Genomic DNA, 72089 nt, shown 5'->3' on the forward strand with positions numbered 1-72089 from the left:
TTCAAACCGATGCAAAAGAAATGGATACGTTCTGGCCCGCGTGTTGTGCGTCTTTCACATCCCGCACTTCATGCTTGCAGCTAAAGCGACTGAGAGAAACAGAAAGCCAGTTTCTGCCACTCCTGTACAAAAACAAACGCCTGAGCAGGAAGAATGAAGAACTCTCGCTGGTGCTGTGTCGCCTTGAAAACAAAGTGCGCTTTGTCACCCAGGAGAACGAGGAGATGGCAAGCTTGGTAAGTCGACGCGGACAACGGCGGCGTGCCAACAGAGTCCACTGCATTTGTGTTCCACAGAGAAGGCCTAGTTCGCTCAATGACCTGGACCGCGGTTGCGGCCAGCAGGACGGTGAAATGGAGTTCCTTCAAGTTGTGGAGCAGCGGCACATCATCGACGACTTGTCCAAGGTCTTCAGGCAGGCGACTCGGTGCACGTACGGCAGCGCCGCGCTCGCTCGCTGTCGCCAGGAAACCTTTTCCGTCCAAAGCTTGGCCGGCGGCCGCCATCCAAAAAATTGGCCCCTTAAATTCCGACCTTTCAAGCAGGAGCATTGTGCGCAAGCGTTTGAACACGCTTTAGACTTGTTTTGCCGTTTTCAGCAGCTCAAAGCTCCCGTTTTGTCAGCGCCTTTGCCACTCGCTGTGCGCTGAAAACGACGGACTTGCCCGGCTGCTCAGCCCGTCAACCATGAGCCGCGAGCGCGACGTCATTGTCCGTAGGCAGCTAGTGGCAAAATGCACCCTGTTAGAGTTGCGCTCGCTCCAACTTATTTTGCAAGAACCACACGGGAGACAAGTAAGTTCTTTTGGACACCTGCAGGTGGAGAGTCCATCCGTTGTACGAATGAAGTCTGACTCTCGGCTCCTGCACGAGCATTTTAATTAAGAGAAACAGGGTGGGTGTAAGAGTGGATTGAATAGAGGAAGCCCTTGACCTCTAGTCAAAACATAGCAAGGGGTGTTTTACGACTTTGTGTAGGAAGGGATAAGCGATAGGGATAAATAAGGGATAAATAATATTATTTATTACAGGTCGCAGTCAAAGTCAAAGCAACACAATGATACGATAAAGATAATCTGGAAAACCCTGACACACCCTGTAGTTGTCACTTTTGGAAAAGACGAGCGTCCCTCCAATCATCGCCGGTGACGTGTTTTTCAGGCTCTGGAGACAGGAGCTCATGTCAGAAATGTCATTGTGAGTCGCGTTTGTTTCTGCGCCGGAGCCGTTCGTTCCCTTTGCATCCAAAGAATCTCAAAGGCGGATTATTTGTGTCGACAGGAGAGAGATTTGCTGCTACGATACCGACGTCGAGAATCTCTGAGGAGGAACAAAGCGTGAGGTCCTGCAAGGTGAGTCTGTTTGTTTGCGGCTGCTTGGTGTTGCGCAAGATGAAATGGCCTTTTTCTCGCTATCGTTCCTCTCGTCGATTCATCGTGAGGTGTCGCTTCAGTTTGTTCAGAGAGATGTTTGCTTCCGCGCCCGCAGGTCATCGAAACATTTTACGGCTACGACGAAGACGTGTTGGTGGACCCGGACGGATCGTCCTTGTCTTTTCACACCGACAGAACCCCCGACACGGAACCCGAAGAGGTAGCCCGCCATTTCTGCCAGCGTATTGGCACCAAACATTCCTCTTCAGCCTGGAATCGGACTCGTCTTTGCGTCGCGGGTGCTTTGTCGCCGGTCTGACTGATTCTGGTACTAGTGCTGTGTTGCATTGGTGTGTGCATGAAGAGGCGGAGCTTCGCTACCGCCAGCTGACGCAAGAATATCAAGCGCTGCAACGAGCCTACGCTCTGCTAGCCCAGACCAGCGAAGGGGACTACGACGCCGAGAAGGAGATCAAGGTGGCGCCCCTTCCCGCAACCCCCGGCCGGGTCGCAGCCTCCCCGTTCTCACCCAGCCTCGGGTGTTCTCTGGTCTGAAAGGAGGAGGAGGAGCCTCCCTCCTCCTCCTTTCAGACCAGAGAAAAGCTGATGGTAGAAATGGGTCACTATCAAAGCAGAGTAGCAGATCTGGAGTCAGCGCTGAAGCAACAAGGACAGGTAAGCTCATCAATGAGCACACCTTTTTCTCAGACAAAATAGCTACATTCTTCAGTCACTCATCCGTCTGGCATTACTGGACCAACCCCCCCCCCCCCCCCGAACGTGGCTGGGAAAATGCGGAGAAAAGCAAATGTCATTTTCCAGTCAACCAAAGAATTTGTGGATGAAAATGACACAACATTCCAAAGCTGTCCACGCGTTTGTCTCTTCTAGAATGTCAAGTGGGTGGAGGAGAAGCAGCTGCTGCGTCAGAGCAATCAGCAGTTGGCCGAAAAGGTGACGGAAAGAAAGGCGCTGGGCGGAGTCGCTTGGCGTCACACCTGTCGGGAAGCCCCGCAGATGAGGTCTGACTGTCTTTTCAGGTCAGGCGGATGGAGGCGGAAGAAGCGCGTCTGAAAGAGCACATCCAGGATATCCGAGACCAAAACGAACTGCTTGAGTTCCGCATCCTGGAGCTGGAGGTGGGAAGACTCGCACAAGCGTGTTGAGGCCAGAGATGTGACGGACGGACGGACGGACGGACGGACGGACGGACGGACGGACGGATGCATGCCTCTGCCTTTCAGGAGAGGGAGTGGCGCTCCCCCGTCTTGAAGTTTCTGCAAGTCCGTTTCCCAGACGGCCTCAGCCCTTTGCAGATCTACTGCGAGGCCGAGGGCGTGAGCGTACGTAAGGCGTCCCTTGCAACCCTAACCTTAACCCGAGGTCCCAGAACACCTTACATTGCTCCTTGCGCCTTTCCCCCGGACATCGTCATCAGTGATCTGATGAAGAAGCTGGACATCCTGGGCTATAACGCCGTAAGTGTATGTCGAACTCCTTATGTTCGCACTCCACGAGACTCGGCGGCTCAAATGTGACTTTTGGAAGGCTTTGCGCTGAAAGAAGCTTGTTGACGCTGTGCCTTTGGGCTCTTGCAGAATCTCACCAACGAGGAGCAGGTGGTCGTGATTCACGCCAGGACCCTTCTCACCCTAGCCGAGAAGGTAACGCGCACGTCCACGCACGCTCTCGCATTCTGCTTATGTGACAGCAGCCTTTCCTCAGTGGTTAGAATACATCAAAGTGACCAAGTCAGCACTTCAACAGAAGATGTTGGACATTGAAAGTGAGAAGGTAGACAGACACGCGACATCAGCCAAGGGGAACTCCGGCAATGTGCCCCAACAATTCTGACCTTGAGCTGTGCTAGGATATGTTCTGCAAGCAGAAGGGCTACCTGGATGAAGAGTTGGACTTCAGGAAGTGTTCCATGGACCAGGCTCATAAGGTAAGCCGCCCTCAAATCTCCCGCCGGACCACTGATGGACGAGGATTGCGGCCCAGAGGATCCTGGAGCTGGAGGCCATGTTGTACGAGGCGCTACCACAGCGGGACTGCCCCGCCACGGACGGCGAAAAAGCCAGCCACGCTGGCGTGAATGACGTGCTGACGGCGGATCAGAGAGAAGAGCTTAGGAGCGCCGTGGACCAATGGAAGCGAGCCCTGATGTGCGAGTTGAGGGAGCGCGACGCTTGCATCCTCCAAGAGAGAATGGATCTGCTGCACAGCGCGCAACAGGTAAGGGCCCAAAGCCAGCCCGGCACTTACTTGCACGCTTACTGGCTTTTGAATGCCACTTTCCATTTGTCCGTCCTAGAGGAACAAAGAGCTGAAAGAATTCATCGAAGCTCAGAAGAGACAAATCAAACAATTGGAGGAGAAGTTTCTGTTTCTCTTTCTATTCTTCTCCTTGGCCTTCATTCTGTGGCCCTAACACCAGCTGGTGAGTGAGCTCCAGCGGCACCGCACTCGACACCTCCGATACACTGCCAGCCGGTCTCAGACGTTGGCAGACGCTCCGATGCCAACGTATACCCCCCGCCACGGTGACAGAGGCACCGCGTCACACCGGCGCTCATCCAATCAGAAGGCAGGAAAAGCAAATTCACATGCAGGGCACTTTTGAACCAGAAGAGAGCGCCACAAAAAACGGTTGTTGCCCCAAACGCGCACTAAAAAGGGTCAGAATAACAAGAGTCCCACTGGCCAGCCGGGGCCACCCGTCCAGCTGTTTCTTCAGGGGGGAAAAAAATTGGAGTCATCGGTGAGTACATTTTGCATTTAGCTCTGCTTTTCTGCTTCTGTCTTCAAGTGTGTGGCATCCTGCGATCAAAGATTCAGCCAACCCCAAAGCGGTTGACCTCAACGTCCCACCACCATGCCTACCAGAGCAGGTGACGTGATGCTTTGGACATCCTTCCGTCTCAGATGCCCAAAAGTACTCTTTGCCACATCTGCGGCAATACGGTGTCTTTTCAAAGGTGCAAATAAATCCAGCGTGGGCGGAACACGCACGTCTTCGGTTTTTCCCGCTTTGTTTGTGTGACAGCTGTTGTGAAAATTTTATACAAATAAAGTTGTATAGTACAGGTTTGGCCAAGCCGCAACTCCCGAACCGCATGCGGCTCTTTTATGTTCATATCAACATTTGTGTGTGTGTGTGTGTGTGTGTGTGTGGGGGGGGGGGGGGGGGGGGGGTTGTGCGTGTTGGCTTCACTTGAGTTCAATTTGGTATTTTGGTCAAAAGCGCATGTGGTGAAATTCCACAAAGTAGGATGGGCAAACACATTTCTTTAAACTATGAGTGTCAATTGGGCTCTCGAAATGGCAGGGAAAAGATGCACAGCAAAACGAAAATACGTAGATGAACACAGGACGTTTTAATCAGAGTGGGAAAGTTTCTATTTTTTGTTGAACGTGATGGCAAACCATTCTGCCTGATATGTCAGACCTCAGCGCATTTCAAAGATTCAAATCTTCAGCGCCATGCACTTCAGCTCACTCCATGCTAACATTGATCAGGCGTCGAACCCGCAACATCATGCTTAAGAGGTGGCCATGCTAACCAGTGCGCCATTATGTCAACGCATAATAACTGTAAGTCTACTGATCAAAACAGCGGTTACTATATGACGTCGCTACGTCGTGGTCACGTGACGCAGACAAGACGTCAATGGACGTGGGCAGAGTTAACTTGTTTAAAAGGGAGTGGGCAGAAGAAATATTTAATTTATTTAAATCTATTTTGAGTGCACACCATTATGCCAATGCATAACAACTGTAAATCTACTAAACAAAACAGCGGTTGCTATATGACATCTGCCACGTCGTGGTCACGTGACATACGTGACGTCGATGGGCGTAACTTTCGCCGGAATTCAAATCCGCGGGGAGAGTTAACTTGTTTAAAAGAGAGTGGGCAGAAGAATTATTTAATTTATTTAAATCTATTTGGTGTGTGCGCCATTATGTCAATGCATAACAACTGTAAGTCTACTAAACAAAACAGCGGTTGCTATATGACGTCTGCCACGTCGTGGTCACGTGACGCGGACGTGACGTCGACGCCTACTTTACATCCCACCGATCACAGGACCCCTCGGCTGCATAACCGTGCCCCCTTCCCAACCAATCGGATTTGCTATACGCGAAAACGACGCCAATGGAAAGAGCTTCCGCCCAAATTTAAATCCGTGGGCGTGGCTCGCAGCAGGAAGTAGGAAAACGGCGGCGATGTTGACAAAGACACAGCGGATGGTAACATACGACTAACAAGAGAAATATTTTTATTTTCTGCTTGCAACTGGACCGTCCAGAGCGTACACGGTAAGTACAACTCATCGTTTTTAAAAAGAAGTACTTTTGTTGCCCTGAAAAGCGAGTGAGCGTGGCGTTTGTGGGGGACGTCGGATTTCGACGATTCTTTCTGGTCAACGGTTGTAAATGATTGTGTTGATTAAAAAAGAAAACTTGATGTAACTCTACTTTTAACTGCCGTTTCAGATAGATTTGGAATTGCATCACATCCAATTTTGCCTAGAGCGTACACGGTAAGTAACACTCATTGTGTTTAAGGAGATTTACGTTTGTAATAGCAGAAGTGTAGCCGCGTTGCGTTGTACGTGTGAAAATTGGTCGAGGCGAAATGTTAATGTTTAATTTCATTCCTTTAGGTTCCACGGTGTTTGTTGGCTGCAAGTTTTCCACTGCAAGAAGAGGCTCGTATCATTGACCAGGAGCGAGCTACAATGGTGAGTAGCCATAACATTTATGTTAAACACTTCCTATTTCATGTCTAACAGTACTTGATTTAACAAATAACCATAAATAAATACAGTGTGGGCACTGAAGTTAACATATGTGATTATACTGCCTAATCTGTCACCGAGTAGATTGTTGCAAAGTAATATAAGATCCAAAGTTGTAATTCAGAATAGTTTTCAAAAGAAGGCCATTAGAATTATATACAAGTCTGATTACCCTGAGCAAGCTATTAATTAAATCACAAATTCTTCAATTCAAAGATTTGGTAGATTATCAGACAAATAATGTCTAACAGTAATTGATTTAACACATCACGATAAGTAGATTGAGTGTGGGCACTCTCAAGTTAACATATGTGATTATACTGCCTAATCTGTTACAGAGTATGTTGTTGCCAAGTAATGTAGAATAGATCCAAAGTAGTAATCCAGAATAGTTTTGAAGAGGCCATTAGAATGATAAACAAATCTGATTACCTTGAACATAATAACAAGCTAAGTGTTTAATATGTCCTATGAAGTCAAAATTGGGCACCATCATGTGGTGAAATTTGGAATTGCATCACATCCAATTTTGCCTGGGAACAAACAGATTACATAAATCTTAGTTTTGAATAAACCACTCCTTCTCAAACAAGTAAACTCTGCCCATTTTGCGCAGTAGATGTTCTGTTAATATCTAGTATTTATACAAAGTCATAATTTAAATTGCTTTCAACCTTCATTCATCGGTTCAACCAACATTACTCGCTCTTATTACCAACTTGTATTGATTTAACTAAGCGTTTAATACTTCCTATCAGGTCTCAAATCGAGATTTGGCAAAATACAATTTCAGCAAATCCAATTTTGCCAGGGAACAAAAATAGATTAAATAAACTAAATAAGTCCTCTTCCCATTAAATAAATCAGAAAAGTTTGTCTTGTAACCAGTCCTCTTCAAACAAGTAAAGTCTGCCCATTTTGTGCCGTAGATTTTGTGTCTATGCCTAGTATTTAAACAAAATCATAATTTAAACAACTTCTTTCCTTCATTCACTTTGGAAATTTGGAATTGCAGCAAATCGAATTTTGCCAGGGAACAAAAATAGATCAATTAAACTAAATAAGTCTTCTTCCCATTAAATAAATTAAAAAAGTCTGTCTTGTAACCAGTCCTTTTCAAACAAGTAAAGTCTGCCCATTTTGTGCCGTCGATTTTGTGTTTATGCCTAGTATTTATACAAAATCATAATTTAAAGGACTTCATTCCTTCATTCACTTTGGAAATTTGGAATTGCAGCACATCAAATTTTGCCTGGGAAGAAAAGTAGATTAAATAAATTTAATAAGTCTTACTACTTCCCATTAAATAAATTAAATACGTCTTAATTGTTTCCACTCCTTTTCAAAACAGTAGTTTAAAACGAGGGCCCTTCACTCAATCTTTAACCTCAACCCCGCACGTTGTGTTGTATCTGTGAATGTTGGTTGTGGCCAAATGATAGTTTTCTTTCATTCGTTTAGGTTCCAAGAAAACTTGATGTAACTCTACTTTTAACTGCCGTTTCACATAAGCGGGTATTACGTCGCAGTCATGTGCCGCGGATATGACGTAATTGCCGGAACCTCCGCCAAAATTCAAATCTGTTGGCGCGATGGCCGTGAGCCACTGAGCAGCGACGATTATCAACAGAAATATCTTTATTTTCTGCTTGCAACTGGACCGTCTAGAGCGTACACGGTAAGTAACACTCATTGTGTTTAAGGAGATTTACGTTTGTAATAGCAGAAGTGTAGCCGCGTTGCGTTGTACGTGTGAAAATTGGTCGAGGCGAAATGTTAATGTTTAATTTCATTCCTTTAGGTTCCACGGTGTTTGTTGGCTGCAAGTTTTCCACTGCAAGAAGAGGCTCGTATCATTGACCAGGAGCGAGCTACAATGGTGAGTAGCCATTACATTTATGTTAAACACTTCCTATTTCATGTCTAACAGTACTTGATTTAACAAATAACCATAAATAAATACAGTGTGGGCACTGAAGTTAACATATGTGATTATACTGCCTAATCTGTCACCGAGTAGATTGTTGCAAAGTAATATAAGATCCAAAGTTGTAATTCAGAATAGTTTTCAAAAGAAGGCCATTAGAATTATATACAAGTCTGATTACCCTGAACATAACAACAAGCTATTAATTAAATCACAAATTCTTCAATTCAAAGATTTGGTAGATTATCAGACAAATAATGTCTAACAGTAATTGATTTAACACATCACGATAAGTAGATTGAGTGTGGGCACTCTCAAGTTAACATATATGATTATACTGCCTAATCTGTTACAGAGTATGTTGTTGCCAAGTAATGTAGAATAGATCCAAAGTAGTAATCCAGAATAGTTTTGAAGAGGCCATTAGAATAATAAACAAATCTGATTACCTTGAACATAATAACAAGCTAAGTGTTTAATATGTCCTATGAAGTCGAAATTGGGCACCGTCATGTGGTGAAATTTGGAATTGCATCACATCCAATTTTGCCTGGGAACAAACAGATTAAATAAATCTTAGTTTTGAATAAGCCACTCCTTCTCAAACAAGTAAACTCTGCCCATTTCGCGCAGTAGATGTTCTGTTAATATCTAGTATTTATACAAAGTCATAATTTAAATTGCTTTCAACCTTCATTCATCGGTTCAACCAACATTACTCGCTCTTACTACCAACTTGTATTGATTTAACTAAGCGTTTAATACTTCCTATCAGGTCTCAAGGCAAGATTTGGCAAAATACAGTTTCAGCAAATCCAATTTTGCCAGGGAACAAAAATAGATTAAATAAACTAAATAAGTCTTCTTCCCAATAAATAAATCAGAAAAGTCTGTCTTGTAACCAGTCCTCTTCAAACAAGTAAAGTCTGCCCATTTTGTGCCGTAGATTTTGTGTCCATGCCTAGTATTTAAACAAAATCATAATTTAAACGACTTCTTGCCTTCATTCACTTTGGAAATTTGGAATTGCAGCAAATCGAATTTTGCCAGGGAACAAAAATAGATCAATTAAACTAAGTCTTCGCCCCATTAAATAAATTAAAAAAGTCTGTCTTGTAACCAGTCCTTTTCAAACAAGTAAAGTCTGCCCATTTTGTGCCGTCGATTTTGTGTTAATGCCTAGTATTTATACAAAATCATAATTTAAAGGACTTCATTCCTTCATTCACTTTGGAAATTTGGAATTGCAGCACATCAAATTTTGCCTGGGAAGAAAAGTAGATTAAATAAATTTAATAAGTCTTACTACTTCCCATTAAATAAATTAAATACGTCTTACTTGTTCCCACTCCTTTTCAAAACAGTAGTTTAAAACGAGGGCCCTTCACTCAACCTTTAACCCTATTTATTCACCTTCTAGGCTAAGTGTTAAAGGCTAAGTGTTAAAGGCTAAGTGTTAAAGGCTAAGTGTTAAAGGCTAAGTGTTAAAGGCTAAGTGTTAGAGGCTAAGTGCCAGAGGCTAGGCGCCAGAGGCGAGTTTTTGTGGGCTGAAGTTTTAGTGGGGTTAGTGTGAATACAATCCAAAAGAATACAACAGAATACAATACAATAGAATATAATACATAGATTAAATTCAATAGCTCTTACTACTTCCCATTAAATAAATTAAATACGTCTTACTTGTTCCCAATCCTTTTCAAAAAAGTAGTTTAAAACGAGGGCCCTTCACTCAACCTTTAACCTCAACCCCGCACGTCACATTGTGTTGTATCTGTGAATGTTGGTTGTGGCCAAATGATAGTTTTCTTTCATTCGTTTAGGTTCCACGGTGTTTGTTGGCTATGTTTTCCACTGTCAGAAGGATGAAAATACAAAGTACAACGCTTGGACGTGGGCGAAGACGTCACCGGTGAGTCCTTCCTTCCTATTTATTTACCTTCTAGATGCTAGAGGCTAAGTGTTAGAGGCTAAGTGTTAGAGGCTAAGTGTTAAAGGCAACACAATACGAACAACACAACACAATACGAACAACTCAACACAATATGAACAACACAATATGAACAACACAACACAATACGAACAACACAACACAATACGAACAACACAACACAATACGAACAACACAACACATTACGAACAACACAACACAATACGAACAACACAACGATACTGCACTGAACAACACGATACCGCACTGAGAAACACGATACCGCACTGAACAACACGATACCGCACTGAACAACACCATGCCGCACTGAACACCATGCCACACTGAACAACACCATCCCGCACTGAACAACACCATGCCGCACTAAACAACACCATGCCGCACTGAACAACACCATGCCTCACTGAACGACACCATGCCGCACTGAAAGACACCATGCCGCACTGAACGACACCATGCCGCACTGAAAGACACCATCCCGCACTGAACACCATGCCGCACTGAACAACACCATCCTGCACTGAACAACACCATCCCGCACTGAACAACACCATGCCGCACTGAACAACATTATGCCGCACTGAACAACATTATGCCTCACTGAACATTATGCCGCACTGAACAACACCATGCCGCACTGAACAACACCATGCCGCACTGAACAACACCATGCCGCACTGAACAACACCATGCCGCACTGAACAACACCATGCCGCACTGAACAACACCATGCCGCACTGAACAACATTATGCCGCACTGAACAACACCATGCCGCACTGAACAACACCATCCTGCACTGAACAACACCATTCCGCATTGAACACCATGCCGCACTGAACAACACCATCCCGCACTGAACAACACCATCCCGCACTGAACAACATTATGCCGCACTGAACAACATTATGCCGCACTGAACAACACCATGCCGCACTGAACAACACCATGCCGCACTGAACAACACCATGCCGCACTGAACAACATTATAGCGCACTGAACAACACCATCCCGCACTGAACAACACCATGCCGCACTAAACAACATTATGCCGCACTGAACAACATTATGCCGAAATGAACAACACCATGCCGCACTGAACAACACCATGCCGCACTGAACAACACCATGCCGCACTGAACAACACCATGCCGCACTGAACAACACGATCCCGCATTGAACACCATCCCGCACTGAACAACACCATGCCGCACTGAACAACACCATGCCGCACTGAACAACACCATGCCGCACTGAACAACACCATGCCGCACTGAACAACACCATGCCGCACTGAACAACACCATTCCGCACTGAACAACACCATGCCGCACTGAACAACATTATGCTGCACTGAACAACACCATGCCGCACTGAACAACAACATGCCGCACTGAAAAACATTATGCCGCACTGAACAACACCATGCCGCACTGAACAACACCATCCCGAACTGAACAACACCATGCCGCATTGAACAACACCATGCCGCACTGAACAACACCATCCTGCACTGAACAACACCATCCCGCACTGAACAACACCATGCCGCACTGAACAACACCATGCCGCACTGAACAACACCATGCCGCAATGAACAACACCATCCCGCACTGAACAACATTATGCCGCACTGAACAACATTATGCCGCACTGAACAACATTATGCCGCACTGAACAACATTATGCCGCACTGAACAACATTATGCCGCACTGAACAACATTATGCCGCACTGAACAACACCATGCCGCACTGAACAACACCATGCCGCACTGAACAACACCATGCCGCACTGAACAACACCATGCCGCACTGAACAACACGATCCCGCATTGAACAACACCATGCCGCACTGAACAACACCATCCCGCACTGAACAACACCATCCCGCACTGAATAACACCATGCCGCACTGAACAACATTATGGCGCACTGAACAACATTATGCCGCACTGAACAACACCATGCCGCACTGAACAACACCATCCCGCACTGAACAACACCATGCCGCACTGAACAACATTATGGCGCACTGAACAACATTATGCCGCACTGAACAACACCATGCCGCACTGAACAACACCATGCCGCACTGAACAACACCATGCCGCACTGAACAACACCATCCCGCACTGAACAACACCATGCCGCACTGAACAACACCATGCCGCACTGAACAACACCATGCCGCACTGAACAACACCATGCCGCATTGAACAACACCATGCCGCACTGAACAACACCATCCTGCACTGAACAACACCATCCCGCACTGAACAACACCATCCCGCATTGAACAACACCATGCTGCACTGAACAACACCATGCTGCACTGAACAACACGATCCTGCATTGAACAACACCATGCCGCACTGAACAACACCATCCTGCACTGAACAACACCATCCTGCACTGAACAACACCACCCCGTACTGAACAACACGATCCCGCATTGAACAACACCATCCCACACTGAACAACACCATGCCGCACTGAACAACACCATTCCGCACTGAACAACACCATTCCGCACTGAACAACACCATGCCGCACTGAACAACACCATGCCGCACTGAACAACACCATGCCGCACTGAACAACACCATGCCGCATTGAACAACACCATGCCGCACTGAACAACACCATCCTGCACTGAACAACACCATCCCGCACTGAACAACACCATGCCGCATTGAACAACACCATGCCGCACTGAACAACACCATCCTGCACTGAACAACACCATCCCGCACTGAACAACACCATGCCGCACTGAACAACATTATGGCTTACTGAACAACATTATGCCGCACTGAACAACACCATGCCGCACTGAACAACACCATGCCGCACTGAACAACACCATGCCGCACTGAACAACATTATGCCGCACTGAACAACATTATGCCGCACTGAACAACACCATGCCGCACTGAACAACACCATGCCGCACTGAACAACACCATGCCGCACTGAACAACACCATGCCGCACTGAACAACACGACGTCGCACTGAACAACACGACGCCGCACAGAATAACACAATACCGCACAGAACAACACAATACCGCACAAACAGTTTTAGATAATATTACGTCGCAGTCATGTGACGCGGACATGACGTCAATAGGCGGAACTCACGGCAAAATTATAATCCGTGGGCGTGGCTTGCAACAGGAAGTAGGAAAGCGGCAATTCTGGCAAACAAGACACAGCGGTTAGTAACACGATGACTTACAAGGCAAATATTTTTGTTTTCAGCTTGCAACTTGACCGTCTAGAGCGTACAAGGTAATTACAACTGTTTTTTTTTTAGCCCTGAAAAGCGAGGGAGTGTGGCGTTTGGGAGGAATGTCGAACTCGGCGTCTGCTTCCAGCCACAGACGCCAAATTTCGACGATTATTTCGACTGGTCAACGGTTGTAAATTATTGCGTTGACTAAAAACTTTATTTAACTCTACTCTTAACTTTGCCGTTTCAGATATGCGGGTATTACACCGCGGAAATGACGTCAATAGGCTGAACTCTCGCCAAAATTCAAATCTGTGGGCGCAATGGCCTTGAGCGAGACACCGGATACAAACACGACGATTATCAACAGAAATATCTTTATTTTCTGCTTGCAAGTGGACCGTCTAGAGCGTACACGGTAAGTACAACTCATTGTGTTTAAAAAGATTTACGTTTGTGTAGTTTGCGTTGCGTTGTATCTGTGAATGTTGGTTTAGGCTAAATGTTAATGTTTAATTTCATTCCTTTAGGTTCCACGGTGTTTGTTGGCTGTATGTTTTCCACTGCAAGAAGAGGCTCGTATCATTGACCAGCAGGAGCTACAATGGTGAGTACCCCTTTCGTCTTCCATTTATGTTAAACACTTCCTATTTCATGTCTAACAGTACTCGATTTAACAAATAACCATAAATAAATACAGTGTGGGCAGTCACGTTAACATATGTGATTATCCTGCCTAATATGTTTATCACAAATATGTCACTAATCACTAATATGTTTATTTGTTTATCACAACACCTTTGGACCTTCAGCAATCGATTATTTCCCTTCATCTACATAGAGACAGAACGATGGTGTCTTAAACATCTCATTCATTTCACCAAATAACTTCACGCAGGTGGATAACGGCCGTCTCGGTCACGCTATGTTGCGTGATGCAGTTTTGAAGAACCAAATGCATTTATTCAATGAATAAGTCAAGCTAGTTCTATGTTTATGATGTTGTAAGTTACGGTACCGATTGAAGTTGAGTTCGAAGCCAGTGGAAAACAGCGCTGCGTTTGTGCTCTCCAGGTACAAATGTTGTGATCTCTGACTGACGACCGGGCGAGACTCGAGTAAGAGATGTCCAAACGAGCTCCGGCAGGGCGGGCCAAGGCGGAGCGAACGGACGCCCTTCAGGCCGCCAATGACGAGCTGAGAACCAAACTGATGGACGTCCAGTTAGAACTTCAGCAGGAGAAGAACAAGGTGAAAACCTCAACAGACAGACACTGCCTGCCTCCCTGCCTGCCTCCCTGCCTGCCTCCCTGCCTGCCTCCCTCCCTCCCAGTTTTCCCGATGTAGATTAGACATGCGTGTGCCATGACTGTGTCAGCCTACATCAACAAATGCACCGAGGACGTCAGCACCACTAAGAATATCATCACCCCGGGCAACCAACGACCCTGGATGACTGAGGAGGTACGTCAAACGCTACGAGCGCGGAACTCTGCCTTCAAGTCTGGCGACAAGGAGACACTGAGGACAGCGAGAGCCAACTTGAACCGTGCCATCAGAATAGCGAAGCGAGACCGCAGTCGAAAATTTCAGGATCGTTTCCACGACGTCAAAAACATCAGGAGTATGTGGCAAGGCATACGGGCGATTACAGACAACAACTCACCCTCCCCCCCCCCCCGGTGGGTGTAGTTGATGCTGACTTTCTAAATGGTCTAAATAACTTCTTTGGGAGGTTCGAGGCACTAAACGGCACTCCAGCAGTTAAAACTGTCCCCCATCAGGAAGAGGAGGTACTCTGCCTTGACTCCGCCGATGTGTTGAAGACCCTGAGGAGAGTCAACCCCTGTAAGGCCCCTGGCCCGGACAACATTCCTGGGCGTGTGTTCAGGGAATGTGCAAGTCATCTGGCTGGGGTCATCACAGACATTTTTAACACCTCGCTGGGCCAAGCCACAGTGCCGGCGTGCTTTAAGACTGCCTCCATCATTCCGGTGCCGAAGAAACCTCAAATCACCTCATTTAATGATTACCGGCCTGTTGCACTGACTCCGGTTATGATGAAGTGCTTCGAAAGGCTGCTTAAAGGTCACATCGTTTCCAGACTCCCCCTATTATTTGACCCGTTCCAGTTTGCCGACCGGCAAAACCGCTCCACTCAGGAAGCCATCTCCTCCGTTCTTCACCTGAGCCTGGCTCACCTGGAGAAGAACACGCATGTGCGGAGGCTGTTCCTGGACTTCAGCTCAGCGTTTAACACCATCATCCCACAGCATCTGGTAGGAAAATTGGAACACCTGGGCTTCAACACCCCCCTTCGCAACTGGCTGCTAGACTTCCTCACCAACAGACCTCAGTCAGTCCGGGTCGGACAGAACACCTCTGATGTCATCACCCTCAGCACAGGCTCCCTTCAGGGCTGCGTCCTGAGCCCCCTGCTGTGCACCCTGATGACACACGACTGCGTCCTCAGGTTCACCACCAATCACATCGTGAAGTCAGCAGACGACACAACGGTGGTGGGGCTCATCAGAGACAACAACGACCTGGACTACAGAGAGGAGGTGGAGCAGCTGGTGGGCTGGTGCAGAGAAAACAGCCTGATCCTGAATGAGGAGAAGATGAAGGAGATCATCGTCGACTTCAGGAAAAAACAGCCTCACCACGCTCCACTGATCATCAACAGCTCAGCTGTGGAGGTGGTCAGCAGCACCAAATTCCTGGGGGTCCACATCACAGAAGACCTCACCTGGACTATGAACACTACGGCACTGGTCAAGAGGGCACAGAAGCGCTTGTACTTCCTGCGGAGGATGAGGAGAGCCCACCTGCCCCCACCCATCATGAGGACGTTCTACAGGAGCACCATAGAGAGCATTCTGACAAGCTGTCTCTCTGTGTGGTGTGGAGGCTGCACCGCCTCCGATTGGAAGAACGTGAGGAGAGTGGTGAGGACAGCAGAGAGGATCATAGGGGCTCCTCTTCCCTCCATTCAGGACATTTCATCTCAGCGCTGCATGTCCCGTGCCCGTAACATCATCAATGACCCATCACACCCCCACCATGGACTGTTCTCCCTGCTGCCCTCTGGGAAGAGGTTTGCAGCATCCGCTGCAGGTCCACCAGGTTCTGCAACAGCTTTTTCCCTGCTGTCATCAGACTGTTGAACACTAGAACTGTTGAGCTCTAAACTGAACTCTGCATCACACATTCACAGAACTGTACTTTATGACACTACGGACCTCTATCTTGCACTATCTCGCACTACCAACTTTACTGAACTTGTATAAACCCTTTAAATAGAAGTTTAATACATGGTTTAGCATTCCTCTGCACACTCTTGAATACTGTTTTGCCTACTTGCACTATTGCATAATTATCACTGCTGCACTTTATACTTATTTTTAATATATATATATATATATATATATATATATATATATATATATATATATATATATATATATATATATATATATATATATATATATAGTATATGTGTATATATATATTTTCATAGGATATGTTACTTCTATTCAACTGCAATATCACTACTTTGTTGTAAGACGTATGCAACGGAATTTCGTTTTGTATGCACCATGTGCAGACAAGATGACAATAAAGTTTGTCTAAGTCTAAGTCTAAGTCATGTCAGGTCAGCTGTCTGGAGAGAGAGAGAAGTCAGGACCTGCGGGCGGAGCACCACCGTGCCACCGCCGCCATGACGGAACTCAAAAGCAAACTCCATGAGGAGAAGCAGAAAGAGTTAGCCATTACCAGGGAGACATTACTGCGGCAGCATGAAATGGAGCTGATGAGAGTGATCAAAATCAAAGATGGAGAGATCCAGCGACTGAATGCCTTGGTCCTCAGCCTGAGGGACGGCTCCATGGACAAGGTGATCCGCTCTATCCGTGTCTGACTATCCGCACGCCACGTCGGGCTTCGATGCGGCCGCTACCGTATTGTGTAGCTTGTCCCCAGTAAGCGTCGCGGCGCTCCGTTGCGGTCTCAACGGCCCGGTGTGGCGCAATGTCTGCTCAGGTGAGGAGGGGGGGCGCTTTGCTGGCGGAGGTGGAGGAGACGCGGCGGTGTCGGGAGACCGAGCGGTGTCGCCTCCACCTCCTTTCTTTCTTTCTTTATTTATTCACTGATTTTCGGAGTTAGTGGACACTTCTTTTTTATCATCATGCGACGCGGAGCCGGCTTGCTCACATACTTGAAGGAGGAACTGTTATCGCTGAGATTAATGGGGCAAGCTGGACTACGACACGACATCCCGGTGGAGCTGAGGAGAAAGTACCGGGGCTGCAAAGCCGGTGCTAAGATGAAAGCCAGGCGGTCGGAGAACCGGAGGAGATATAAACCATCGATTCCTTCCGTAATCATGGGGAATGTGAACTCCCTGTCCAACAAGATCGATGAGCTGACGGCACTGAACAACCAGCGGACCTACAGGGAAAGCAGCGTGCTCATCTTTACGGAGACATGGCTAAACCACCTCGTACCGGATGCTAACGTGGACCTGCAGGGTTTCACTATGGTGAGAGCCGACAGAGATGCCAAAGCTAGTGGAAAACGGAAAGGTGGGGGTCTGGTCGTGTATGTGAACCATCGCTGGTGTAACCCGGGACATGTTTCTGTAAAGACTGTGTTGTGCTGCCGGGACCTTGAGCTGCTAGCGGTTAGCTTGCGGCCATACTACCTGCCGAGGGAGTTCAGTCACGTGATTACCATCTGTGTTTACATCCCTCCGAGCGCGGACGCAGCCACTGCCTGTGAGACTATACACACTGTCACAGCCAGGCTAACGACTCAGCACCCCAATGCTTTTGTAATAATCTCTGGAGACTTTAATCATGCAACCTTGGACTCTACTCTGCCCGTTTTCCATCAGGCTGTTGACTGCCCCACAAGAAACAACAGGACAATAGACCTCATGTATGTCAATGTGAGGGATGCGTATAAGGCCACACCGCTCCCCCCACTGGGGAAGTCAGACCACAACCTGATCCACCTACAACCAGAGTACACCCCCCTGGTCAAAAAACAGCCCGTTGCGACCCGCACCATCAGGAAGTGGACCCCAGAGATGGAAAGTGTCCTGAGAGACTGTTTTAACACCACAGACTGGGATGTGCTGTTCGATCCGCACCGTGAGGACATAGAGGGGTTGACACACTGCCTGACGGACTACCTGAACTTCTGCATGGATGTGGTCTCTCCTGTTAAGACAGTCCGCTACTACCCGAATAACAAGCCTTGGGTAACACGGGAGGTCAAAGCCGTCCTGAACAGGAAGAAAGCCGCCTTCAGGAGCAGAGACAGGGAGGCCATGAAGGCAGCACAGCAGGAGGTAAAACACTGTGTGAGGGTAGCCAAAGACGCCTACAGGACAAAGGTGGAGCAGAAGCTGAAGGAAAACAACATGAGGGCCGTCTGGGAAGGTGTGAGGACTATCACGGGCCACAACATCAAGACCAGGGTCGTTGAAGGGACAACGGAGAGGGCGAACGAGCTGAACAACTTCTTCAATAGGTTTGATCGGCCCTCGACCCCCCCACCTCTACTGCAGCCATCTCTCCTTCCCTCCACAACACACCACCCCCGAAACGACACAGCACCCCCACCCTCCTCCTCCTGCCCCCCCACCCCAGATACCACAGCACCACCACTCTCCACCTCCAGCCCCCCCACGCCAACACATGCTCTGCCTTACTTCACAGCAGACCAGGTCAGAGGACAACTGAGGAAGCTTCGACCCAGGAAAGCACCAGGCCCGGACAAGGTGTGTCCCAGACTATTGAAAACCTGCGCTGCTGAACTGGGGGAACCACTTCAACGGATCTTCAACCTCAGCCTGCAGCTGGGGACAGTGCCTACACTATGGAAGACATCCTGCATCACGCCGGTTCCTAAAAAGACCCGGCCCAGTGAACTGAATGACTTTCGGCCGGTGGCACTCACTTCACACCTGATGAAGACATTGGAGCGGCTCTTCCTCGGTCTCCTCAGACCTCAAGTGCGACATGCTCAGGACTGCCTGCAGTTTGCATACCAGTCAGATGTTGGAGTGGAGGACGCCATCCTCCACCTACTGCACCGAGTTCACTCCCACATGGATAAGGGAAGCGCCACAGCGAGGATTCTGTTCCTAGACTTCTCCAGTGCGTTCAACACCATCCAGCCCCCCCTGCTCAGAGACAAACTGGACAGGATGGGAGTGGACCCATACATGGTGACCTGGATCTCCAGCTACCTCACAGACAGGCCACAGTACGTCAGACTAAAAGACACCATCTCTGACACTGTGGTCAGTAGCACTGGAGCCCCACAGGGCACAGTGCTGGCCCCTGTACTCTTCACCTTGTACACCTCAGACTTCTGTTACAACTCTGAGCTGTGTCACATACAGAAGTACGCGGATGACACAGCCATTGTCGGGTGTATCAGGGACAATAGAGAGGAGGAGTATAGGAGCCTGGTGGGGGATTTCGCCACCTGGTGCCGTGCCAACCAACTGGAGCTCAACATCTCCAAGACCAAGGAGTTGGTCATAGACTTTGGGAGGAACAGGCCTAAGCCTAGGCCCGTACTGTTGGAGGGGGCTGAGGTGGAGGCTGTGGACTCCTACAAGTACCTTGGGGTGTGGCTGGATAAAAAACTGGACTGGTCAACTCACACCAACCACCTTCACAGGAAGACACAGAGCAGGATGTACTTCCTGAGGAGACTACGTTCTTTTAACATCTGCAACAAACTCTTGGAGATGTTCTACCAGTCCGTGGTTGCCAGTGTCCTGTTTTACACCGTGGTGTGCTGGGGCAGCAGCACATCCAAGAAGGACACCTCCAGACTGGACAAACTGGTCAGGAGAGCCGGCTCTCTGATCGGCAAGAAGCTGGACTCTTTGGAGACGGTGGCAGAGGCAAGGACACTGAAAAAACTGTTGGACATTATAGGCAATGTCAGTCACCCTCTGCACTCTGTCATCACTAATCGGAGGAGCCGGATCAGTGGGAGACTGCTCCTCCCCAACTGTAGGACAAGCAGACTGAAGAACTCCTTTGTCCCCCAAGCCATCAAGCTATTCAACTCCTCACTGGGGAGGAGGTGACATGGACATGAACAGGGACATAACTGTACACATTCTTCACGTCAATATGCAATGCGCAATATTGTGGCAACTACTGTGTAGTGTTTTTACCTCCCTCGATTTTCTTGCCTAGTTTATCTTTTGGCCTCTTTTACATTTCATTGCTATCTCTTGCACTGTGTGTATTTCGGCATCTTCTGTATATCTTGATCTCTTGTGTTTTTCTTGTGTATCTTGTATTTTACTGCTACTGGACACAGAATTTCCCTGAAGGAGCAATCCCAAGGGATTAATAAAGTTGAGTCTAAGTCTAAGTCTAAGTCTAAGGAGCGCGGAAGAAGCCCTGGCAGCGGCCCAGCAGGCCTGGCAGTCCCGAGCGGCCGAGCTCCGATCGGCTCATCACCAGCATCGGGAGGAGCTGAGCCGAACCAAGAGAGACTGCGAGAGGGAGATCCGCCGACTGGTAGGACTGATCAGATGCGCGGTGCGTGGCTATGTTCCCAATTTCGTTGTATACCTGCAGTGCAATGACACCTAAGGCATTCTATTCTATTTCACAAGAAGAAAATGTCCGGTTGCTCGCTTCGCTTTTGTCACAGCAAAGGTGTTCTAGTCGATTCAAGAAAAAAATTGGCCGGTTGCTCTCTTTGTTTTTGTCACAATTCTGGCAAATGAGTTTGCCCGCCTGCCTGAGCGCTCCCCGTTTGTACATCCAGACGGATGAGATCAAGCTGAAAGACAGAGCGGTTAGTGTTTTGGATGAAGCCCTGGGGCCGGCCACGTCCACCGCCTTCAGCTGCAGACTCAGGCTGCCGAGCAGCAGATCGCTGCCCTGAGGGATTCCCAAAGGGCGGGCCTAAACTACCCTGGAAGTGGGGTCAACGCCGCTACTAGCAATCCTCTTCATTGCGTAAGCCACCTCATCACACACTTGCAGTACGCATGACTTAGTTCGTTGCTGGAGGAAGGTAGCACAAAAACAGTTTTGAACTTTGAACGAGTGCTTGTGTGTGTGTGTTGCGGGGCGTTTTCAGTCTCAGGAGGATCGGGACACGCGACGGTTTCATCTGAAAATCGCTGAGCTCAGCGCAGTCATCAGGAAACTGGAGGATCGAAACGCCCTGCTTTCTGAAGAGCGCAATGAACTGGTAATTTATTGACGGCACGCTTGAAGGTTTGCGCTACGTTTGATGCGCGCCATCCAGCGAGGCACCCATTGCGCTTGCTTATTAGTTGAGCGGCGCGGCGAGTCGGTTGCCTGGTAGATGTCTTTTATTGGGAGCCAAAGCCACGATTCCGTTCAAACCGATGCAAAAGAAATGGATACGTTCTGGCCCGCGTGTTGTGCGTCTTTCACATCCCGCACTTCATGCTTGCAGCTAAAGCGACTGAGAGAAACAGAAAGCCAGTTTCTGCCACTCCTGTACAAAAACAAACGCCTGAGCAGGAAGAATGAAGAACTCTCGCTGGTGCTGTGTCGCCTTGAAAACAAAGTGCGCTTTGTCACCCAGGAGAACGAGGAGATGGCAAGCTTGGTAAGTCGACGCGGACAACGGCGGCGTGCCAACAGAGTCCACTGCATTTGTGTTCCACAGAGAAGGCCTAGTTCGCTCAATGACCTGGATCGCGGTTGCGGCCAGCAGGACGGTGAAATGGAGTTCCTTCAAGTTGTGGAGCAGCGGCACATCATCGACGACTTGTCCAAGGTCTTCAGGCAGGCGACTCGGTGCACGTACGGCAGCGCCGCGCTCGCTCGCTGTCGCCAGGAAACCTTTTCCGTCCAAAGCTTGGCCGGCGGCCGCCATCCAAAAAATTGGCCCCTTAAATTCCGACCTTTCAAGCAGGAGCATTGTGCGCACGCGTTTGAACACGCTTTAGACTTGTTTTGCCGTTTTCAGCAGCTCAAAGCTCCCGTTTTGTCAGCGCCTTTGCCACTCGCTGTGCGCTGAAAACGACGGACTTGCCCGGCTGCTCAGCCCGTCAACCATGAGCCGCGAGCGCGACGTCATTGTCCGTAGGCAGCTAGTGGCAAAATGCACCCTGTTAGAGTTGCGCTCGCTCCAACTTATTTTGCAAGAACCACACGGGAGACAAGTAAGTTCTTTTGGACACCTGCAGGTGGAGAGTCCATCCGTTGTACGAATGAAGTCTGACTCTCGGCTCCTGCACGAGCATTTTAATTAAGAGAAACAGGGTGGGTGTAAGAGTGGATTGAATAGAGGAAGCCCTTGACCTCTAGTCAAAACATAGCAAGGGGTGTTTTACGACTTTGTGTAGGAAGGGATAAGCGATAGGGATAAATAAGGGATAAATAATATTATTTATTACAGGTCGCAGTCAAAGTCAAAGCAACACAATGATACGATAAAGATAATCTGGAAAACCCTGACACACCCTGTAGTTGTCACTTTTGGAAAAGACGAGCGTCCCTCCAATCATCGCCGGTGACGTGTTTTTCAGGCTCTGGAGACAGGAGCTCATGTCAGAAATGTCATTGTGAGTCGCGTTTGTTTCTGCGCCGGAGCCGTTCGTTCCCTTTGCATCCAAAGAATCTCAAAGGCGGATTATTTGTGTCGACAGGAGAGAGATTTGCTGCTACGATACCGACGTCGAGAATCTCTGAGGAGGAACAAAGCGTGAGGTCCTGCAAGGTGAGTCTGTTTGTTTGCGGCTGCTTGGTGTTGCGCAAGATGAAATGGCCTTTTTCTCGCTATCGTTCCTCTCGTCGATTCATCGTGAGGTGTCGCTTCAGTTTGTTCAGAGAGATGTTTGCTTCCGCGCCCGCAGGTCATCGAAACATTTTACGGCTACGACGAAGACGTGTTGGTGGACCCGGACGGATCGTCCTTGTCTTTTCACACCGACAGAATCCCCGACACGGAACCCGAAGAGGTAGCCCGCCATTTCTGCCAGCGTATCAATGAGCACACCTTTTTCTCAGACAAAATAGCTACATTCTTCAGTCACTCATCCGTCTGGCATTACTGGACCAACCCCCCCCCCCCCCCCCCCCGAACGTGGCTGGGAAAATGCGGAGAAAAGCAAATGTCATTTTCCAGTCAACCAAAGAATTTGTGGATGAAAATGACACAACATTCCAAAGCTGTCCACGCGTTTGTCTCTTCTAGAATGTCAAGTGGGTGGAGGAGAAGCAGCTGCTGCGTCAGAGCAATCAGCAGTTGGCCGAAAAGGTGACGGAAAGAAAGGCGCTGGGCGGAGTCGCTTGGCGTCACACCTGTCGGGAAGCCCCGCAGATGAGGTCTGACTGTCTTTTCAGGTCAGGCGGATGGAGGCGGAAGAAGCGCGTCTGAAAGAGCACATCCAGGATATCCGAGACCAAAACGAACTGCTTGAGTTCCGCATCCTGGAGCTGGAGGTGGGAAGACTCGCACAAGCGTGTTGAGGCCAGAGATGTGACGGACGGACGGACGGACGGACGGACGGACGGACGGACGGACGGATGCATGCCTCTGCCTTTCAGGAGAGGGAGTGGCGCTCCCCCGTCTTGAAGTTTCTGCAAGTCCGTTTCCCAGACGGCCTCAGCCCTTTGCAGATCTACTGCGAGGCCGAGGGCGTGAGCGTACGTAAGGCGTCCCTTGCAACCCTAACCTTAACCCGAGGTCCCAGAACACCTTACATTGCTCCTTGCGCCTTTCCCCCGGACATCGTCATCAGTGATCTGATGAAGAAGCTGGACATCCTGGGCTATAACGCCGTAAGTGTATGTCGAACTCCTTATGTTCGCACTCCACGAGACTCGGCGGCTCAAATGTGACTTTTGGAAGGCTTTGCGCTGAAAGAAGCTTGTTGACGCTGTGCCTTTGGGCTCTTGCAGAATCTCACCAACGAGGAGCAGGTGGTCGTGATTCACGCCAGGACCCTTCTCACCCTAGCCGAGAAGGTAACGCGCACGTCCACGCACGCTCTCGCATTCTGCTTATGTGACAGCAGCCTTTCCTCAGTGGTTAGAATACATCAAAGTGACCAAGTCAGCACTTCAACAGAAGATGTTGGACATTGAAAGTGAGAAGGTAGACAGACACGCGACATCAGCCAAGGGGAACTCCGGCAATGTGCCCCAACAATTCTGACCTTGAGCTGTGCTAGGATATGTTCTGCAAGCAGAAGGGCTACCTGGATGAAGAGTTGGACTTCAGGAAGTGTTCCATGGACCAGGCTCATAAGGTAAGCCGCCCTCAAATCTCCCGCCGGACCACTGATGGACGAGGATTGCGGCCCAGAGGATCCTGGAGCTGGAGGCCATGTTGTACGAGGCGCTACCGCAGCGGGACTGCCCCGCCACGGACGGCGAAAAAGCCAGCCACGCTGGCGTGAATGACGTGCTGACGGCGGATCAGAGAGAAGAGCTTAGGAGCGCCGTGGACCAATGGAAGCGAGCCCTGATGTGCGAGTTGAGGGAGCGCGACGCTTGCATCCTCCAAGAGAGAATGGATCTGCTGCACAGCGCGCAACAGGTAAGGGCCCAAAGCCAGCCCGGCACTTACTTGCACGCTTACTGGCTTTTGAATGCCACTTTCCATTTGTCCGTCCTAGAGGAACAAAGAGCTGAAAGAATTCATCGAAGCTCAGAAGAGACAAATCAAACAATTGGAGGAGAAGTTTCTGTTTCTCTTTCTATTCTTCTCCTTGGCCTTCATTCTGTGGCCCTAACACCAGCTGGTGAGTGAGCTCCAGCGGCACCGCACTCGACACCTCCGATACACTGCCAGCCGGTCTCAGACGTTGGCAGACGCTCCGATGCCAACGTATACCCCCCGCCACGGTGACAGAGGCACCGCGTCACACCGGCGCTCATCCAATCAGAAGGCAGGAAAAGCAAATTCACATGCAGGGCACTTTTGAACCAGAAGAGAGCGCCACAAAAAACGGTTGTTGCCCCAAACGCGCACTAAAAAGGGTCAGAATAACAAGAGTCCCACTGGCCAGCCGGGGCCACCCGTCCAGCTGTTTCTTCAGGGGGGAAAAAAATTGGAGTCACCGGTGAGTACATTTTGCATTTAGCTCTGCTTTTCTGCTTCTGTCTTCAAGTGTGTGGCATCCTGCGATCAAAGATTCAGCCAACCCCAAAGCGGTTGACCTCAACGTCCCACCACCATGCCTACCAGAGCAGGTGACGTGATGCTTTGGACATCCTTCCGTCTCAGATGCCCAAAAGTACTCTTTGCCACATCTGCGGCAATACGGTGTCTTTTCAAAGGTGCAAATAAATCCAGCGTGGGCGGAACACGCACGTCTTCGGTTTTTCCCGCTTTGTTTGTGTGACAGCTGTTGTGAAAATTTTATACAAATAAAGTTGTATAGTACAGGTTTGGCCAAGCCGCAACTCCCGAACCGCATGCGGCTCTTTTATGTTCATATCAACATTTGTGTGTGTGTGTGTGTGTGTGTGTGGGGGGGGGGGGTTGTGCATGTTGGCTTCACTTGAGTTCAATTTGGTATTTTGGTCAAAAGCGCATGTGGTGAAATTCCACAAAGTAGGATGGGCAAACACATTTCTTTAAACTATGAGTGTCAATTGGGCTCTCGAAATGGCAGGGAAAAGATGCACAGCAAAACGAAAATACGTAGATGAACACAGGACGTTTTAATCAGAGTGGGAAAGTTTCTATTTTTTGTTGAACGTGATGGCAAACCATTCTGCCTGATATGTCAGACCTCAGCGCATTTCAAAGATTCAAATCTTCAGCGCCATGCACTTCAGCTCACTCCATGCTAACATTGATCAGGCGTCGAACCCGCAACATCATGCTTAAGAGGTGGCCATGCTAACCAGTGCGCCATTATGTCAACGCATAATAACTGTAAGTCTACTGATCAAAACAGCGGTTACTATATGACGTCGCTACGTCGTGGTCACGTGACGCAGACAAGACGTCAATGGACGTGGGCAGAGTTAACTTGTTTAAAAGGGAGTGGGCAGAAGAAATATTTAATTTATTTAAATCTATTTTGAGTGCACACCATTATGCCAATGCATAACAACTGTAAATCTACTAAACAAAACAGCGGTTGCTATATGACATCTGCCACGTCGTGGTCACGTGACATACGTGACGTCGATGGGCGTAACTTTCGCCGGAATTCAAATCCGCGGGGAGAGTTAACTTGTTTAAAAGAGAGTGGGCAGAAGAATTATTTAATTTATTTAAATCTATTTGGTGTGTGCGCCATTATGTCAATGCATAACAACTGTAAGTCTACTAAACAAAACAGCGGTTGCTATATGACGTCTGCCACGTCGTGGTCACGTGACGCGGACGTGACGTCGACGCCTACTTTACATCCCACCGATCACAGGACCCCTCGGCTGCATAACCGTGCCCCCTTCCCAACCAATCGGATTTGCTATACGCGAAAACGACGCCAATGGAAAGAGCTTCCGCCCAAATTTAAATCCGTGGGCGTGGCTCGCAGCAGGAAGTAGGAAAACGGCGGCGATGTTGACAAAGACACAGCGGATGGTAACATACGACTAACAAGAGAAATATTTTTATTTTCTGCTTGCAACTGGACCGTCCAGAGCGTACACGGTAAGTACAACTCATCGTTTTTAAAAAGAAGTACTTTTGTTGCCCTGAAAAGCGAGTGAGCGTGGCGTTTGTGGGGGACGTCGAATTTCGACGATTCTTTCTGGTCAACGGTTGTAAATGATTGTGTTGATTAAAAAAGAAAATTTGATGTAACTCTACTTTTAACTGCCGTTTCAGATAGATTTGGAATTGCATCACATCCAATTTTGCCTAGAGCGTACACGGTAAGTAACACTCATTGTGTTTAAGGAGATTTACGTTTGTAATAGCAGAAGTGTAGCCGCGTTGCGTTGTACGTGTGAAAATTGGTCGAGGCGAAATGTTAATGTTTAATTTCATTCCTTTAGGTTCCACGGTGTTTGTTGGCTGCAAGTTTTCCACTGCAAGAAGAGGCTCGTATCATTGACCAGGAGCGAGCTACAATGGTGAGTAGCCATTACATTTATGTTAAACACTTCCTATTTCATGTCTAACAGTACTTGATTTAACAAATAACCATAAATAAATACAGTGTGGGCACTGAAGTTAACATATGTGATTATACTGCCTAATCTGTCACCGAGTAGATTGTTGCAAAGTAATATAAGATCCAAAGTTGTAATTCAGAATAGTTTTCAAAAGAAGGCCATTAGAATTATATACAAGTCTGATTACCCTGAACATAACAACAAGCTATTAATTAAATCACAAATTCTTCAATTCAAAGATTTGGTAGATTATCAGACAAATAATGTCTAACAGTAATTGATTTAACACATCACGATAAGTAGATTGAGTGTGGGCACTCTCAAGTTAACATATGTGATTATACTGCCTAATCTGTTACAGAGTATGTTGTTGCCAAGTAATGTAGAATAGATCCAAAGTAGTAATCCAGAATAGTTTTGAAGAGGCCATTAGAATGATAAACAAATCTGATTACCTTGAACATAATAACAAGCTAAGTGTTTAATATGTCCTATGAAGTCAAAATTGGGCACCATCATGTGGTGAAATTTGGAATTGCATCACATCCAATTTTGCCTGGGAACAAACAGATTACATAAATCTTAGTTTTGAATAAACCACTCCTTCTCAAACAAGTAAACTCTGCCCATTTTGCGCAGTAGATGTTCTGTTAATATCTAGTATTTATACAAAGTCATAATTTAAATTGCTTTCAACCTTCATTCATCGGTTCAACCAACATTACTCGCTCTTATTACCAACTTGTATTGATTTAACTAAGCGTTTAATACTTCCTATCAGGTCTCAAATCGAGATTTGGCAAAATACAATTTCAGCAAATCCAATTTTGCCAGGGAACAAAAATAGATTAAATAAACTAAATAAGTCCTCTTCCCATTAAATAAATCAGAAAAGTCTGTCTTGTAACCAGTCCTCTTCAAACAAGTAAAGTCTGCCCATTTTGTGCCGTAGATTTTGTGTCTATGCCTAGTATTTAAACAAAATCATAATTTAAACGACTTCTTTCCTTCATTCACTTTGGAAATTTGGAATTGCAGCAAATCGAATTTTGCCAGGGAACAAAAATAGATCAATTAAACTAAATAAGTCTTCTTCCCATTAAATAAATTAAAAAAGTCTGTCTTGTAACCAGTCCTTTTCAAACAAGTAAAGTCTGCCCATTTTGTGCCGTCGATTTTGTGTTAATGCCTAGTATTTATACAAAATCATAATTTAAAGGACTTCATTCCTTCATTCACTTTGGAAATTTGGAATTGCAGCACATCAAATTTTGCCTGGGAAGAAAAGTAGATTAAATAAATTTAATAAGTCTTACTACTTCCCATTAAATAAATTAAATACGTCTTACTTGTTCCCACTCCTTTTCAAAACAGTAGTTTAAAACGAGGGCCCTTCACTCAACCTTTAACCCTATTTATTCACCTTCTAGGCTAAGTGTTAAAGGCTAAGTGTTAAAGGCTAAGTGTTAAAGGCTAAGTGTTAAAGGCTAAGTGTTAAAGGCTAAGTGTTAAAGGCTAAGTGTTAGAGGCTAAGTGCCAGAGGCTAGGCGCCAGAGGCGAGTTTTTGTGGGCTGAAGTTTTAGTGGGGTTAGTGTGAATACAATCCAAAAGAATACAACAGAATACAATACAATAGAATATAATACATAGATTAAATTCAATAGCTCTTACTACTTCCCATTAAATAAATTAAATACGTCTTACTTGTTCCCAATCCTTTTCAAAAAAGTAGTTTAAAACGAGGGCCCTTCACTCAACCTTTAACCTCAACCCCGCACGTCACATTGTGTTGTATCTGTGAATGTTGGTTGTGGCCAAATGATAGTTTTCTTTCATTCGTTTAGGTTCCACGGTGTTTGTTGGCTATGTTTTCCACTGTCAGAAGGATGAAAATACAAAGTACAACGCTTGGACGTGGGCGAAGACGTCACCGGTGAGTCCTTCCTTCCTATTTATTTACCTTCTAGATGCTAGAGGCTAAGTGTTAGAGGCTAAGTGTTAGAGGCTAAGTGTTAAAGGCAACACAATACGAACAACACAACACAATACGAACAACTCAACACAATATGAACAACACAATATGAACAACACAACACAATACGAACAACACAACACAATACGAACAACACAATACGAACAACACAACACATTACGAACAACACAACACAATACGAACAACACAACGATACTGCACTGAACAACACGATACCGCACTGAGAAACACGATACCGCACTGAACAACACGATACCGCACTGAACAACACCATGCCGCACTGAACACCATGCCACACTGAACAACACCATCCCGCACTGAACAACACCATGCCGCACTAAACAACACCATGCCGCACTGAACAACACCATGCCTCACTGAACGACACCATGCCGCACTGAAAGACACCATGCCGCACTGAACGACACCATGCCGCACTGAAAGACACCATCCCGCACTGAACACCATGCCGCACTGAACAACACCATCCTGCACTGAACAACACCATCCCGCACTGAACAACACCATGCCGCACTGAACAACATTATGCCGCACTGAACAACATTATGCCTCACTGAACATTATGCCGCACTGAACAACACCATGCCGCACTGAACAACACCATGCCGCACTGAACAACACCATGCCGCACTGAACAACACCATGCCGCACTGAACAACACCATGCCGCACTGAACAACACCATGCCGCACTGAACAACATTATGCCGCACTGAACAACACCATGCCGCACTGAACAACACCATCCTGCACTGAACAACACCATCCCGCACTGAACAACACCATGCCGCACTGAACAACATTATGGCGCACTGAACAACATTATGCCGCACTGAACAACACCATGCCGCACTGAACAACACCATGCCGCACTGAACAACACCATGCCGCACTGAACAACACCATCCCGCACTGAACAACACCATGCCGCACTGAGCAACACCATGCCGCACTGAACAACACCATCCCGCACTGAACAACACCATGCCGCACTGAACAACACCATTCCGCACTGAACAACACCATGCCGCACTGAACAACATTACGCTGCACTGAACAACACCATGCCGCACTGAACAACACCATGCCGCACTGAACAACACCATGCCGCACTGAACAACACCATGCCGCACTGAACAACACGACGTCGCACTGAACAACACGACGCCGCACAGAATAACACAATACCGCACAGAACAACACAATACCGCACAAACAGTTTTAGATAATATTACGTCGCAGTCATGTGACGCGGACATGACGTCAATAGGCGGAACTCACGGCAAAATTATAATCCGTGGGCGTGGCTTGCAACAGGAAGTAGGAAAGCGGCAATTCTGGCAAACAAGACACAGCGGTTAGTAACACGATGACTTACAAGGCAAATATTTTTGTTTTCAGCTTGCAACTTGACCGTCTAGAGCGTACAAGGTAATTACAACTGTTTTTTTTTAGCCCTGAAAAGCGAGGGAGTGTGGCGTTTGGGAGGAATGTCGAACTCGGCGTCTGCTTCCAGCCACAGACGCCAAATTTCGACGATTATTTCGACTGGTCAACGGTTGTAAATTATTGCGTTGACTAAAAACTTTATTTAACTCTACTCTTAACTTTGCCGTTTCAGATATGCGGGTATTACACCGCGGAAATGACGTCAATAGGCTGAACTCTCGCCACAATTCAAATCTGTGGGCGCAATGGCCTTGAGCGAGACACCGGATACAAACACGACGATTATCAACAGAAATATCTTTATTTTCTGCTTGCAAGTGGACCGTCTAGAGCGTACACGGTAAGTACAACTCATTGTGTTTAAAAAGATTTACGTTTGTGTAGTTTGCGTTGCGTTGTATCTGTGAATGTTGGTTTAGGCTAAATGTTAATGTTTAATTTCATTCCTTTAGGTTCCACGGTGTTTGTTGGCTGTATGTTTTCCACTGCAAGAAGAGGCTCGTATCATTGACCAGCAGGAGCTACAATGGTGAGTACCCCTTTCGTCTTCCATTTATGTTAAACACTTCCTATTTCATGTCTAACAGTACTCGATTTAACAAATAACCATAAATAAATACAGTGTGGGCAGTCACGTTAACATATGTGATTATCCTGCCTAATATGTTTATCACAAATATGTCACTAATCACTAATATGTTTATTTGTTTATCACAACACCTTTGGACCTTCAGCAATCGATTATTTCCCTTCATCTACATAGAGACAGAACGATGGTGTCTTAAACATCTCATTCATTTCACCAAATAACTTCACGCAGGTGGATAACGGCCATCTCGGTCACGCTATGTTGCGTGATGCAGTTTTGAAGAACCAAATGCATTTATTCAATGAATAAGTCAAGCTAGTTCTATGTTTATGATGTTGTAAGTTACGGTACCGATTGAAGTTGAGTTCGAAGCCAGTGGAAAACAGCGCTGCGTTTGTGCTCTCCAGGTACAAATGTTGTGATCTCTGACTGACGACCGGGCGAGACTCGAGTAAGAGATGTCCAAACGAGCTCCGGCAGGGCGGGCCAAGGCGGAGCGAACGGACGCCCTTCAGGCCGCCAATGACGAGCTGAGAACCAAACTGATGGACGTCCAGTTAGAACTTCAGCAGGAGAAGAACAAGGTGAAAACCTCAACAGACAGACACTGCCTGCCTCCCTGCCTGCCTCCCTGCCTGCCTCCCTGCCTGCCTCCCTCCCTCCCAGTTTTCCCGATGTAGATTAGACATGCGTGTGCCATGACTGTGTCAGCCTACATCAACAAATGCACCGAGGACGTCAGCACCACTAAGAATATCATCACCCGGGGCAACCAACGACCCTGGATGACTGAGGAGGTACGTCAAACGCTACGAGCGCGGAACTCTGCCTTCAAGTCTGGCGACAAGGAGACACTGAGGACAGCGAGAGCCAACTTGAACCGTGCCATCAGAATAGCGAAGCGAGACCGCAGTCGAAAATTTCAGGATCGTTTCCACGACGTCAAAAACATCAGGAGTATGTGGCAAGGCATACGGGCGATTACAGACGACAACTCACCCTCCCCCCCCCCCCGGTGGGTGTAGTTGATGCTGACTTTCTAAATGGTCTAAATAACTTATTTGGGAGGTTCGAGGCACTAAACGGCACTCCAGCAGTTAAAACTGTCCCCCATCAGGAAGAGGAGGTACTCTGCCTTGACTCCGCCGATGTGTTGAAGACCCTGAGGAGAGTCAACCCCTGTAAGGCCCCTGGCCCGGACAACATTCCTGGGCGTGTGTTCAGGGAATGTGCAAGTCATCTGGCTGGGGTCATCACAGACATTTTTAACACCTCGCTGGGCCAAGCCACAGTGCCGGCGTGCTTTAAGACTGCCTCAATCATTCCGGTGCCGAAGAAACCTCAAATCACCTCATTTAATGATTACCGGCCTGTTGCACTGACTCCGGTTATGATGAAGTGCTTCGAAAGGCTGCTTAAAGGTCACATCGTTTCCAGACTCCCCCTATTATTTGACCCGTTCCAGTTTGCCGACCGGCAAAACCGCTCCACTCAGGAAGCCATCTCCTCCGTTCTTCACCTGAGCCTGGCTCACCTGGAGGAGAAGAACACGCATGTGCGGAGGCTGTTCCTGGACTTCAGCTCAGCGTTTAACACCATCATCCCACAGCATCTGGTAGGAAAATTGGAACACCTGGGCTTCAACACCCCCCTTCGCAACTGGCTGCTAGACTTCCTCACCAACAGACCTCAGTCAGTCCGGGTCGGACAGAACACCTCTGATGTCATCACCCTCAGCACAGGCTCCCTTCAGGGCTGCGTCCTGAGCCCCCTGCTGTGCACCCTGATGACACACGACTGCGTCCTCAGGTTCACCACCAATCACATCGTGAAGTCAGCAGACGACACAACGGTGGTGGGGCTCATCAGAGACAACAACGACCTGGACTACAGAGAGGAGGTGGAGCAGCTGGTGGGCTGGTGCAGAGAAAACAGCCTGATCCTGAATGAGGAGAAGATGAAGGAGATCATCGTCGACTTCAGGAAAAAACAGCCTCACCACGCTCCACTGATCATCAACAGCTCAGCTGTGGAGGTGGTCAGCAGCACCAAATTCCTGGGGGTCCACATCACAGAAGACCTCACCTGGACTATGAACACTACGGCACTGGTCAAGAGGGCACAGAAGCGCTTGTACTTCCTGCGGAGGATGAGGAGAGCCCACCTGCCCCCACCCATCATGAGGACGTTCTACAGGAGCACCATAGAGAGCATTCTGACAAGCTGTCTCTCTGTGTGGTGTGGAGGCTGCACCGCCTCCGATTGGAAGAACGTGAGGAGAGTGGTGAGGACAGCAGAGAGGATCATAGGGGCTCCTCTTCCCTCCATTCAGGACATTTCATCTCAGCGCTGCATGTCCCGTGCCCGTAACATCATCAATGACCCATCACACCCCCACCATGGACTGTTCTCCCTGCTGCCCTCTGGGAAGAGGTTTGCAGCATCCGCTGCAGGTCCACCAGGTTCTGCAACAGCTTTTTCCCTGCTGTCATCAGACTGTTGAACACTAGAACTGTTGAGCTCTAAACTGAACTCTGCATCACACATTCACAGAACTGTACTTTATGACACTACGGACCTCTATCTTGCACTATCTCGCACTACCAACTTTACTGAACTTGTATAAACCCTTTAAATAGAAGTTTAATACATGGTTTAGCATTCCTCTGCACACTCTTGAATACTGTTTTGCCTACTTGCACTATTGCATAATTATCACTGCTGCACTTTATACTTATTTTTAATAAATATATATATATATATATATATATATATATATAGTATATGTTTATTTCATATATTTCATAGGATATGTTACTTCTATTCAACTGCAATATCACTACTTTGTTGTAAGACGTATGCAACGGAATTTCGTTTTGTATGCACCATGTGCAGACAAGATGACAATAAAGTTTGTCTAAGTCTAAGTCTAAGTCATGTCAGGTCAGCTGTCTGGAGAGAGCGAGAAGTCAGGACCTGCGGGCGGAGCACCACCGTGCCACCGCCGCCATGACGGAACTCAAAAGCAAACTCCATGAGGAGAAGCAGAAAGAGTTAGCCATTACCAGGGAGACATTACTGCGGCAGCATGAAATGGAGCTGATGAGAGTGATCAAAATCAAAGATGGAGAGATCCAGCGACTGAATGCCTTGGTCCTCAGCCTGAGGGACGGCTCCATGGACAAGGTGATCCGCTCTATCCGTGTCTGACTATCCGCACGCCACGTCGGGCTTCGATGCGGCCGCTACCGTATTGTGTAGCTTGTCCCCAGTAAGCGTCGCGGCGCTCCGTTGCGGTCTCAACGGCCCGGTGTGGCGCAATGTCTGCTCAGGTGAGGAGGGGGGGCGCTTTGCTGGCGGAGGTGGAGGAGACGCGGCGGTGTCGGGAGACCGAGCGGTGTCGCCTCCACCAGGAGCGCGGAAGAAGCCCTGGCAGCGGCCCAGCAGGCCTGGCAGTCCCGAGCGGCCGAGCTCCGATCGGCTCATCACCAGCATCGGGAGGAGCTGAGCCGAACCAAGAGAGACTGCGAGAGGGAGATCCGCCGACTGGTAGGACTGATCAGATGCGCGGTGCGTGGCTATGTTCCCAATTTCGTTGTATACCTGCAGTGCAATGACACCTAAGGCATTCTATTCTATTCTATTTCACAAGAAGAAAATGTCCGGTTGCTCGCTTCGCTTTTGTCACGGCAAAGGTGTTCTAGTCGATTCAAGAAAAAAATTGGCCGGTTGCTCTCTTTGTTTTTGTCACAATTCTGGCAAATGAGTTTGCCCGCCTGCCTGAGCGCTCCCCGTTTGTACATCCAGACGGATGAGATCAAGCTGAAAGACAGAGCGGTTAGTGTTTTGGATGAAGCCCTGGGGCCGGCCACGTCCACCGCCTTCAGCTGCAGACTCAGGCTGCCGAGCAGCAGATCGCTGCCCTGAGGGATTCCCAAAGGGCGGGCCTAAACTACCCTGGAAGTGGGGTCAACGCCGCTACTAGCAATCCTCTTCATTGCGTAAGCCACCTCATCACACACTTGCAGTACGCATGACTTAGTTCGTTGCTGGAGGAAGGTAGCACAAAAACAGTTTTGAACTTTGAACGAGTGCTTGTGTGTGTGTGTTGCGGGGCGTTTTCAGTCTCAGGAGGATCGGAACACGCGACGGTTTCATCTGAAAATCGCTGAGCTCAGCGCAGTCATCAGGAAACTGGAGGATCGAAACGCCCTGCTCTCTGAAGAGCGCAATGAACTGGTAATTTATTGACGGCACGCTTGAAGGTTTGCGCTACGTTTGATGCGCGCCATCCAGCGAGGCACCCATTGCGCTTGCTTATTAGTTGAGCGGCGCGGCGAGTCGGTTGCCTGGTAGATGTCTTTTATTGGGAGCCAAAGCCACGATTCCGTTCAAACCGATGCAAAAGAAATGGATACGTTCTGGCCCGCGTGTTGTGCGTCTTTCACATCCCGCACTTCATGCTTGCAGCTAAAGCGACTGAGAGAAACAGAAAGCCAGTTTCTGCCACTCCTGTACAAAAACAAACGCCTGAGCAGGAAGAATGAAGAACTCTCGCTGGTGCTGTGTCGCCTTGAAAACAAAGTGCGCTTTGTCACCCAGGAGAACGAGGAGATGGCAAGCTTGGTAAGTCGACGCGGACAACGGCGGCGTGCCAACAGAGTCCACTGCATTTGTGTTCCACAGAGAAGGCCTAGTTCGCTCAATGACCTGGACCGCGGTTGCGGCCAGCAGGACGGTGAAACGGAGTTCCTTCAAGTTGTGGAGCAGCGGCACATCATCGACGACTTGTCCAAGGTCTTCAGGCAGGCGACTCGGTGCACGTACGGCAGCGCCGCGCTCGCTCGCTGTCGCCAGGAAACCTTTTCCGTCCAAAGCTTGGCCGGCGGCCGCCATCCAAAAAATTGGCCCCTTAAATTCCGACCTTTCAAGCAGGAGCATTGTGCGCACGCGTTTGAACACGCTTTAGACTTGTTTTGCCGTTTTCAGCAGCTCAAAGCTCCCGTTTTGTCAGCGCCTTTGCCACTCGCTGTGCGCTGAAAACGACGGACTTGCCCGGCTGCTCAGCCCGTCAACCATGAGCCGCGAGCGCGACGTCATTGTCCGTAGGCAGCTAGTGGCAAAATGCACCCTGTTAGAGTTGCGCTCGCTCCAACTTATTTTGCAAGAACCACACGGGAGACAAGTAAGTTCTTTTGGACACCTGCAGGTGGAGAGTCCATCCGTTGTACGAATGAAGTCTGACTCTCGGCTCCTGCACGAGCATTTTAATTAAGAGAAACAGGGTGGGTGTAAGAGTGGATTGAATAGAGGAAGCCCTTGACCTCTAGTCAAAACATAGCAAGGGGTGTTTTACGACTTTGTGTAGGAAGGGATAAGCGATAGGGATAAATAAGGGATAAATAATATTATTTATTACAGGTCGCAGTCAAAGTCAAAGCAACACAATGATACGATAAAGATAATCTGGAAAACCCTGACACACCCTGTAGTTGTCACTTTTGGAAAAGACGAGCGTCCCTCCAATCATCGCCGGTGACGTGTTTTTCAGGCTCTGGAGACAGGAGCTCATGTCAGAAATGTCATTGTGAGTCGCGTTTGTTTCTGCGCCGGAGCCGTTCGTTCCCTTTGCATCCAAAGAATCTCAAAGGCGGATTATTTGTGTCGACAGGAGAGAGATTTGCTGCTACGATACCGACGTCGAGAATCTCTGAGGAGGAACAAAGCGTGAGGTCCTGCAAGGTGAGTCTGTTTGTTTGCGGCTGCTTGGTGTTGCGCAAGATGAAATGGCCTTTTTCTCGCTATCGTTCCTCTCGTCGATTCATCGTGAGGTGTCGCTTCAGTTTGTTCAGAGAGATGTTTGCTTCCGCGCCCGCAGGTCATCGAAACATTTTACGGCTACGACGAAGACGTGTTGGTGGACCCGGACGGATCGTCCTTGTCTTTTCACACCGACAGAACCCCCGACACGGAACCCGAAGAGGTAGCCCGCCATTTCTGCCAGCGTATTGGCACCAAACATTCCTCTTCAGCCTGGAATCGGACTCGTCTTTGCGTCGCGGGTGCTTTGTCGCCGGTCTGACTGATTCTGGTACTAGTGCTGTGTTGCATTGGTGTGTGCATGAAGAGGCGGAGCTTCGCTACCGCCAGCTGACGCAAGAATATCAAGCGCTGCAACGAGCCTACGCTCTGCTAGCCCAGACCAGCGAAGGGGACTACGACGCCGAGAAGGAGATCAAGGTGGCGCCCCTTCCCGCAACCCCCGGCCGGGTCGCAGCCTCCCCGTTCTCACCCAGCCTCGGGTGTTCTCTGGTCTGAAAGGAGGAGGAGGAGCCTCCCTCCTCCTCCTTTCAGACCAGAGAAAAGCTGATGGTAGAAATGGGTCACTATCAAAGCAGAGTAGCAGATCTGGAGTCAGCGCTGAAGCAACAAGGACAGGTAAGCTCATCAATGAGCACACCTTTTTCTCAGACAAAATAGCTACATTCTTCAGTCACTCATCCGTCTGGCATTACTGGACCAACCCCCCCCCCCCCCCCCCGAACGTGGCTGGGAAAATGCGGAGAAAAGCAAATGTCATTTTCCAGTCAACCAAAGAATTTGTGGATGAAAATGACACAACATTCCAAAGCTGTCCACGCGTTTGTCTCTTCTAGAATGTCAAGTGGGTGGAGGAGAAGCAGCTGCTGCGTCAGAGCAATCAGCAGTTGGCCGAAAAGGTGACGGAAAGAAAGGCGCTGGGCGGAGTCGCTTGGCGTCACACCTGTCGGGAAGCCCCGCAGATGAGGTCTGACTGTCTTTTCAGGTCAGGCGGATGGAGGCGGAAGAAGCGCGTCTGAAAGAGCACATCCAGGATATCCGAGACCAAAACGAACTGCTTGAGTTCCGCATCCTGGAGCTGGAGGTGGGAAGACTCGCACAAGCGTGTTGAGGCCAGAGATGTGACGGACGGACGGACGGACGGACGGACGGACGGATGCATGCCTCTGCCTTTCAGGAGAGGGAGTGGCGCTCCCCCGTCTTGAAGTTTCTGCAAGTCCGTTTCCCAGACGGCCTCAGCCCTTTGCAGATCTACTGCGAGGCCGAGGGCGTGAGCGTACGTAAGGCGTCCCTTGCAACCCTAACCTTAACCCGAGGTCCCAGAACACCTTACATTGCTCCTTGCGCCTTTCCCCCGGACATCGTCATCAGTGATCTGATGAAGAAGCTGGACATCCTGGGCTATAACGCCGTAAGTGTATGTCGAACTCCTTATGTTCGCACTCCACGAGACTCGGCGGCTCAAATGTGACTTTTGGAAGGCTTTGCGCTGAAAGAAGCTTGTTGACGCTGTGCCTTTGGGCTCTTGCAGAATCTCACCAACGAGGAGCAGGTGGTCGTGATTCACGCCAGGACCCTTCTCACCCTAGCCGAGAAGGTAACGCGCACGTCCACGCACGCTCTCGCATTCTGCTTATGTGACAGCAGCCTTTCCTCAGTGGTTAGAATACATCAAAGTGACCAAGTCAGCACTTCAACAGAAGATGTTGGACATTGAAAGTGAGAAGGTAGACAGACACGCGACATCAGCCAAGGGGAACTCCGGCAATGTGCCCCAACAATTCTGACCTTGAGCTGTGCTAGGATATGTTCTGCAAGCAGAAGGGCTACCTGGATGAAGAGTTGGACTTCAGGAAGTGTTCCATGGACCAGGCTCATAAGGTAAGCCGCCCTCAAATCTCCCGCCGGACCACTGATGGACGAGGATTGCGGCCCAGAGGATCCTGGAGCTGGAGGCCATGTTGTACGAGGCGCTACCGCAGCGGGACTGCCCCGCCACGGACGGCGAAAAAGCCAGCCACGCTGGCGTGAATGACGTGCTGACGGCGGATCAGAGAGAAGAGCTTAGGAGCGCCGTGGACCAATGGAAGCGAGCCCTGATGTGCGAGTTGAGGGAGCGCGACGCTTGCATCCTCCAAGAGAGAATGGATCTGCTGCACAGCGCGCAACAGGTAAGGGCCCAAAGCCAGCCCGGCACTTACTTGCACGCTTACTGGCTTTTGAATGCCACTTTCCATTTGTCCGTCCTAGAGGAACAAAGAGCTGAAAGAATTCATCGAAGCTCAGAAGAGACAAATCAAACAATTGGAGGAGAAGTTTCTGTTTCTCTTTCTATTCTTCTCCTTGGCCTTCATTCTGTGGCCCTAACACCAGCTGGTGAGTGAGCTCCAGCGGCACCGCACTCGACACCTCCGATACACTGCCAGCCGGTCTCAGACGTTGGCAGACGCTCCGATGCCAACGTATACCCCCCGCCACGGTGACAGAGGCACCGCGTCACACCGGCGCTCATCCAATCAGAAGGCAGGAAAAGCAAATTCACATGCAGGGCACTTTTGAACCAGAAGAGAGCGCCACAAAAAACGGTTGTTGCCCCAAACGCGCACTAAAAAGGGTCAGAATAACAAGAGTCCCACTGGCCAGCCGGGGCCACCCGTCCAGCTGTTTCTTCAGGGGGGAAAAAAATTGGAGTCACCGGTGAGTACATTTTGCATTTAGCTCTGCTTTTCTGCTTCTGTCTTCAAGTGTGTGGCATCCTGCGATCAAAGATTCAGCCAACCCCAAAGCGGTTGACCTCAACGTCCCACCACCATGCCTACCAGAGCAGGTGACGTGATGCTTTGGACATCCTTCCGTCTCAGATGCCCAAAAGTACTCTTTGCCACATCTGCGGCAATACGGTGTCTTTTCAAAGGTGCAAATAAATCCAGCGTGGGCGGAACACGCATGTCTTCGGTTTTTCCCGCTTTGTTTGTGTGACAGCTGTTGTGAAAATTTTATACAAATAAAGTTGTATAGTACAGGTTTGGCCAAGCCGCAACTCCCGAACCGCATGCGGCTCTTTTATGTTCATATCAACATTTGTGTGTGTGTGTGTGTGTGGGGGGGGGGTTGTGCGTGTTGGCTTCACTTGAGTTCAATTTGGTATTTTGGTCAAAAGCGCATGTGGTGAAATTCCACAAAGTAGGATGGGCAAACACATTTCTTTAAACTATGAGTGTCAATTGGGCTCTCGAAATGGCAGGGAAAAGATGCACAGCAAAACGAAAATACGTAGATGAACACAGGACGTTTTAATCAGAGTGGGAAAGTTTCTATTTTTTGTTGAACGTGATGGCAAACCATTCTGCCTGATATGTCAGACCTCAGCGCATTTCAAAGATTCAAATCTTCAGCGCCATGCACTTCAGCTCACTCCATGCTAACATTGATCAGGCGTCGAACCCGCAACATCATGCTTAAGAGGTGGCCATGCTAACCAGTGCGCCATTATGTCAACGCATAATAACTGTAAGTCTACTGATCAAAACAGCGGTTACTATATGACGTCGCTACGTCGTGGTCACGTGACGCAGACAAGACGTCAATGGACGTGGGCAGAGTTAACTTGTTTAAAAGGGAGTGGGCAGAAGAAATATTTAATTTATTTAAATCTATTTTGAGTGCACACCATTATGCCAATGCATAACAACTGTAAATCTACTAAACAAAACAGCGGTTGCTATATGACATCTGCCACGTCGTGGTCACGTGACATACGTGACGTCGATGGGCGTAACTTTCGCCGGAATTCAAATCCGCGGGGAGAGTTAACTTGTTTAAAAGAGAGTGGGCAGAAGAATTATTTAATTTATTTAAATCTATTTGGTGTGTGCGCCATTATGTCAATGCATAACAACTGTAAGTCTACTAAACAAAACAGCGGTTGCTATATGATGTCTGCCACGTCGTGGTCACGTGACGCGGACGTGACGTCGACGCCTACTTTACATCCCACCGATCACAGGACCCCTCGGCTGCATAACCGTGCCCCCTTCCCAACCAATCGGATTTGCTATACGCGAAAACGACGCCAATGGAAAGAGCTTCCGCCCAAATTTAAATCCGTGGGCGTGGCTCGCAGCAGGAAGTAGGAAAACGGCGGCGATGTTGACAAAGACACAGCGGATGGTAACATACGACTAACAAGAGAAATATTTTTATTTTCTGCTTGCAACTGGACCGTCCAGAGCGTACACGGTAAGTACAACTCATCGTTTTTAAAAAGAAGTACTTTTGTTGCCCTGAAAAGCGAGTGAGCGTGGCGTTTGTGGGGGACGTCGAATTTCGACGATTCTTTCTGGTCAACGGTTGTAAATGATTGTGTTGATTAAAAAAGAAAACTTGATGTAACTCTACTTTTAACTGCCGTTTCAGATAGATTTGGAATTGCATCACATCCAATTTTGCCTAGAGCGTACACGGTAAGTAACACTCATTGTGTTTAAGGAGATTTACGTTTGTAATAGCAGAAGTGTAGCCGCGTTGCGTTGTACGTGTGAAAATTGGTCGAGGCGAAATGTTAATGTTTAATTTCATTCCTTTAGGTTCCACGGTGTTTGTTGGCTGCAAGTTTTCCACTGCAAGAAGAGGCTCGTATCATTGACCAGGAGCGAGCTACAATGGTGAGTAGCCATTACATTTATGTTAAACACTTCCTATTTCATGTCTAACAGTACTTGATTTAACAAATAACCATAAATAAATACAGTGTGGGCACTGAAGTTAACATATGTGATTATACTGCCTAATCTGTCACCGAGTAGATTGTTGCAAAGTAATATAAGATCCAAAGTTGTAATTCAGAATAGTTTTCAAAAGAAGGCCATTAGAATTATATACAAGTCTGATTACCCTGAACATAACAACAAGCTATTAATTAAATCACAAATTCTTCAATTCAAAGATTTGGTAGATTATCAGACAAATAATGTCTAACAGTAATTGATTTAACACATCACGATAAGTAGATTGAGTGTGGGCACTCTCAAGTTAACATATGTGATTATACTGCCTAATCTGTTACAGAGTATGTTGTTGCCAAGTAATGTAGAATAGATCCAAAGTAGTAATCCAGAATAGTTTTGAAGAGGCCATTAGAATGATAAACAAATCTGATTACCTTGAACATAATAACAAGCTAAGTGTTTAATATGTCCTATGAAGTCAAAATTGGGCACCATCATGTGGTGAAATTTGGAATTGCATCACATCCAATTTTGCCTGGGAACAAACAGATTACATAAATCTTAGTTTTGAATAAACCACTCCTTCTCAAACAAGTAAACTCTGCCCATTTTGCGCAGTAGATGTTCTGTTAATATCTAGTATTTATACAAAGTCATAATTTAAATTGCTTTCAACCTTCATTCATCGGTTCAACCAACATTACTCAAAGTCCCCAAAGTCCCAAAGTCCCAATGATCATCGTCACACACACATCTGGGTGTGGTGAAATTTGTCCTCTGCATTTAACCCATCCCCATGTGATTTTGATCCATCCCCTGGGGGAGAGGGGAGCAGTGAGCAGCAGCGGTGCCGCGCTCGGGAATCATTTGGTGATCTAACCCCCCAATTCCAACCCTTAGTGCTGAGTGCCAAGCAGGGAGGCAATGGGTCCCATTTTTATAGTCTTTGGTATGACCCGGCCGGGGTTTGAACCCACAACCTTCCAGTCTCAGGGCGGACACTCTACTACTAGGCCACTGAGCTCTTATTACCAACTTGTATTGATTTAACTAAGCGTTTAATACTTCCTATCAGGTCTCAAATCGAGATTTGGCAAAATACAATTTCAGCAAATCCAATTTTGCCAGGGAACAAAAATAGATTAAATAAACTAAATAAGTCCTCTTCCCATTAAATAAATCAGAAAAGTCTGTCTTGTAACCAGTCCTCTTCAAACAAGTAAAGTCTGCCCATTTTGTGCCGTAGATTTTGTGTCTATGCCTAGTATTTAAACAAAATCATAATTTAAACGACTTCTTTCCTTCATTCACTTTGGAAATTTGGAATTGCAGCAAATCGAATTTTGCCAGGGAACAAAAATAGATCAATTAAACTAAATAAGTCTTCTTCCCATTAAATAAATTTAAAAAGTCTGTCTTGTAACCAGTCCTTTTCAAACAAGTAAAGTCTGCCCATTTTGTGCCGTCGATTTTGTGTTTATGCCTAGTATTTATACAAAATCATAATTTAAAGGACTTCATTCCTTCATTCACTTTGGAAATTTGGAATTGCAGCACATCAAATTTTGCCTGGGAAGAAAAGTAGATTAAATAAATTTAATAAGTCTTACTACTTCCCATTAAATAAATTAAATACGTCTTACTTGTTTCCACTCCTTTTCAAAACAGTAGTTTAAAATGAGGGCCCTTCACTCAATCTTTAACCTCAACCCCGCACGTTGTGTTGTATCTGTGAATGTTGGTTGTGGCCAAATGATAGTTTTCTTTCATTCGTTTAGGTTCCAAGAAAACTTGATGTAACTCTACTTTTAACTGCCGTTTCAGATAAGCGGGTATTACGTCGCAGTCATGTGCCGCGGATATGACGTAATTGCCGGAACCTCCGCCAAAATTCAAATCTGTTGGCGCGATGGCCGTGAGCCACTGAGCAGCGACGATTATCAACAGAAATATCTTTATTTTCTGCTTGCAACTGGACCGTCTAGAGCGTACACGGTAAGTAACACTCATTGTGTTTAAGGAGATTTACGTTTGTAATAGCAGAAGTGTAGCCGCGTTGCGTTGTACGTGTGAAAATTGGTCGAGGCGAAATGTTAATGTTTAATTTCATTCCTTTAGGTTCCACGGTGTTTGTTGGCTGCAAGTTTTCCACTGCAAGAAGAGGCTCGTATCATTGACCAGGAGCGAGCTACAATGGTGAGTAGCCATTACATTTATGTTAAACACTTCCTATTTCATGTCTAACAGTACTTGATTTAACAAATAACCATAAATAAATACAGTGTGGGCACTGAAGTTAACATATGTGATTATACTGCCTAATCTGTCACCGAGTAGATTGTTGCAAAGTAATATAAGATCCAAAGTTGTAATTCAGAATAGTTTTCAAAAGAAGGCCATTAGAATTATATACAAGTCTGATTACCCTGAACATAACAACAAGCTATTAATTAAATCACAAATTCTTCAATTCAAAGATTTGGTAGATTATCAGACAAATAATGTCTAACAGTAATTGATTTAACACATCACGATAAGTAGATTGAGTGTGGGCACTCTCAAGTTAACATATATGATTATACTGCCTAATCTGTTACAGAGTATGTTGTTGCCAAGTAATGTAGAATAGATCCAAAGTAGTAATCCAGAATAGTTTTGAAGAGGCCATTAGAATAATAAACAAATCTGATTACCTTGAACATAATAACAAGCTAAGTGTTTAATATGTCCTATGAAGTCGAAATTGGGCACCGTCATGTGGTGAAATTTGGAATTGCATCACATCCAATTTTGCCTGGGAACAAACAGATTAAATAAATCTTAGTTTTGAATAAGCCACTCCTTCTCAAACAAGTAAACTCTGCCCATTTCGCGCAGTAGATGTTCTGTTAATATCTAGTATTTATACAAAGTCATAATTTAAATTGCTTTCAACCTTCATTCATCGGTTCAACCAACATTACTCGCTCTTACTACCAACTTGTATTGATTTAACTAAGCGTTTAATACTTCCTATCAGGTCTCAAGGCAAGATTTGGCAAAATACAGTTTCAGCAAATCCAATTTTGCCAGGGAACAAAAATAGATTAAATAAACTAAATAAGTCTTCTTCCCAATAAATAAATCAGAAAAGTCTGTCTTGTAACCAGTCCTCTTCAAACAAGTAAAGTCTGCCCATTTTGTGCCGTAGATTTTGTGTCCATGCCTAGTATTTAAACAAAATCATAATTTAAACGACTTCTTGCCTTCATTCACTTTGGAAATTTGGAATTGCAGCAAATCGAATTTTGCCAGGGAACAAAAATAGATCAATTAAACTAAGTCTTCTTCCCATTAAATAAATTAAAAAAGTCTGTCTTGTAACCAGTCCTTTTCAAACAAGTAAAGTCTGCCCATTTTGTGCCGTCGATTTTGTGTTAATGCCTAGTATTTATACAAAATCATAATTTAAAGGACTTCATTCCTTCATTCACTTTGGAAATTTGGAATTGCAGCACATCAAATTTTGCCTGGGAAGAAAAGTAGATTAAATAAATTTAATAAGTCTTACTACTTCCCATTAAATAAATTAAATACGTCTTACTTGTTCCCACTCCTTTTCAAAACAGTAGTTTAAAACGAGGGCCCTTCACTCAACCTTTAACCCTATTTATTCACCTTCTAGGCTAAGTGTTAAAGGCTAAGTGTTAAAGGCTAAGTGTTAAAGGCTAAGTGTTAAAGGCTAAGTGTTAAAGGCTAAGTGTTAGAGGCTAAGTGCCAGAGGCTAGGCGCCAGAGGCGAGTTTTTGTGGGCTGAAGTTTTAGTGGGGTTAGTGTGAATACAATCCAAAAGAATACAACAGAATACAATACAATAGAATATAATACATAGATTAAATTCAATAGCTCTTACTACTTCCCATTAAATAAATTAAATACGTCTTACTTGTTCCCAATCCTTTTCAAAAAAGTAGTTTAAAACAAGGGCCCTTCACTCAACCTTTAACCTCAACCCCGCACGTCACATTGTGTTGTATCTGTGAATGTTGGTTGTGGCCAAATGATAGTTTTCTTTCATTCGTTTAGGTTCCACGGTGTTTGTTGGCTATGTTTTCCACTGTCAGAAGGATGAAAATACAAAGTACAACGCTTGGACGTGGGCGAAGACGTCACCGGTGAGTCCTTCCTTCCTATTTATTTACCTTCTAGATGCTAGAGGCTAAGTGTTAGAGGCTAAGTGTTAGAGGCTAAGTGTTAAAGGCAACACAATACGAACAACACAACACAATACGAACAACTCAACACAATATGAACAACACAATATGAACAACACAACACAATACGAACAACACAACACAATACGAACAACACAACACAATACGAACAACACAACACATTACGAACAACACAACACAATACGAACAACACAACGATACTGCACTGAACAACACGATACCGCACTGAGAAACACGATACCGCACTGAACAACACGATACCGCACTGAACAACACCATGCCGCACTGAACACCATGCCACACTGAACAACACCATCCCGCACTGAACAACACCATGCCGCACTAAACAACACCATGCCGCACTGAACAACACCATGCCTCACTGAACGACACCATGCCGCACTGAAAGACACCATGCCGCACTGAACGACACCATGCCGCACTGAAAGACACCATCCCGCACTGAACACCATGCCGCACTGAACAACACCATCCTGCACTGAACAACACCATCCCGCACTGAACAACACCATGCCGCACTGAACAACATTATGCCGCACTGAACAACATTATGCCGCACTGAACAACACCATGCCGCACTGAACAACACCATGCCGCACTGAACAACACCATGCCGCACTGAACAACACCATGCCGCACTGAACAACACCATGCCGCACTGAACAACACCATGCCGCACTGAACAACATTATGCCGCACTGAACAACACCATGCCGCACTGAACAACACCATCCTGCACTGAACAACACCATTCCGCATTGAACACCATGCCGCACTGAACAACACCATCCCGCACTGAACAACACCATCCCGCACTGAACAACATTATGCCGCACTGAACAACATTATGCCGCACTGAACAACACCATGCCGCACTGAACAACACCATGCCGCACTGAACAACAAGCTAAGTGTTTAATATGTCCTATGAAGTCGAAATTGGGCACCGTCATGTGGTGAAATTTGGAATTGCATCACATCCAATTTTGCCTGGGAACAAACAGATTAAATAAATCTTAGTTTTGAATAAGCCACTCCTTCTCAAACAAGTAAACTCTGCCCATTTCGCGCAGTAGATGTTCTGTTAATATCTAGTATTTATACAAAGTCATAATTTAAATTGCTTTCAACCTTCATTCATCGGTTCAACCAACATTACTCGCTCTTACTACCAACTTGTATTGATTTAACTAAGCGTTTAATACTTCCTATCAGGTCTCAAGGCAAGATTTGGCAAAATACAGTTTCAGCAAATCCAATTTTGCCAGGGAACAAAAATAGATTAAATAAACTAAATAAGTCTTCTTCCCAATAAATAAATCAGAAAAGTCTGTCTTGTAACCAGTCCTCTTCAAACAAGTAAAGTCTGCCCATTTTGTGCCGTAGATTTTGTGTCCATGCCTAGTATTTAAACAAAATCATAATTTAAACGACTTCTTGCCTTCATTCACTTTGGAAATTTGGAATTGCAGCAAATCGAATTTTGCCAGGGAACAAAAATAGATCAATTAAACTAAGTCTTCTTCCCATTAAATAAATTAAAAAAGTCTGTCTTGTAACCAGTCCTTTTCAAACAAGTAAAGTCTGCCCATTTTGTGCCGTCGATTTTGTGTTAATGCCTAGTATTTATACAAAATCATAATTTAAAGGACTTCATTCCTTCATTCACTTTGGAAATTTGGAATTGCAGCACATCAAATTTTGCCTGGGAAGAAAAGTAGATTAAATAAATTTAATAAGTCTTACTACTTCCCATTAAATAAATTAAATACGTCTTACTTGTTCCCACTCCTTTTCAAAACAGTAGTTTAAAACGAGGGCCCTTCACTCAACCTTTAACCCTATTTATTCACCTTCTAGGCTAAGTGTTAAAGGCTAAGTGTTAAAGGCTAAGTGTTAAAGGCTAAGTGTTAAAGGCTAAGTGTTAAAGGCTAAGTGTTAGAGGCTAAGTGCCAGAGGCTAGGCGCCAGAGGCGAGTTTTTGTGGGCTGAAGTTTTAGTGGGGTTAGTGTGAATACAATCCAAAAGAATACAACAGAATACAATACAATAGAATATAATACATAGATTAAATTCAATAGCTCTTACTACTTCCCATTAAATAAATTAAATACGTCTTACTTGTTCCCAATCCTTTTCAAAAAAGTAGTTTAAAACAAGGGCCCTTCACTCAACCTTTAACCTCAACCCCGCACGTCACATTGTGTTGTATCTGTGAATGTTGGTTGTGGCCAAATGATAGTTTTCTTTCATTCGTTTAGGTTCCACGGTGTTTGTTGGCTATGTTTTCCACTGTCAGAAGGATGAAAATACAAAGTACAACGCTTGGACGTGGGCGAAGACGTCACCGGTGAGTCCTTCCTTCCTATTTATTTACCTTCTAGATGCTAGAGGCTAAGTGTTAGAGGCTAAGTGTTAGAGGCTAAGTGTTAAAGGCAACACAATACGAACAACACAACACAATACGAACAACTCAACACAATATGAACAACACAATATGAACAACACAACACAATACGAACAACACAACACAATACGAACAACACAACACAATACGAACAACACAACACATTACGAACAACACAACACAATACGAACAACACAACGATACTGCACTGAACAACACGATACCGCACTGAGAAACACGATACCGCACTGAACAACACGATACCGCACTGAACAACACCATGCCGCACTGAACACCATGCCACACTGAACAACACCATCCCGCACTGAACAACACCATGCCGCACTAAACAACACCATGCCGCACTGAACAACACCATGCCTCACTGAACGACACCATGCCGCACTGAAAGACACCATGCCGCACTGAACGACACCATGCCGCACTGAAAGACACCATCCCGCACTGAACACCATGCCGCACTGAACAACACCATCCTGCACTGAACAACACCATCCCGCACTGAACAACACCATGCCGCACTGAACAACATTATGCCGCACTGAACAACATTATGCCGCACTGAACAACACCATGCCGCACTGAACAACACCATGCCGCACTGAACAACACCATGCCGCACTGAACAACACCATGCCGCACTGAACAACACCATGCCGCACTGAACAACACCATGCCGCACTGAACAACATTATGCCGCACTGAACAACACCATGCCGCACTGAACAACACCATCCTGCACTGAACAACACCATTCCGCATTGAACACCATGCCGCACTGAACAACACCATCCCGCACTGAACAACACCATCCCGCACTGAACAACATTATGCCGCACTGAACAACATTATGCCGCACTGAACAACACCATGCCGCACTGAACAACACCATGCCGCACTGAACAACACCATGCCGCACTGAACAACATTATAACGCACTGAACAACACCATCCCGCACTGAACAACACCATGCCGCACTAAACAACATTATGCCGCACTGAACAACATTATGCCGAAATGAACAACACCATGCCGCACTGAACAACACCATGCCGCACTGAACAACACCATGCCGCACTGAACAACACGATCCCGCATTGAACACCATCCCGCACTGAACAACACCATGCCGCACTGAACAACACCATGCCGCACTGAACAACACCATGCCGCACTGAACAACACCATGCCGCACTGAACAACACCATTCCGCACTGAACAACACCATGCCGCACTGAACAACATTATGCTGCACTGAACAACACCATGCCGCACTGAACAACAACATGCCGCACTGAAAAACATTATGCCGCACTGAACAACACCATGCCGCACTGAACAACACCATCCCGAACTGAACAACACCATGCCGCATTGAACAACACCATGCCGCACTGAACAACACCATCCTGCACTAAACAACACCATCCCGCACTGAACAACACCATGCCGCACTGAACAACACCATGCCGCACTGAACAACACCATGCCGCAATGAACAACACCATCCCGCACTGAACAACATTATGCCGCACTGAACAACATTATGTCGCACTGAACAACACCATGCCGCACTGAACAACACCATGCTGCACTGAACAACATTATGCCGCACTGAAAAACACCATGCCGCACTGAACAACACCATCCCGCACTGAACAACACCATGCCGCACTGAACAACACCATGCCGCACTGAACAACACCATGCCGCACTGAACAACACCATGCCGCACTGAACAACACCATTCCGCACTGAACAACACCATGCCGCACTGAACAACATTATGCTGCACTGAACAACACCATGCCGCACTGAACAACAACATGCCGCACTGAAAAACGTTATGCCGCACTGAACAACACCATGCCGCACTGAACAACACCATCCCGAACTGAACAACACCATGCCGCATTGAACAACACCATGCCGCACTGAACAACACCATCCTGCACTGAACAACACCATCCCGCACTGAACAACACCATCCCGCATTGAACAACACCATCCTGCACTGAACAACACCATGCCGCACTGAACAACACCATGCCGCACTGAACAACACCATGCCGCACTGAACAACACCATGCCGCACTGAACAACACCACCCTGCACTGAACAACACCATCCCGCACTGAACAACACCATGCCGCATTGAACAACACCATCCTGCACTGAACAACACCATCCTGCACTGAACAACACCATGCCGCACTGAACAACACCATGCCGCACTGAACAACACCATGCCGCACTGAACAACACCATGCCGCACTGAACAACATTATGCCGCACTGAACAACATTATGTCGCACTGAACAACACCATGCCGCACTGAACAACACCATGCTGCACTGAACAACATTATGCCGCACTGAAAAACACCATGCCGCACTGAACAACACCATCCCGCACTGAACAACACCATGCCGCATTGAACAACACCATGCCGCACTGAACAACACCATGCTGCACTGAACAACACCATGCTGCACTGAACAACACGATCCTGCATTGAACAACACCATGCCGCACTGAACAACACCATCCTGCACTGAACAACACCATCCTGCACTGAACAACACCACCCCGTACTGAACAACACGATCCCGCACTGAACAACACCATCCCACACTGAACAACACCATGCCACACTGAACAACACCATTCCGCACTGAACAACACCATGCCGCACTGAACAACACCATGCCGCACTGAACAACACCATGCCGCACTGAACAACACCATGCCGCATTGAACAACACCATGCCGCACTGAACAACACCATCCTGCACTGAACAACACCATCCCGCACTGAACAACACCATGCCGCATTGAACAACACCATGCCGCACTGAACAACACCATCCTGCACTGAACAACACCATCCCGCACTGAACAACACCATGCCGCACTGAACAACATTATGGCTTACTGAACAACATTATGCCGCACTGAACAACACCATGCCGCACTGAACAACACCATGCCGCACTGAACAACACCATGCCGCACTGAACAACATTATGCCGCACTGAACAACATTATGCCGCACTGAACAACACCATGCCGCACTGAACAACACCATGCCGCACTGAACAACACCATGCCGCACTGAACAACACGACGTCGCACTGAACAACACGACGCCGCACTGAACAACACGACGCCGCACAGAATAACACAATACCGCACAGAACAACACAATACCGCACAAACAGTTTTAGATAATATTACGTCGCAGTCATGTGACGCGGACATGACGTCAATAGGCGGAACTCACGGCAAAATTATAATCCGTGGGCGTGGCTTGCAACAGGAAGTAGGAAAGCGGCAATTCTGGCAAACAAGACACAGCGGTTAGTAACACGATGACTTACAAGGCAAATATTTTTGTTTTCAGCTTGCAACTTGACCGTCTAGAGCGTACAAGGTAATTACAACTGTTTTTTTTTAGCCCTGAAAAGCGAGGGAGTGTGGCGTTTGGGAGGAATGTCGAACTCGGCGTCTGCTTCCAGCCACAGACGCCAAATTTCGACGATTATTTCGACTGGTCAACGGTTGTAAATTATTGCGTTGACTAAAAACTTTATTTAACTCTACTCTTAACTTTGCCGTTTCAGATATGCGGGTATTACACCGCGGAAATAACGTCAATAGGCTGAACTCTCGCCAAAATTCAAATCTGTGGGCGCAATGGCCTTGAGCGAGACACCGGATACAAACACGACGATTATCAACAGAAATATCTTTATTTTCTGCTTGCAAGTGGACCGTCTAGAGCGTACACGGTAAGTACAACTCATTGTGTTTAAAAAGATTTACGTTTGTGTAGTTTGCGTTGCGTTGTATCTGTGAATGTTGGTTTAGGCTAAATGTTAATGTTTAATTTCATTCCTTTAGGTTCCACGGTGTTTGTTGGCTGTATGTTTTCCACTGCAAGAAGAGGCTCGTATCATTGACCAGCAGGAGCTACAATGGTGAGTACCCCTTTCGTCTTCCATTTATGTTAAACACTTCCTATTTCATGTCTAACAGTACTCGATTTAACAAATAACCATAAATAAATACAGTGTGGGCAGTCACGTTAACATATGTGATTATCCTGCCTAATATGTTTATCACAAATATGTCACTAATCACTAATATGTTTATTTGTTTATCACAACACCTTTGGACCTTCAGCAATCGATTATTTCCCTTCATCTACATAGAGACAGAACAATGGTGTCTTAAACATCTCATTCATTTCACCAAATAACTTCACGCAGGTGGATAACGGCCGTCTCGGTCACGCTATGTTGCGTGATGCAGTTTTGAAGAACCAAATGCATTTATTCAATGAATAAGTCAAGCTAGTTCTATGTTTATGATGTTGTAAGTTACGGTACCGATTGAAGTTGAGTTCGAAGCCAGTGGAAAACAGCGCTGCGTTTGTGCTCTCCAGGTACAAATGTTGTGATCTCTGACTGACGACCGGGCGAGACTCGAGTAAGAGATGTCCAAACGAGCTCCGGCAGGGCGGGCCAAGGCGGAGCGAACGGACGCCCTTCAGGCCGCCAATGACGAGCTGAGAAACAAACTGATGGACGTCCAGTTAGAACTTCAGCAGGAGAAGAACAAGGTGAAAACCTCAACAGACAGACACTGCCTGCCTCCCTGCCTGCCTCCCTGCCTGCCTCCCTGCCTGCCTCCCTCCCTCCCACTTTTCCCGATGTAGATTAGACATGCGTGTGCCATGACTGTGTCAGCCTACATCAACAAATGCACCGAGGACGTCAGCACCACTAAGAATATCATCACCCGGGGCAACCAACGACCCTGGATGACTGAGGAGGTACGTCAAACGCTACGAGCGCGGAACTCTGCCTTCAAGTCTGGCGACAAGGAGACACTGAGGACAGCGAGAGCCAACTTGAACCGTGCCATCAGAATAGCGAAGCGAGACCGCAGTCGAAAATTTCAGGATCGTTTCCACGACGTCAAAAACATCAGGAGTATGTGGCAAGGCATACGGGCGATTACAGACGACAACTCACCCTCCCCCCCCCCGGTGGGTGTAGTTGATGCTGACTTTCTAAATGGTCTAAATAACTTCTTTGGGAGGTTCGAGGCACTAAACGGCACTCCAGCAGTTAAAACTGTCCCCCATCAGGAAGAGGAGGTACTCTGCCTTGACTCCGCCGATGTGTTGAAGAACCTGAGGAGAGTCAACCCCTGTAAGGCCCCTGGCCCGGACAACATTCCTGGGCGTGTGTTCAGGGAATGTGCAAGTCATCTGGCTGGGGTCATCACAGACATTTTTAACACCTCGCTGGGCCAAGCCACAGTGCCGGCGTGCTTTAAGACTGCCTCCATCATTCCGGTGCCGAAGAAACCTCAAATCACCTCATTTAATGATTACCGGCCTGTTGCACTGACTCCGGTTATGATGAAGTGCTTCGAAAGGCTGCTTAAAGGTCACATCGTTTCCAGACTCCCCCTATTATTTGACCCGTTCCAGTTTGCCGACCGGCAAAACCGCTCCACTCAGGAAGCCATCTCCTCCGTTCTTCACCTGAGCCTGGCTCACCTGGAGGAGAAGAACACCCATGTGCGGAGGCTGTTCCTGGACTTCAGCTCAGCGTTTAACACCATCATCCCACAGCATCTGGTAGGAAAATTGGAACACCTGGGCTTCAACACCCCCCTTCGCAACTGGCTGCTAGACTTCCTCACCAACAGACCTCAGTCAGTCCGGGTCGGACAGAACACCTCTGATGTCATCACCCTCAGCACAGGCTCCCTTCAGGGCTGCGTCCTGAGCCCCCTGCTGTGCACCCTGATGACACACGACTGCGTCCTCAGGTTCACCACCAATCACATCGTGAAGTCAGCAGACGACACAACGGTGGTGGGGCTCATCAGAGACAACAACGACCTGGACTACAGAGAGGAGGTGGAGCAGCTGGTGGGCTGGTGCAGAGAAAACAGCCTGATCCTGAATGAGGAGAAGATGAAGGAGATCATCGTCGACTTCAGGAAAAAACAGCCTCACCACGCTCCACTGATCATCAACAGCTCAGCTGTGGAGGTGGTCAGCAGCACCAAATTCCTGGGGGTCCACATCACAGAAGACCTCACCTGGACTATGAACACTACGGCACTGGTCAAGAGGGCACAGAAGCGCTTGTACTTCCTGCGGAGGATGAGGAGAGCCCACCTGCCCCCACCCATCATGAGGACGTTCTACAGGAGCACCATAGAGAGCATTCTGACAAGCTGTCTCTCTGTGTGGTGTGGAGGCTGCACCGCCTCCGATTGGAAGAACGTGAGGAGAGTGGTGAGGACAGCAGAGAGGATCATAGGGGCTCCTCTTCCCTCCATTCAGGACATTTCATCTCAGCGCTGCATGTCCCGTGCCCGTAACATCATCAATGACCCATCACACCCCCACCATGGACTGTTCTCCCTGCTGCCCTCTGGGAAGAGGTTTGCAGCATCCGCTGCAGGTCCACCAGGTTCTGCAACAGCTTTTTCCCTGCTGTCATCAGACTGTTGAACACTAGAACTGTTGAGCTCTAAACTGAACTCTGCATCACACATTCACAGAACTGTACTTTATGACACTACGGACCTCTATCTTGCACTATCTCGCACTACCAACTTTACTGAACTTGTATAAACCCTTTAAATAGAAGTTTAATACATGGTTTAGCATTCCTCTGCACACTCTTGAATACTGTTTTGCCTACTTGCACTATTGCATAATTATCACTGCTGCACTTTATACTTATTTTTAATATATATATATATATATATATATATATATATAGTATATGTATATATATATATTTTCATAGGATATGTTACTTCTATTCAACTGCAATATCACTACTTTGTTGTAAGACGTATGCAACGGAATTTCGTTTTGTATGCACCATGTGCAGACAAGATGACAATAAAGTTTGTCTAAGTCTAAGTCTAAGTCATGTCAGGTCAGCTGTCTGGAGAGAGAGAGAAGTCAGGACCTGCGGGCGGAGCACCACCGTGCCACCGCCGCCATGACGGAACTCAAAAGCAAACTCCATGAGGAGAAGCAGAAAGAGTTAGCCATTACCAGGGAGACATTACTGCGGCAGCATGAAATGGAGCTGATGAGAGTGATCAAAATCAAAGATGGAGAGATCCAGCGACTGAATGCCTTGGTCCTCAGCCTGAGGGACGGCTCCATGGACAAGGTGATCCGCTCTATCCGTGTCTGACTATCCGCACGCCACGTCGGGCTTCGATGCGGCCGCTACCTTATTGTGTAGCTTGTCCCCAGTAAGCGTCGCGGCGCTCCGTTGCGGTCTCAACGGCCCGGTGTGGCGCAATGTCTGCTCAGGTGAGGAGGGGGGGCGCTTTGCTGGCGGAGGTGGAGGAGACGCGGCGGTGTCGGGAGACCGAGCGGTGTCGCCTCCACCAGGAGCGCGGAAGAAGCCCTGGCAGCAGCCCAGCAGGCCTGGCAGTCCCGAGCGGCCGAGCTCCGATCGGCTCATCACCAGCATCGGGAGGAGCTGAGCCGAACCAAGAGAGACTGCGAGAGGGAGATCCGCCGACTGGTAGGACTGATCAGATGCGCGGTGCGTGGCTATGTTCCCAATTTCGTTGTATACCTGCAGTGCAATGACACCTAAGGCATTCTATTCTATTCTATTTCACAAGAAGAAAATGTCCGGTTGCTCGCTTCGCTTTTGTCACAGCAAAGGTGTTCTAGTCGATTCAAGAAAAAAATTGGCCGGTTGCTCTCTTTGTTTTTGTCACAATTCTGGCAAATGAGTTTGCCCGCCTGCCTGAGCGCTCCCCGTTTGTACATCCAGACGGATGAGATCAAGCTGAAAGACAGAGCGGTTAGTGTTTTGGATGAAGCCCTGGGGCCGGCCACGTCCACCGCCTTCAGCTGCAGACTCAGGCTGCCGAGCAGCAGATCGCTGCCCTGAGGGATTCCCAAAGGGCGGGCCTAAACTACCCTGGAAGTGGGGTCAACGCCGCTACTAGCAATCCTCTTCATTGCGTAAGCCACCTCATCACACACTTGCAGTACGCATGACTTAGTTCGTTGCTGGAGGAAGGTAGCACAAAAACAGTTTTGAACTTTGAACGAGTGCTTGTGTGTGTGTGTTGCGGGGCATTTTCAGTCTCAGGAGGATCGGGACACGCGACGGTTTCATCTGAAAATCGCTGAGCTCAGCGCAGTCATCAGGAAACTGGAGGATCGAAACGCCCTGCTTTCTGAAGAGCGCAATGAACTGGTAATTTATTGACGGCACGCTTGAAGGTTTGCGCTACGTTTGATGCGCGCCATCCAGCGAGGCACCCATTGCGCTTGCTTATTAGTTGAGCGGCGCGGCGAGTCGGTTGCCTGGTAGATGTCTTTTATTGGGAGCCAAAGCCACGATTCCGTTCAAACCGATGCAAAAGAAATGGATACGTTCTGGCCCGCGTGTTGTGCGTCTTTCACATCCCGCACTTCATGCTTGCAGCTAAAGCGACTGAGAGAAACAGAAAGCCAGTTTCTGCCACTCCTGTACAAAAACAAACGCCTGAGCAGGAAGAATGAAGAACTCTCGCTGGTGCTGTGTCGCCTTGAAAACAAAGTGCGCTTTGTCACCCAGGAGAACGAGGAGATGGCAAGCTTGGTAAGTCGACGCGGACAACGGCGGCGTGCCAACAGAGTCCACTGCATTTGTGTTCCACAGAGAAGGCCTAGTTCGCTCAATGACCTGGACCGCGGTTGCGGCCAGCAGGACGGTGAAATGGAGTTCCTTCAAGTTGTGGAGCAGCGGCACATCATCGACGACTTGTCCAAGGTCTTCAGGCAGGCGACTCGGTGCACGTACGGCAGCGCCGCGCTCGCTCGCTGTCGCCAGGAAACCTTTTCCGTCCAAAGCTTGGCCGGCGGCCGCCATCCAAAAAATTGGCCCCTTAAATTCCGACCTTTCAAGCAGGAGCATTGTGCGCACGCGTTTGAACACGCTTTAGACTTGTTTTGCCGTTTTCAGCAGCTCAAAGCTCCCGTTTTGTCAGCGCCTTTGCCACTCGCTGTGCGCTGAAAACGACGGACTTGCCCGGCTGCTCAGCCCGTCAACCATGAGCCGCGAGCGCGACGTCATTGTCCGTAGGCAGTGTCGTGTAACATGGGGGTAGAGATGGCCCAAATGGTAGAATATGGATTGTTCACAGGAATAAATTGGCAGAGCTGAAATTCCAAATTTGTCCAAAAGATGGCGCCAGACCGAAACGTGAGACCAAAAGAGGGGCCAGAATAAGCTAAACCGGTTAAAATGGATATAAAAAAGGAACACGGTGTCAGAGTGTGAGTCACGCATGGAAGCACAAATGTGATTTTTATTTTTATTTCTTTGCTTGGCTAAAAATGTATTCTGTAACCGCTTTAAGCAATATTATTTGTCAATTTGATCAAGAGACCCGTCACTGAGAATAGTGGCTTCTCAGTGGCGTGACAAATTGTTTGGAGAAGCACAAATGAGATTTTTATTATGTGATTTTTATTTTTTGATTTCTTTGCTTGGCTAAAAATGTATTCTGTAACCGCTTTAAGCAATATTATTTGTCAATTTGATCAAGAAACCCGTCACTATGGGAATAGTGGCGTGACACAAATTGCTTAAGAAAGTAGGTCAAAGGTGAAAAGGGGAAGTGAAAGGTTTTACCACTAGCTGTGCATTTGGTGGAAAGTACTGCGTGGTCAGGGCGGAAACAGCGGCTGAAGGCCACAGATAACAAAGCGTGGGGAGGCTGGCCAGTTCCCTCTATGGGCGTGGGAAACTGGCCAGTTCCCTCTATAGGCGTGAGAAAGCTGGCCAGTCCCTTCTATAGGCGTGGGAAAACTGGGCAGTCTTACCCTATAGGGAAAGTACCGGAGAAAAGAAAGGGGAGGGGGGGGGGACGGAGAGGTCTATAAAAGGTCCTGCTGGAGAAGCTTCAGGGCTTTTCCCCCCAAAGGAGCTCTGATACGTGAAGAGGCCCGGAGGAGTTTCAAGATTTTTTCCAAAGTCCCAAAGATCTTTGTGTGAGACGCAGGATCACTGGACTGAAATTAACTTGGATTTACTCCTAAAAATTGGACTGGACAACTTTAAACGAGAAATTGGTGAGGATGACCGTTTTTATGTATTTTAGCGAGAGGGGGGAATAGTCATCGGGCCGCCGGCTTCCTCGTGGCCAGCCTGTTTCTCTAATTTGGATTTTAGAAGCAAGATCGAACTGATCACTCGACTTTGCTTCCACCAAAAATAGCACGCAACTGGTATTTACCTCTTCCCTTTTTTATGAACTGTGTTTTGCAATCGAATTGTTCTGGGATTGAATGATTTTATTAACACGGGTATCAGTGAGTGAAGTTGTTCAGTTTCTGGAGTAATTGAGATTTGTAATTCTATTCCATGTTTCTTCAATAAATGTGTTTTGTATATTACTTACTTCGTTGTGCGCGGATTTGTACTAAATATGCAACCGAAGGCTCAGGCCCGCTTCCCCTTTTAGACGGCCCGCGTAAAAAGGAACTCCGAACAAGTTAGAGACTTAAATAACTTCCGTAGTTATCTGAGCCACGAGTGAATTTCGATCTGTTCGAAAGTTGTTTCGTCTGAATAAAATTAAAGGAAGTGTTTAAATCAGATTATTGGTTTTGTGTAGAACGGAAAGTTATTTAACTATTTGAAAGGCTCAGGCCCGCTTCCCCTTTTTGACGGGTCGCGGAAAAAGTAACTCCGAGGAAGTTGGAGAATTAAATAACTTTCGTAAATATTTAAAGGAGGAGTGGATTTCGTTAAAAGTGAATTGTTGGAAATTTACTTCCTTTAAATAACATAACGACGATGATTAAAATAAATCAGTGAAGTTGGTGGAGGATAAAAGTATTTCGATTGTCCGTCGGGCGCGGCCCAGTTCCCCTTTTTGACGGGCCGCGTAAAAAGTAACTCTGAGCAAGTTAGAGAATTAGATAACTTTCGTAAATATTTAACGGAAGAGTTGAGTTCGTTGAAAGTGAATTCGGTTGAGAATTTACTTCCTTTAAATAACATAACGACGATGATTAAAATAAATTAGTGAAGTTGGTGGAGGATAAAAGTATTTCGATTGTCCGTCGGGCGCGGCCCAGTTCCCCTTTTTGTCGGGCCGCGTCAAAAGTTAAATAGGACACGATCAAAAAATAGACTTGCCTTCCAAATTAATTATTGGGCAAATCTAAAGACAGCACGACATTTTTATTCGGTTTAAGAAAGTCGCTATTCTCTTCGAAGCAATTAAGTGGGGTGAAGAACTCCGACGGTCAAGTGCTAGATCTACGTATACGAAGTTAGAATTAATCATATAGGGTGCATTAATTTTCTTCTTAAATGCTATTATTGTCACACTTTTATTAATTCGATTCTCTTTCGAATAAAAAAGTTGGTCGGCTCGCTGCATGAGCGACCAAGTGGAACGGACCCATATTGACATTTACTTCGGCAAAACTAGTGCTTGGGTGCGCTATACAAACGAATCCCTGAGGTCTTAACAAAGACATCTAAAAAAATATCCGTAACGAATAAGAACTTCAAACATTAGCGGGGAGCCATCAATACGATGCGGTCACTTCGAAGTCCTGCCTCGAATTGAGTTACTCGGCACGCGCTTCGGGTGACTTGAGAGGGATTGGCGTCGTACAGAAATTAGATTGATTCCGGAGGAGTTAATTTAACTCGGGTGGTTAGATTACGGACGAATCTCCGAACCCGGCTAAAACAAACCCGTTACTGGGAAGCCGGGGGCACCTTAATTCGAGAGGTGCGTTTGACATTTTGGCGCCCAACGAGTAGGAGGGGGGTTGTGAGTAAAAGTTTAGAAAAAAAATAAAAATGAGACAATAGAAGAACATTTGTTTTTTTTGTTTTGCTCACAGCTCCAAAACGAACCTGTGTGGAGTTTTTCAGTTTTTTCTTCCCAGAAACTGTCTTAATTCCGCTCACTGATACAAATAAATGTCAGAACGGCCTTGAGTGACATAAGTACAGTCTCTTTAAGGAATAGAGTTTCCTAGAAAAGAACCTTGATAGCACGGGAGGATTAGAACTGTATTGTGTCATGGTAAACGGTGACCGTGACCCCTCAGCACATTACTTTAAGCATGAGTAAGGAGGAGATCCTTCACAGCTTGTACTTGTATGGGGTGCTGAAAGTAATGTTTGTAGTGTACGCAGAGTATGCGGCAGAACTTGCAAGAGAAAGAGGGGCCGGTACATGGGCACGGATATTGGGTATAAATACAGAAGATGAACCAGTCGATGAGGAGCCTGCAAATGTTTTAGATTTCATGCCAAAACCAAGGCCAAAGAGAAGGCAACCAATTAGGAGACCGACTGAAGAGAGGCCTTTTGAAAGATAAAAAGAGAAGACTTGTCTCCCCTCTTCCTTTTCGTTTTTCTTTCTCAATTTAACTTTATAATAAACCTTCATTTCTCCCTTACAAAATTTTATTTTATTTTTTTTGTTCCCGGACACTTGTGTGGATTACAAATTTTTTGTTCCCGGACACCTGTGTGGATTATAAAATTTTTGTTCCCGGACACTTGTGTGGATTACAAATTTTTTGTTCCCGGACACCTGTGTGGATTATAAAATTTTTGTTCCCGGACACTTGTGTGGATTACAAATTTTCTTGTTCCCGGACACTTGTGTGGATTACAAATTTTTGTTTTGTTCCCGGACACCTGTGTGGATTACAAGATTTTTTGTTCCCGGACACCTGTGTGGATTACAAATTTTTTGTTCCCGGACACCTGTGTGGATTACAAGATTTTTTGTTCCCGGACACCTGTGTGGATTACAAATTTTTTGTTCCCGGACACTTGTGTGGATTACAAAATTTTTGTTCCCGGACACCAGTGTGGATTACAAATTTTTTTGTTCCCGGACACCTGTGTGGATTACAAGATTTTTGTTCCCGGACACCTGTGTGGATTACAAGGGTTTTTGTTCCCGGACGCATCAGAGGATTACAGATTTTTGTCCGCTGAACTCACAAAAGGATTTTTCTTCTTTCCGCCCTTTTCTCTTTTTTTTTTTTTTCCTGCTGTTGAAGACTACAGTAAAGGCTGACCAGGAGTAGTAACTATACTTACTCTCCAGGCAGAAGAAAAACAGCCAAGATAATTCTTCTAAGGCTTGTATGGTACATGATTCTTAACTGTTGGAGACCTTCTGTGACTTACAGGTTCCCAAGAATTGAAAGGCTGAGTGGCTTCGGGCTGATGATTAGTCGTCATTTCCTGTTCGCTACAATAATGTTTGAATTTGCAATTGAATATACCCTTGTTAGAATTTCCTGTCAGTAGAAAACCTGGTGGGGAAAAAGGAAAAAGAAAAAGAAGTGCATCCCACCGTTGAGAGCATCAATAAGCGAGGCAAAAGTTCTCATATTGGTGTTCTGAGTAGAGGCGACGCAAAGGGCGCCGCTGAGTAACTAAGAGCTGAATCGACCCTGTTCCGAATGCGCACGGAAAGGCTTCGAAAGGAGACAGCTCGACCCTACAACTAGAGAAACTGCTACTCATTGAAAGGATGGCTAGCGGTGGAAGGAGATTGGATCCCGAACCTGGAAATCCTATGAAAGGAACCGGAAAGGAGGGGTCTAATCCAGACTTTCCAAGACGACATGAAGAACCAGCATGTGTAATATTGTATGGAGGAGGCTTAGAGAAGTGGCCTCAGAAATGGACTGAGTACATAGTGGGATCAAACCCGTCGATAGAGGCAGGATGCCTCTCAACGCGGATGAAGAGAAGCCCTATGAATGGACTCTTTACACCGATGGGTCAAGAAAGGAAGGAGAGCAGAATGCCCACTGGGGTTTTGTTCTGAAGCAAAATGGAGTGGAGCGTTGCCGCCGCAAAGGAAAGACACCCGGCAGCGCGCAAACAGGAGAGGCCACGGCAGTGTTGGAAGGACTGTTAGAAAAAAAAAAATCACGCTGGACGCGTAAGACTTATAACTGATAGTCATTATTGTGAGCAAGCTCTCAAATTCGATCTAGCCATTTGGGAAGAGAATGGCTTCGAGGGCGCGAAAGGAAAACTAGTGGCCCACTATGAAGTGTGGAAAAAGATAGCCGAGTTACGGCTAAATTTGAGTCTGGATGTGGTTCACCAGAAATCTCATGTGAAAGAAGGAGCTTATTGGAGAGGTAATAACGAAGTTGATTGATACGTCCAGAAAAGAAGAATAAAAGTTGTAGGAGCAGAAAAATGGGACAAGACCCCTCGCGGAAAAGTGGTCCCAGATGAGAGCGTGAGGCAAGTCGTGTCGGCAGTGCATGAAGCACTAGGCCACGCGGGTCCACTGCCTACGCGAAAAAAGTTAGAGATGCTGGAACTCTGGGTCCCTGACCGGACGATTCGTGCGGTCCTGCGGGATTGTAATCCGTGCAACAAATACAACGCAGGGCGAAGAGGACGACGCACGGATGGATTGAAGATTAGGAGTACTGTGCCGTGGGGCTCGGTTTGTATGGACGTAGCTGGCCCCATGGGAATAAGTGGCGCAAAGGGTGAGAAATACCTTGTTGTGCTGGTTGACTCGATGTCAGGACACGTCGGGCTGAAAGCAGTGAGAAAAGCCAATGCAAACAGTGTGATCAAGACACTAGAAGATGGGTGCATGTGGCTAGGAATCCCAAAAGAGTTGAGAACAGACAATGGAACACATTTCAAAAACGCCCAGGTGGACGAATGGTGTCGTAGGTGGGGAATAGTCAGAGTCTATTCGCCTCCTTATACACCACAAGCAAATGGGGTGGCAGAAAGTACTATTGGTCTGGTCAAAACCTGGTTGGGAAAAAATGCAAACGGAAAAGAGTGGAGTACTAAATTGCTTGATTTGGTTGCAGACCTAAACGGGAGGAGCAGAAGCAGCCGGCCCTCCCCGTCCGAATAACTGAACCAACGACTCTTTGTGTCACAAGAAGTGGGCAGAACCCAAGACGGCTGTCCCAGAATAAAGAGAAGTGTCGGATCAGCGTTGGACAGAAGGTGTGGATCAAGTCGAGGGACCTGAACAGCAACACGGCAGTGAAGGCCCAGTACGACTGCTCGGACATAGTTAGTGAAGTTTTGGATAGAAACACAGTACGACTAAAGAAGAAAGGTATCCAAGGAGTTGAACAGCTGAAGCCGTTATCGGCTGACCCGAGTCAAGCCAAGAAGTAATTTAAATAACATATGGCAACGGACCACGGAACAATCCCAGCCTTCGTGCGCATGGCCGCACACAAAGGTGCGGTCATCGTAAGAAGAACACCAAATGGGATCCAGACCGGAAGGGCCCTAAATCTGGTGAGATTGGCCAAGCGGGGTTGCACACCCGGTGGACCAGAACATTTTCACTGGACATGGGTCAACGAAGCTTGTGTCATTTGTTTGACACCCAACCTGTTGCCTACTATGTGGTCGGGAGTAGGCTTCATGATGTCACCTGTACTGACCACCGAAGTAAGAGAGCTGGAATTTGCCCAGAGAAATGAGGACAAGCTTCCAGTCAAAGTATTAGATGCCATGGTATGCCACCAGTGTCGAATTACCATCTTGGCACGAATGGTGTTTTTTTCACAGTGGGAGATCGGACCAACTACAGATGTACGGGCTCGACAAATTAGCTCGTGCACGTGTGTTTGGGACGGCGATGAGCTGAAATATTGCCTCATGTGTTTAAATCGCATGGCAAGAGGAAAATTATTGAAAGTCGGAGAAGCAGAGGGATGGCAAATCACCAGGGCAATGACCCCCCTGGCGACCCTCTATCCAGTGTTGGGAGGAGCATCTTGGCCGGCATATGATAATAATCAGGCCATGAAGAACCTTTATCTGGCCTTGGGCCATTGTTGGCCTTGGCCAAGGCCAGTCGGCCGGCCTGCCCCCGACAGTTATACAGAAAAGGCCGACGAAATGGCCTTGTTTGCTCGTGAGTCGGTTCTTTCCGCAGGAGGAACCGCAGTCCTTGGGGACCTGCTTGAGGGACCTTGGAGGCCCATGACTTGGGCTCGGTCTATAGCCCAGTTGTTGGCGTGCAAGGATGCACCATTGGTCAAAGTGGAGGCAGCCCCTGCGGAAACAAGCCCGACCGTGAGCAACATGTACTGCTATCGAAGTGTTTTGGACACAAGTAACAAAGACTTTCAGTATGTGACCAAAAAGGGAATATACTGTTTTGCCCCTGGGAATAAAGTCGGATCAGTCCTTATAGTGAATGAGGGTGAAGCAGCACTGGTAGGGATTACAGTGAAAATGGCCATCATTCCTTACGAAGGAATATATTCACTGGGAATCAAATTGGAGGCCAAAAGGCTTAGCCAATTTGTAGCCATAAGAAACACCGGGTCCCAGATACGGGATATTTTTAGGGAACAAATACAAACGAGAAAGGAGCACGGCACAGTAGCGGAGATAGAACCTCAAGAAAAGGCCAAGGAGACAGATGACCTTGACCGGTCGGAAGCAAGAGAATGGGATAAAGGTCCCAGCCAGGAGTTGGCACAGGGATGTCCAGCTGGAGGAAGCATGTTCCAATCGGTGGTGACGGAGGAAAATTCAACCACTTCTCTCCCGCCAGAAGCAGGAGCCCAAGTGGAAATTCAAACAACTTCTCTCCCGCCAGAACCAGAAGTCCGAGTGGAAAGTCAACCCACTTCACTCCTGCCAGAAGCAAAAGTCCAGGAGGGAAACTTATCATGTCCAAAAGCGGAGGGCGGTGGCGTAAGTGACCAACCCAGGAGGATTCTACAAGACTGGACCCCTTTTGATTGGACGAAGTTGTATCCGGCAAATTGCCCTACTCCTGGCTGCGACGGGAGCGGTAGCGCCCGACCAGGGGCAACACACCACCGCTCATTTAGAGCTTGCCCGGTGTATGTGGGGAGCCTCGAGGTGTGTCCCACGCCTGGATGTGATGGAAAAGGAAACACCAGATGGGGTCCGGAGCGTCACCGCACCCTTAAGACATGTCCAGTGCTGGCAGAAATGAAGCGCAAAGCCTCCGAAACCAGGAAACAAGCCGGTAGCCAAGAGAACAACATGTCGAATGATGCGGTAGACACCAGGCCCGAGGAACCAGGTCCGTCTGCATCCGATAGGCCGCTGGGAACGTTGGCTCGAACGGCCTCCTATTATGCAGTGTGGTCCACAAAAACAGAACCTCAAAAGAAAAAGAGGGGTCGGGCCGCAGTAGAGGAATTGACTAGGCTGTGGAGCCAGCCAGATTCCCAGGGGGAAGACAACTGAAAAAAAAAAATAAAAGAATGTGTACATACGTGTATATGTAAATGAATAGGCATGTAATTGTGTATGTATACATGTGTATATAGAAGTATGATGACAATGTATCATTAATGGACTGTACATAACCAAGAACAGAAAGAAAACCAGACGGGGACAGCAGAAGGAGTGACCACCTTGGCCAAGGAGGTGGACGTTTTCCTTGGCACAAGGGAGGAGCCAGGGAAGGAGGAGGGGCTGGAAGATCCCCTATAAAGCCAGGAGAGAAGAACCAGATCTTCATTCAGCCCTGAGAAGTGACCAACCATGAACTTCCCGCGCGGAGTCAAGAGAAAGAGAACAATGAGCCTGGAGAGTGGGGAGTCACCAATGGCCCCCCCAGGCTACACGGATGATCCCGCTGGTTGCAACCCGGTGGAACCAGCGGGTAGGCTGAGCCCCGGGACCGGGGCTTCCACAGACAACGATGGGAAGAACTGGAGGAATCCGTTTTTCATGGAAGAAGAGCAAGAGATTTATGTAAATCAGGAATGGATAGCTCTGGAGCCAATCTACGCGAACGCAGTTCCCGTGAAAAAGGATCCAGAGCCGAACTTTGAAAGTCCAGGAGCAACTTTATTTGCAGACAGCGGGTATGAGATTCCCAGCACTTCGCCTTTTTGCAACGAACCACCGAATCTACCCGACAACCCTCCAATGGATTGGAGTACAATTGAATGGAGACCATCTACTTTCCCTCAGCCGGCGATATCATGGAAGAAGAATCTGGTGACGGATTGGCTGACAGCTATAATACTTTCAGTCATTTTGACAGGCATCCTACTCAGCTTCACACTTTGGAAGAGCGCGGCCCGCTATGATCCGATGGAGATGATCAATATCGAGTACGATGGAACGAAACTCTTCAATCAAACCTGTTGGGCAGTGGACTTTGGAAGCGTCACCGTGAAATGGAATACATCCATAGCACCAGACATCGCTACCAGACAATATTGGACATCGGTGCTGCGACGACGAGAGAAGATGATCGCCTTGCCACTGGAACCAGGAGCAATTCCGCGCGCAGGAGACGAGGAGGAAAGACGGTATAAGACAAAAAGGGAAATAGTGAGTGAAGTAACTCACTTTCCCGATCATTTGGGTCTCGTGAATTGGACAGGGCAAATAATAAGTAACATCAGTGCTTGTGATATGAGGTACTTCAAGGCGCCAGAAAACTTTGCTAATCTAACGATAAGCTTGATTTGCAAGAACAAACGTGAAGAGAAAATTGTTAAAAGAAATTGGATTTTGAAAGTGGGCGAGGAGCATGCGGAATGGTATAGCAATGCCTCGTGTGTCCCGTTGCCCGAATCAAAAGGAGGGTATTGGGAAAAGAGTGGGAAAAGGCCGGATGAATTTTCATTCCCGGCCCCAATGAAAAACTCCACGTGCCGTGGCACTTATCCCGGATGGGAGCCGTGCTGGAGTTGTTTAGATTTGGTTTGTGAAAAAACTCAGGATTATTTAAGTAAGCGTCGCCTTAACCGGGTGCCGAGAAGCCTGTCCGACAGCCAGAAGCCAGTATTTTGGGACTGTCAGAGAGTTTTTAGTAGGTTAAATGCGTGTTACTTTAACGTGGGACAATTTTGTGAGAATAATTATCATGTGATAATGTGGGCCTATAAATTTCAAAAGATGAAGTCCCCTGTCGCAGTGTCAACAAGGGGAGGGAGGAAGTTCAACCCAAATAAGGAACCAGTGGATTTTGAATTTTGGCTAAATAGTTCATTTCCATGGTTATGGCAGGTACAGAGACAAATTGCTGTGCCCAGCAGTGACCAGGGCAGACACCGGTTGTACCCGTCGGCAAGGCACTTATGGGTTCAACGGTTACCCACTCCTGCCGATTTGTTGACGGTAACTCCGGGAGAATTTGATAAAATTGACCAATGTGTAGTGGGCAAAATTTATGCTGGATTGCATGGGAAGGATGTGCGGATTTGATGACCACCGCGACTCTGCTCGAGACAACTACAGGGCCCCTGATGGCACGTACGGTTCTCATGCATGGAGCAGGAGTAACCCACGGCACTATCTGGCCTTTGATTCACATGACCTGGCGTCAACAGAACGGCACCCGATGCGTCACTTCACATTGGCAATGTGGGCGCTGTCTGACAGTGAGCGCTCCTCATCGCTTTCTCCCGGCTGACTTTTACACACACCCAAACGCAGGATATGGATTACACCGACCTATGGGGATGCCCAGCGAGGCCCCTGTGGGGCTTGTCCGGCCTGCGCGTCGGGGAGGAGGACGGTGTGTTGGACATTGGACCCTGGATGGGTCTTACGTCCGGTGCAGAGAGCCATGCGAGGGTTGCATGGGGCGTCGGGATCCAGACGGCAGCCGTACGTATGGAGGGCCTGGCTACAATGATGATCCTCCCCTCGACTCGCCCACCAGCCCCGTACGGCTGATAAGCCCGCTGGATGTGGATGCAGCTCCTTCTGAGTCTGAGGACGACGATGAGGCTCGAGACGGAGGACGCGGGAGCGAGGCTGAAAATGAGGAGGCAGATGTCGAGAGTGTGGCCACGGGGCGTTCAACACCGGGGCTGAGAGCCCTCGCCGTGGAGAACCACGCTGACGACGACAACGCTGCTAGTCGGTTGTCGCGCCTGATCAACGCCCTCGCAGAGATCGCCCGGCAGGGAGACATGGCAGCGGCCTGCCCTACTTCAACAACCGCTGAGGTTGTGAATATCTCAGACGAAGACGACGACATGGCTGTGTAGCTCTTGGGGATCAGGGATAATTTATACCTGTTTTCAATCCAAGGGGAGGGTGTCGTGTAACATGGGGGTAGAGATGGCCCAAATGGTAGAATATGGATTGTTCACAGGAATAAATTGGCAGAGCTGAAATTCCAAATTTGTCCAAAAGATGGCGCCAGACCGAAACGTGAGACCAAAAGAGGGGCCAGAATAAGCTAAACCGGTTAAAATGGATATAAAAAAGGAACACGGTGTCAGAGTGTGAGTCACGCATGGAAGCACAAATGTGATTTTTATTTTTATTTCTTTGCTTGGCTAAAAATGTATTCTGTAACCGCTTTAAGCAATATTATTTGTCAATTTGATCAAGAGACCCGTCACTGAGAATAGTGGCTTCTCAGTGGCGTGACAAATTGTTTGGAGAAGCACAAATGAGATTTTTATTATGTGATTTTTATTTTTTGATTTCTTTGCTTGGCTAAAAATGTATTCTGTAACCGCTTTAAGCAATATTATTTGTCAATTTGATCAAGAAACCCGTCACTATGGGAATAGTGGCGTGACACAAATTGCTTAAGAAAGTAGGTCAAAGGTGAAAAGGGGAAGTGAAAGGTTTTACCACTAGCTGTGCATTTGGTGGAAAGTACTGCGTGGTCAGGGCGGAAACAGCGGCTGAAGGCCACAGATAACAAAGCGTGGGGAGGCTGGCCAGTTCCCTCTATGGGCGTGGGAAACTGGCCAGTTCCCTCTATAGGCGTGAGAAAGCTGGCCAGTCCCTTCTATAGGCGTGGGAAAACTGGGCAGTCTTACCCTATAGGGAAAGTACCGGAGAAAAGAAAGGGGAGGGGGGGGACGGAGAGGTCTATAAAAGGTCCTGCTGGAGAAGCTTCAGGGCTTTTCCCCCCAAAGGAGCTCTGATACGTGAAGAGGCCCGGAGGAGTTTCAAGATTTTTTCCAAAGTCCCAAAGATCTTTGTGTGAGACGCAGGATCACTGGACTGAAATTAACTTGGATTTACTCCTAAAAATTGGACTGGACAACTTTAAACGAGAAATTGGTGAGGATGACCGTTTTTATGTATTTTAGCGAGAGGGGGGAATAGTCATCGGGCCGCCGGCTTCCTCGTGGCCAGCCTGTTTCTCTAATTTGGATTTTAGAAGCAAGATCGAACTGATCACTCGACTTTGCTTCCACCAAAAATAGCACGCAACTGGTATTTACCTCTTCCCTTTTTTATGAACTGTGTTTTGCAATCGAATTGTTCTGGGATTGAATGATTTTATTAACACGGGTATCAGTGAGTGAAGTTGTTCAGTTTCTGGAGTAATTGAGATTTGTAATTCTATTCCATGTTTCTTCAATAAATGTGTTTTGTATATTACTTACTTCGTTGTGCGCGGATTTGTACTAAATATGCAACCGAAGGCTCAGGCCCGCTTCCCCTTTTAGACGGGCCGCGTAAAAAGGAACTCCGAACAAGTTAGAGACTTAAATAACTTCCGTAGTTATCTGAGCCACGAGTGAATTTCGATCTGTTCGAAAGTTGTTTCGTCTGAATAAAATTAAAGGAAGTGTTTAAATCAGATTATTGGTTTTGTGTAGAACGGAAAGTTATTTAACTATTTGAAAGGCTCAGGCCCGCTTCCCCTTTTTGACGGGTCGCGGAAAAAGTAACTCCGAGGAAGTTGGAGAATTAAATAAGTTTCGTAAATATTTAAAGGAGGAGTGGATTTCGTTAAAAGTGAATTGTTGGAAATTTACTTCCTTTAAATAACATAACGACGATGATTAAAATAAATCAGTGAAGTTGGTGGAGGATAAAAGTATTTCGATTGTCCGTCGGGCGCGGCCCAGTTCCCCTTTTTGACGGGCCGCGTAAAAAGTAACTCTGAGCAAGTTAGAGAATTAGATAACTTTCGTAAATATTTAACGGAAGAGTTGAGTTCGTTGAAAGTGAATTCGGTTGAGAATTTACTTCCTTTAAATAACATAACGACGATGATTAAAATAAATTAGTGAAGTTGGTGGAGGATAAAAGTATTTCGATTGTCCGTCGGGCGCGGCCCAGTTCCCCTTTTTGTCGGGCCGCGTCAAAAGTTAAATAGGACACGATCAAAAAATAGACTTGCCTTCCAAATTAATTATTGGGCAAATCTAAAGACAGCACGACATTTTTATTCGGTTTAAGAAAGTCGCTATTCTCTTCGAAGCAATTAAGTGGGGTGAAGAACTCCGACGGTCAAGTGCTAGATCTACGTATACGAAGTTAGAATTAATCATATAGGGTGCATTAATTTTCTTCTTAAATGCTATTATTGTCACACTTTTATTAATTCGATTCTCTTTCGAATAAAAAAGTTGGTCGGCTCGCTGCATGAGCGACCAAGTGGAACGGACCCATATTGACATTTACTTCGGCAAAACTAGTGCTTGGGTGCGCTATACAAACGAATCCCTGAGGTCTTAACAAAGACATCTAAAAAAATATCCGTAACGAATAAGAACTTCAAACATTAGCGGGGAGCCATCAATACGATGCGGTCACTTCGAAGTCCTGCCTCGAATTGAGTTACTCGGCACGCGCTTCGGGTGACTTGAGAGGGATTGGCGTCGTACAGAAATTAGATTGATTCCGGAGGAGTTAATTTAACTCGGGTGGTTAGATTACGGACGAATCTCCGAACCCGGCTAAAACAAACCCGTTACTGGGAAGCCGGGGGCACCTTAATTCGAGAGGTGCGTTTGACAGCAGCTAGTGGCAAAATGCACCCTGTTAGAGTTGCGCTCGCTCCAACTTATTTTGCAAGAACCACACGGGAGACAAGTAAGTTCTTTTGGACACCTGCAGGTGGAGAGTCCATCCGTTGTACGAATGAAGTCTGACTCTCGGCTCCTGCACGAGCATTTTAATTAAGAGAAACAGGGTGGGTGTAAGAGTGGATTGAATAGAGGAAGCCCTTGACCTCTAGTCAAAACATAGCAAGGGGTGTTTTACGACTTTGTGTAGGAAGGGATAAGCGATAGGGATAAATAAGGGATAAATAATATTATTTATTACAGGTCGCAGTCAAAGTCAAAGCAACACAATGATACGATAAAGATAATCTGGAAAACCCTGACACACCCTGTAGTTGTCACTTTTGGAAAAGACGAGCGTCCCTCCAATCATCGCCGGTGACGTGTTTTTCAGGCTCTGGAGACAGGAGCTCATGTCAGAAATGTCATTGTGAGTCGCGTTTGTTTCTGCGCCGGAGCCGTTCGTTCCCTTTGCATCCAAAGAATCTCAAAGGCGGATTATTTGTGTCGACAGGAGAGAGATTTGCTGCTACGATACCGACGTCGAGAATCTCTGAGGAGGAACAAAGCGTGAGGTCCTGCAAGG

General features: G+C 47.2%; 3 protein-coding genes across 3 annotated transcripts; all 3 read left to right on the plus strand.

Moving 5' to 3' along the window:
* The first annotated feature begins 3126 nt into the window (after positions 1–3126).
* LOC125989877 (janus kinase and microtubule-interacting protein 3-like) lies at positions 3127–4016 on the plus strand. Its single transcript, XM_049756304.2, has 2 exons — positions 3127–3611; positions 3691–4016. Exons 1-2 carry the CDS (start codon positions 3399–3401, stop codon positions 3805–3807), a joined length of 330 nt encoding a protein of 109 aa, XP_049612261.1. The 5' UTR covers positions 3127–3398; the 3' UTR covers positions 3808–4016.
* Positions 4017–24374: 20358 nt separating this feature from the next.
* Positions 24375–25663, plus strand: LOC125989848 (janus kinase and microtubule-interacting protein 3-like). Its single transcript, XM_049756249.2, has 2 exons — positions 24375–24858; positions 24938–25663. Exons 1-2 carry the CDS (start codon positions 24646–24648, stop codon positions 25052–25054), a joined length of 330 nt encoding a protein of 109 aa, XP_049612206.1. The 5' UTR covers positions 24375–24645; the 3' UTR covers positions 25055–25663.
* A 13295-nt stretch (positions 25664–38958) lies between these two features.
* On the plus strand, positions 38959–40311 carry LOC125989856 (janus kinase and microtubule-interacting protein 3-like). The gene is made up of 2 exons (XM_049756262.2): positions 38959–39442; positions 39522–40311. The coding sequence occupies exons 1-2, from the start codon at positions 39230–39232 to the stop codon at positions 39636–39638; spliced, it is 330 nt and encodes a 109-aa protein (XP_049612219.1). The 5' UTR covers positions 38959–39229; the 3' UTR covers positions 39639–40311.
* Positions 40312–72089: the final 31778 nt, after the last annotated feature.

Source organism: Syngnathus scovelli, chromosome 1, assembly GCF_024217435.2.
Source record: "Syngnathus scovelli strain Florida chromosome 1, RoL_Ssco_1.2, whole genome shotgun sequence".
NCBI classification, from domain to species: Eukaryota; Metazoa; Chordata; class Actinopteri; order Syngnathiformes; family Syngnathidae; genus Syngnathus; species Syngnathus scovelli.

Bases quoted from the DNA above. Each gene is read 5' to 3' on its own strand.
- LOC125989877 (XM_049756304.2), top strand. From the start codon at position 3,399: ATGTTGTACGAGGCGCTACCACAGCGGGACTGCCCCGCCACGGACGGC. The intron at 3,612-3,690 runs GTAAGGGCCCAA...TGTCCGTCCTAG, and splicing joins TGCTGCACAGCGCGCAACAG to AGGAACAAAGAGCTGAAAGA.
- LOC125989848 (XM_049756249.2), top strand. From the start codon at position 24,646: ATGTTGTACGAGGCGCTACCGCAGCGGGACTGCCCCGCCACGGACGGC. The intron at 24,859-24,937 runs GTAAGGGCCCAA...TGTCCGTCCTAG, and splicing joins TGCTGCACAGCGCGCAACAG to AGGAACAAAGAGCTGAAAGA.
- LOC125989856 (XM_049756262.2), top strand. From the start codon at position 39,230: ATGTTGTACGAGGCGCTACCGCAGCGGGACTGCCCCGCCACGGACGGC. The intron at 39,443-39,521 runs GTAAGGGCCCAA...TGTCCGTCCTAG, and splicing joins TGCTGCACAGCGCGCAACAG to AGGAACAAAGAGCTGAAAGA.